General features: G+C 42.9%; 1 protein-coding gene across 1 annotated transcript; it reads left to right on the top strand.

The window, feature by feature from the left end:
- Positions 1 to 28,472: 28,472 nt before the first annotated feature.
- On the top strand, positions 28,473 to 38,302 carry LOC121534440 (E3 ubiquitin-protein ligase RNF138-like). The gene is made up of 3 exons (XM_041841036.1): positions 28,473 to 28,637; positions 28,875 to 29,028; positions 38,135 to 38,302. The coding sequence occupies exons 1-3, from the start codon at positions 28,474 to 28,476 to the stop codon at positions 38,300 to 38,302; spliced, it is 486 nt and encodes a 161-aa protein (XP_041696970.1). The 5' UTR covers position 28,473.
- Positions 38,303 to 55,802: the final 17,500 nt, after the last annotated feature.

Genomic DNA, 55,802 nt, shown 5'->3' with positions numbered 1-55,802 from the left:
TCACAGGAGGAGAAGAGGGCAATGGAGACATACATTGCCGAGTCTCTGAGACAGGGATACATACGGCCCTCTACTTCACCCGCGTCATCGAGCTTCTTTTTTGTGAAGAAAAAGGATGGAGGTTTGCGCCCGTGTATTGATTACCGCGGTCTCAATCAGGTGACTGTGAAATATAGTTATCCACTCCCGCTGATTGCGACTATGACGGAGTCATTACACGGGGCACGGTTCTTCACAAAATTGGACCTCAGGAGCGCATATAACTTGGTACGCATTAGAGAGGGCGATGAATGGAAGACAGCATTTAGTACTACCTCCGGTCATTACGAGTATCTCGTCATGCCATATGGGTTAATGAATGCTCCATCAGTCTTCCAATCCTTTGTAGATGAGATTTTCCGGGACATGCAGGCGCAGGGAGTGGTGGTGTACATAGACGATATTCTGGTGTACAGTTCTACCCGGGTTGAGCATGTAGCCCTGGTGCGCAGAGTATTGAGGAGATTGTTGGAGCATGACCTATATGTCAAAGCCGAGAAATGTCTGTTCTTCCAGGAGTCGGTCTCCTTTTTGGGTTATCAGTTGTCTGCGTCAGGGGTGAGGATGGAGGTTGACCGTGTGTCAGCCGTGCGTAATTGGCAAACCCCAACCACGGTTAAAGAGGTGCAGCAGTTCTTGGGTTTTGCGAATTACTACCGGAGGTTTATCCGGGGTGTTGGACAGGTGGCAGCTCCCATAACGTCCCTTCTGAAGGGGGTCCGGTGCGCTTGCGGTGGTCAGCTGAGGCGGACAGGGCTTTTGGGAAACTGAAGGACCTGTTTACTTCGGCTCCAGTGCTGGCGCATCCGGATCCCACTTTACCATTCCAAGTGGAGGTGGACGCGTCTGAAGCCGGTATCGGGGCCGTTCTTTCACAACGGTCCGGCACACCACCTAAACTCCGCCCCTGTGCCTTTTATTCGAAAAAGCTCAGTCCGGCGGAGCGGAATTATGACGTAGGGGACAGGGAGCTGTTAGCCGTGGTACAGGCCCTAAAGGTGTGGAGGCACTGGCTTGAGGGGGCTCAACACCCCTTTTCTCATTCTGACTGACCACCGTAACCTGGAATACATTCGGGCGGCTAGGAGACTGAATCCTCGCCAGGCTCGGTGGACTATGTTTCTAGCCAGGTTCGTGTTTAAGATCACTTACATCCCTGGGTCCCAGAACGGGAAGGCAGATGCCCTGTCTCGGCGGTATGACACGGAGGAGAGGTGCGTGGAGCCCACTCCCATACTGCCTAAGTCTTGTCTGGTTGCACCGGTGGTATGGGAGGTCGATGCGGGGATCGAGCGGGTGCTACGCACCGACCCTAGCCCTCCACAGTGTCCGGTGGGTCGGACGTACGTCCCGCTCGAGGTCCGGGATCGGCTTATTTATTGGGCTCACACGTCACCCTCCTCTGGACATCCAGGTATTGGCCGGACGGTGCACTGCCTTAGTACAAAGTACTGGTGGCCAACATTAGCCAGGGATGTGAGGATTTATGTCTCCTCCTGCTCAGTGTGTGCCCAGTGTAAGGCGCCCAGACACTTGCCCAGGGGTAAGTTACAACCCCTGCCCGTTCCACAACGACCCTGGTCCCACCTCTCGGTGGATTTTGTTACTGACCTTCCCTCCTCACAGGGGAATACCACCATCCTGGTCGTTGTGGATCGGTTCTCGAAGGCCTGTCGTCTCCTTCCCATGCCGGGTCTTCCTACTGCCCTACAGACCGCTGAGGCTCTATTTACTCACGTCTTCCGGCATTACGGGGTACCCGAGGATATAGTGTCTGATCGAGGCCCCCAGTTTACCTCCAGAGTCTGGAGAGCGTTTATGGAACGGTTGGGGGTTTCGGTGAGCCTTACCTCGGGTTACCACCCGGAGAGTAATGGGCAGGTCGAACGTGTCAACCAGGATGTGGGTAGGTTTCTGAGGTCATATTGTCAGGGCCGGCCGGAGGAGTGGGCGAGATATGTGCCCTGGGTCGAGATGGCACAGAACTCTCTCCGCCACTCCTCCACTAAACTAACCCCTTTCCAGTGTGTGTTAGGGTACCAGCCGGTTCTGGCACCTTGGCATGAGAGCCAGATCGAGGCCCCTGCGCTGGATGAGTGGGTGCGGCGCTCGGAGGAGACGTGGAACGCTGCACACGTCCATCTGCAGCGAGCCATCCGTCGACAGAAGACGAGCGCCGACCTCCACCGCAGTGAGGGGCCAGTGTACGCACCTGGAGATCGAGTCTGGCTCTCAACCAGAAACCTGCCCCTCCGCCTGCCCTGCCGGAAGCTGGGTCGGCGGTTTGTGGGGCCTTTTAAAGTCCTGAGGAGATTGAACGAGGTGTGTTACAGGTTACAACTGCCCATTGATTACAAAAATATTAACCCCTCGTTCCATGTGTCTCTCCTCAGGCCGGTGGTAGCTGGTCCACTCCAGGACTTTGAGATAGAAGAGACTCCTCCGCCCCCGTTGGACATCGAGGGGCTCCGGCGCACACTGTTCGGGCCATCCTAGATTCGAGACGCCGGATGGGGGGTCTCCAATATCTCGTGGAGTGGGAGGGGTACGGCCCGGAGGAGCGGTGCTGGGTGCCGAGGAGGGACATCCTGGACCCGTCTCTTCTGACCGAATTCCATCGTGGTCATCCTGCGCGCCCTGCTCCGCGTCCTCCTGGTCGTCCCCGAGGCCGGGCGGCGCACGCTGGAGCCGCGCGTCAAGGGGGGATACTGTCACGGTTTCGGCCGAGGCGGCTCCTTCTCCTTGTTCGGGCAGGCTTCGGCGGTCGTCGTCTCCGGAGTACTAGCTGCCACCGTTCGATGTTTCATGTTTGATTGGTTTTGTCTGTTTGTCACACCTGTTTATTGTTTAGTGTTCATTAGGCACCCTATTTAGTTCTCTTGTGTTTGGTCAGGTGTTGTGTGTAATTGTTCTACTGTCACGTGTTGTTGTTTGGTCCTCTGTATTGTGCTCTCTTATTTTCGTGTTTTGTAAGAGAGTCCTGCACGTTGTGCATACTTACTTTGGACAGTCTAGTGTGCGTTTGTTTTCGCCTGTGGCCTGTTGCCGTGTTTGGCGTGTACTACGGACTTCACTAAAGACATTTGGCTTTGAATCTCTGTGTCCTGCATGTGATTCCACGTTCCACTACACTCCACCTTGACACTATAGCAATTACAGGTTACAGTAGATCAAAGTGGAGCGATACAATGCCAGACAGTGGTTTTCATTAAAGGGGGGGGAAATGTAGTCCCCTGTAGCTCAGTTGGTAGAGCATGGCGCTTGCAACTCCAGGATTGTGGGTTTGTTTCCCACGGGGGGCCAGTATGAAAAATGTATGCACTCACTAACTGTAAGTCGCTCTGGATAAGAGCGTAAAATGTAAATGACCCTTCCTCCTCTACCCCCACAGACAATTAAAGATGTGACAAGAAGACAGGGTTTATTGTGATGGCACAGTACAATAAATAGTGATTGGTGGTGTGACGGAAGGAGGTCTTTCTGTGTCAATTGTAGGGTCATTTTGGATCATTACTACATTAATTTGCCAGGCATACCACTCAGTTGAATTTTTTATTAGTGTATAAAAAAAGTGAAACAATAACACCTTATAGAGTGCAGAAAATTTGTCACAGTGGAAAAACATGTTGCCTGCCATTCAAGGTGGAGTACGAATTAGGTTAACATCCTGAACACATAAACCATTGCTTAGTTTGTATCCTTGGAATGACATACAGTACAAAACATACATTTCCATTCACATTTCTGAGAATAAATTACTATATAGTCTATAATCTATCTTTTGAATAATAGATTGTCAAGGTAAAAAGAGATACTATAATGTAATATTGTCTCATTCCAGCCTCTCCTTTGTCCTGGTTCACTGTCCCTTCAATAGCAAGGCTGTTGTGTTTGCAAATCAAAGTTTGCTAATCAAAGTTTAAGTCCCCGAGTGGCGCAGTGGTCTAAGGCACTGCATCGCAGTGCTATCTGTGCCACTAGAGATCCTGGTTCGAATCCAGGCTCTGTCGTAGCCGGCCGCGACCGGGAGACCCATGGGGCGGCGCACAATTGGCCCAGGGTAGGGGAGGGAATGGCCGGCAGGGATGTAGCTCAGTTGGTAGAGCATGGCGTTTGCAACGCAAGGGTTGTGGGTTTGATTCCCACGGGGGGGCCAGTATGAAAAAAGATATATAATAATGTATGCACTAACTGTAAGTCGCTCTGGATAAGAGCGTCTGCTAAATGACGTAAATGTAAATGGCTGTTTAGAAAAACCTCCCTCCAACTCTGCAAGGCATTGAAGGCAATGGAATGAGTGCATTTCCTATAAACAGAATTTCAGCTGTGATCTCTACTCGCAGCGTATTTGCTATATTACAATCTCAAAGTTTGGGGTCACTTAGAAATGTCCTTGTTTTCGAAAGAAACACAATTTTTTTGTCCATTAAAATAACATCAAATTGATTAGAAATACAGTGTAGACATTGTTAATGTTGTAAATGGCTATTGTAGCTGGAAACGGCTGATTTTTAATGGAATATCTACATAGGCGTACAGAGGCCCATTATCAGCAACCATCAGTCCTGTGTTCCAACGGCACGTTGTGTTTGCTAATCAAAGTTTATCGTTTTAAAAGGCTAATTGATCATTAGAAAACCCTTTTGCAATTATGTTAGCACAGCTGAAAACTGTTATGCTGATTAAAGAAGCAATAAAACTAGCCTTCTTGAGACTAGTTGAGTATCTGGAGCATCAGCAATTGTGGGTTCGATTACAGGCTCAAAATGGCCAGAAACAAAGAACTTTCTTCTGAAACTCGTCAGTCTATTCTTGTTCTGAGAAATGAAGGCTATTCCATGCGAGAAAATGCCAAGAAACTGAAGATCCCATACAACGCTGTGTACTACTCCTTTCACAAAACAGCGCAAACTGGCTCTAACCAGAATAGAAAGAGGAGTGGGAGGCCCCGGTGCACAACTGAGCAAGAGGACAAATACATTAGAGTGTCTAGTTTGAGAAACAGACACCTCACAGGTCCTCAACTGGCAGCTTCATTAAATAGTACCCGCAAAACACCAGTCTCAATGTCAACAGTGAAGAGGTGACTCTGGGATGCTGACCTTCTAGGCAGAGTTGCAAAGAAAAAGCCATATCTCAGACTGCCCATCTTAATCTTTTATTTTTATTGGCCAGTCTGAGATATGGCTTTTTCTTTGCAACTCTGCCTAGAAGGTCAGCATCCCGGAGTCACCTCTTCACTGTTGACGTTGACACTGGTGTTTTGCGGGTACTATTTAATGAAGCTGCCAGTTGAGGACCTGTGAGGTGACCCCAAACTTTTGAACGGTAGTGTATATACATATACATACATACACATACATATACAGTGGGGGAAAAAAGTATTTAGTCAGCCACCAATTGTGCAAGTTCTCCCACTTAAAAAGATGAGAGAGGCCTGTAATCTTCATCATAGGTACACGTCAACTATGACAGACAAAATGAGAAAAAGAAATCCAAAAAATCACATTGTAGGATTTTTTATGAATTTATTTGCAAATTATGGTGGAAAATAAGTATTTGGTCAATAACAAAAGTTTCTCAATACTTTGTTATATACCCTTTGTTGGCAATGACACAGGTCAAACGTTTTCTGTAAGTCTTCACAAGGTTTTCACACACTGTTGCTGGTATTTTGGCCCATTCCTCCATGCAGATTTCCTCTAGAGCAGTGATGTTTTGGGGCTGTCGCTGGGCAACACATATTTTCAACTCCCTCCGAAGATTTTCTATGAGGTTGAGATCTGGAGACTGGCTAGGCCACTCCAGGACCTTGAAATGCTTCTTACGAAGCCACTCCTTCGTTGCCCGGGCGGTGTGTTTGGGATCATTGTCATGCTGAAAGTCCCAGCCACGTTTCATCTTCAATGCCCTTGCTGATGGAAGGAGGTTTTCACTCAAAATCTCACGATACATGGCCCCATTCATTCTTTCCTTTACACGGATCAGTCGTCCTGGTCCCTTTGCAGAAAAACAGCCCCAAAGCATGATGTTTCCACCCCCATGCTTCACAGTAGGTATGGTGTTCTTTGGATGCAACTCAGCATTCTTTGTCCTCCAAACACGACGAGTTGAGTTTTTACCAAAAAGTTATATTTTGGTTTCATCTGACCATATGACATTCTCCCAATCCTCTTCTGGCTCATCCAAATGCACTCTAGTAAACTTCAGACGGGCCTGGACATGTACTGGCTTAAGCAGGGGGACACGTCTGGCACTGCAGGATTTGAGTCCCTGGCGGCGTAGTGTGTTACTGATGGTAGGCTTTGTTACTTTGGTCCCAGCTCTCTGCAGGTCATTCACTAGGTCCCCCTGTGTGGTTCTGGGATTTTTGCTCACCGTTCTTGTGATCATTTTGACCCCACGGGGTGAGATCTTGCGTGGAGCCCCAGATCGAGGGAGATTATCAGTGGTCTTGTATGTCTTCCATTTCCTAATAATTGCTCCCACAGTTGATTTCTTCAAACCAAGCTGCTTACCTATTGCAGATTCAGTCTTCCCAGCCTGGTGCAGGTCTACAATTTTGTTTCTGGTGTCCTTTGACAGCTCTTTGGTCTTGGCCATAGTGGAGTTTGGAGTGTGACTGTTTGAGGTTGTGGACAGGTGTCTTTTATACTGATAACAAGTTCAAACAGGTGCCATTAATACAGGTAACGAGTGGAGGATAGAGGAGCCTCTTAAAGAAGAAGTTACAGGTCTGTGAGAGCCAGAAATCTTGCTTGTTTGTAGGTGACCAAATACTTATTTTCCACCATAATTTGCAAATAAATTCATAAAAAATCCTACAATTTGATTTTCTGGATTTTTTTTCTCAATTTGTCTGTCATAGTTGACGTGTACCTATGATGAAAATTACAGGCCTCTCTCATCTTTTTAAGTGGGAGAACTTGCACAATTGGTGGCTGACTAAATACTTTTTTTCCCCACTGTACACATACAGTGAGGGAAAAAAGTATTTGATACCCTGCTGATTTTGTACGTTTGCCCACTGACAAGAAGTGATCAGTCTATAATTTTAATGGTAGGTTTATTTGAACAGTGAGAGACATAATAACAACAAAAAAATCCAGAAAAACGCATGTCAAAAATGTTAATATAAATTAATTTGCATTTTAATGAGGGAAATAACTATTTGACCCCCTCTCAATCAGAAAGATTTCTGGCTCCCAGGTGTCTTTTATACAGGTAAAGAGCTTAGATTAGGAGCACACTCTTAAAGGGAGTACTCCTAATCTCAGTTTGTTACCTGTATAAAAGACACCTGTCCACAGAAGCAATCAATCAATCAGATTCCAAACTCTCCACCATGGCCAAGACCAAAGAGCTCTCCAAGGATGTCAGGGACAAGATTGTAGACCTACACAAGGCTGGAATGGGCTACAAGACCATCGCCAAGCAGCTTGGTGAGAAGGTGACAACAGTTGGTGCGATTATTCGCAAATGGAAGAAACACAAAATAACTGTCAATCTCCCTCGGCCTGGGGCTCCATGCAAGATCTCACCTCGTGGAGTTGCAATGATCATGTGAACGGTGAGGAATCAGCCCAGAACTACACGGGAGGATCTTGTCAATGATCTCAAGGCAGCTGGGACCATAGTCACCAAGAAAACAATTGGTAACACACTACGCCGTGAAGGACTGAAATCCTGCAGTGCCCGCAAGGTCCCCCTGCTCAAGAAAGCACATATACATGCCCGTCTGAAGTTTGCCAATGAACATCTGAATGATTCAGAGGAGAACTGGGTGAAAGTGTTGTGGTCAGATGAGACCAAAATGGAGCTCTTTTGCATCAACTCAACTCGCCGTGTTTGAAGGAGGAGGAATGCTGCCTATGACCCCAAGAACACCATCCCCACCGTCAAACATGGAGGTGGAAACATTATGCTTTGGGGGTGTTTTCTGCTAAGGGGACAGGACAACTTCACCGCATCAAAGGGACGATGGATGGGGCCATGTACCGTCAAATCTTGGGTGAGAACCTCCTTCCCTCAGCCAGAGCATTGAAAATGGGTCGTGGATGGGTATTCCAGCATGACAATGACCCAAAACACACGGCCAAGGCAACAAAGGAGTGGCTCAAGAAGAAGCACATTAAGGTCCTGGAGTGGCCTAGCCACACTTTTTAAACTTTTGTTGCCAACGAGAATGACATAAGAAAGAAGTCAAGACAACTAGCTTGATTGAGTCACCGCCATGTATATCTTACTAGGTCCATATATCTACTATTTCTAATGTATCTATGACATTCATGATTTCATTAAGAGCATGAGGGTAATAGTTTGTAGTGTGATTTCCTTTATGGTCCATTGAGCTTTTTAAAACAGTATTATAATTATAATAATAGGCCTCCTGTAGCTCAGTTGGTAGAGCATGGCGCTTGCAATGCCAGGGTTGTGGGTTCGATTCCCACGGGGGGCCAGTATGAAAAATGTATGCACTCACTAACTGTAAGTCGCTCTGGATAAGAGCGTCTGCTAAATGAGTAAAATGTAAATTATATAATCTCCCACCATAATAATAGAGTCTTGTATTGCTTGCAGGGTTGATCATTTATTATATATATATTGTCAAAGAAGTGTGGATCATCATTATTTGGTCCGTAAAGGTTAATGAGCCATATCTGTTTATGGTCCAATAACAATCATCCATCTACCTTGTGGATCTGTTTGGACAATTTGCACATTCGGATCAAAATTACTGTTAATTAATATCATCACCCCTTTTGAGTTTATTTTTATCTCTGGTTTGTTATGTAAAAATTAACCCGAGTACATTACTTTAAATCATATCTTCACTTTGAAAGAGAAAGTTACATTTCTCCTATTTATGTTGGACGAATATATGAGCACCATTTATCCATCTGCTATCGTGTCTACAAATTCCAAATTGTAACAGATTGCCTTTTTCTTGTGCAGTTTATTATAACAGCTTGTGAAGCTAATCATAGGATGTAGCCAGCTTGCTTTTAATAATATTTTAATTTGAACTGGCTAGCCGGCTAGAAATGTTCTTTCTTCATTAGAATTTCAATTGTGATACCAAAATGGCAGACACATAGGTAGGTAGCCTAGCGGTTAGAGGGTTGGGCCCGTAACCAATAGATCGCTAGTTTGATTCCACGAGCCGACAAGGTGAAAATTCTGACGATGTGCCCTTGAACAAGGAACTTAACCCTAATTTCTCCAGGGTCACCGTTGATAATGGCAGACCCTGGCCATGACCCCACTCTCTGAGGAGGAGTTGGGATAAGCATAAAACACACTTGTACATGTGTGAAATAGGACAAATACACTGAGTATACAAAACATTAAGATCATTTCCATGACATAGACTGATCAGGTGAAAGTTATGATCCCTTATTGATGTCACTTGTTAAATCCACTTCAATCAGTGTAGATGAAGGGGAGGAGACAGGTTAAAGAAGGATTTTAAAGTCTTCAGACAATTGAGACATGTATGTGTGCCATTCAGAGGGTGAATGGTCAAGACAAAAGATTTAAGTGTCTTTGAACAGGGAATGGTAGTAGGTGCCAGGTGCACCAGTTTGTGTCAAAAACTGCAACACTGCTGGGTTTTTCACGCTCAACAGTTTCCCGTGTGTATCAAGAATGGTCCATCACCCAAAGGACATCCAGCCAACTTGAAACAGCTGTGGGAAGCATTGGAGTCAACATGGGCCAGCATTCCTGTGGAATGCTTTCGACACCTTGTAGAGGCCATGCCCCGACGAATTGAGGTTGTTCTGAGGGCAAAATTGGGGGGTGCAACTCAATATTAGGAAGGTGTTCCTAAGGTTTGGTATACTCAGGGTATAAGCACCTACCAAATTATTAATATTACACACACGTGCAAGGATGCAGGCATGCAAACACGCATACACAAACACTGACGCACCACCTTTTTTTGTAACTCACTGTCCAAGTTTTGAGGGCACTACATGTACATTTACTGTTTCAAACTAAATATCATTCAAGATGACAAATTGAAGAATTGACGACACAGCACAACACAAAACAACACAGCACAGCACAACAGAGCAAAGAATGTGCCTGTGCATGTACACTGAAAAGCAATTAACCATAAACGGAGTGGAATTTGTTACAAAGCAAACTCAGGTCCAATATCTTCTACCACAAAGAACTCAAAATCAAAATCAGAGAAGGCTTTTAACAGAGTGGTTTTCATTAGTACAACAGCTTCTTTTTTTTTATCAGTTTCCATTGTTGTGTCTGCAGTTATATGCAAAGGAGTGCCAGCACAACAAGATCATCCCAGTCATAAAGCAAAGCCCTGGCAGAATTACATAGACTTCAAAGTCTTTCCCCACTAGACACTCTGATTATACACCTGAATGAGGAGAGGAGCAAGAGGAGCACTAGGGTCTCCTCTTTAATTCACATCCACAGGACTGACAGGGAAAGGAAAAGGCAACCAGCTTTTTGTTTCATCTACTTTTGTTCATGCTGACATTTCAGATGAGGCATAGACATGCATTCTCTGCATGCCTACGTTGCGTTCCATGGCTATTTTCACTGAAGAGTCATACATAGAGTCTACTATATCTTTAGATCTTCTCTCCAGAAATCTTCAAAGGACATCTAAGATTCAGTGCTCTGAGTGGACAAAGATAGAAATTCCAAGATTTTTTTTTAGATGTTGCCCTCAAAGTAAATTCCCTTTAACTGAAACCGTGAGTCTCATGAGTCAGATGCATTTGACAAGGGTCTTTTTATGTCACGCCCTGGTTCTGGGGACACTGTTATGTTGAGCCAGGGTGTGTAGATCTATGTATTCAATTTCTATGTTGGCCAGTGTGGTTCTCAATCAGAGGCAACGAGTGTCAGCTGTGGCTGGTTGTCTCTGATTGGGAACCACATTTAAACAGGCTGTTTGCCAACAGTGGTTGTGGGATCTTGTTTCTAGTTGGTTTGTGTTAGACCGTGAACTGTCACGTTATCGTTTTGTTTAGTTTAGTTTGTCGTTATATCGCTAATAAAGAGTATGTTCGTCTGCAACGCTGCGCCTTGGTCCTCATCTGTTCCCGACGAGCGTGACAGAAGATCCCACCAAGACTGGACCAAGCAGTGTGTCCAGGAGCCATCGCCAGGGAGATCTCTAGCAGATCTCCTTCGCCTCCTCGACTGGGTCAAGTCGGGTGAGGAAGAGAAGGGCCGGACTTGGAAGCAGAAGGGCGAAAGTCTGGCGAGGGACATGGAGACCTGGTCCACGGGTAGGAGAGACGCCCAGAAATTTTTTAGGGGGGGGCTAACGCCGTGGACGACGGGCCAGCAGGAGACCGCGACAGAGCGGCCCAGCGGGTTGGCAGAGGAGGCCGCCAGGTTACGGGGGCCACTGGTCGAAGAGGGGATGGAAGGTGTAGAGGCACGGCGAGAGGTACTGGGGTGTGTTACCAGTCCGGTCCGGCCCATTCCAGATCCCTGCGTAGGGCCAGTGGTGTGTGTCCCCAGTACGGTCCGGCCTGTTCCTGCTCCCCGCACCAGGCCAATGGTGTGAGTCTCCAACCCGGTCCGGCCCGCTCCTGCTCCCCGCACCAAGCCAATGGTGCGCATCGCCAACCCGGCCCGTCCTGTTCCTGCTCCCCGCACCAGGTCAATGGTGCGCGTCGCCAGCCCGGCCCGTCCTGCTCCTGCTCCCCGCACCAAGCCTATGGTGCGCGTCGCCAGCCCGGTCCGGCCTGTTCCTGCCACTCGCACCAAGCCAGGGGTGCGAGTCGTCAGCCCGGTCCAGCCCGTTCCTGCTCCACGCACCAAGCCAGGGGTGCGTATCGTCAGCCCGGTCCGGCCCGTTGCTGCTCCACGCACTAAGCCAGGGGTGCGCATCGTCAGCCCGGTCCGGTCCGTTCCTGCTCCACGCACCAAGCCAGGGGTGCGCATCGTCAGCCCGGTTCGGCCCGCTCCTGCTCCTCACACCAAGCCAGTGGTGTGCGTCGTCAGTCCAGCACGGCCCGTGCCTGTTCTCCACACCAAGCCAGTGGTGGGCGTCGTCAGTCCGGCACGGCCCGTGCCTGTTCCACTGGTGCCTGGTCCGGCACCGGTCAGATGCGTTACGCCGGAGCTAGAGCAATCCGCTCCATCAGTGTGCAGTCCAGCTCCGGCCAGCGGGGCCAGACCGGACCTGGGGTACTTTGGGGGGTTGGAGAGGGAGTGGGGATCAGGCCCGGAGCCGGATCCGCCGCCAAGGCGGAGTGCCCACCCGGTCCCTCCCCTGTGGTATTTAGTTGGCGCGGTCGGAGTCCGCGCCTTTAGGGGGGGGTACTGTCACGCCCTGGTTCTGGGGACACTGTTATGTTGAGCCAGGGTGTGTAGATCTATGTATTCCATTTCTATGTTGGCCAGTGTGGTTCTCAATCAGAGGCAACGAGTGTCAGCTGTGGCTGGTTGTCTCTGATTGGGAACCACATTTAAACAGGCTGTTTGCCCACAGTGGTTGTGGGATCTTGTTTCTAGTTGGTTTGTGTTAGACCGTGAACTGTCACGTTATCGTTTTGTTTAGTTTAGTTTGTCGTTATATCGCTAATAAAGAGTATGTTCGTCTGCAACGCTGTGCCTTGGTCCTCATCTGTTCCCGACGAGCGTGACATTTTACTTTGATTCTTTCCATTCAATGATCTTTACAAGGGAGTGTTTACATTTTTACAAGGGACTTTGACAATACTCGTCATCATCCATTTTAAACTCAACAGTGTTTCTATCCCTTAACAACATCAGAGCGAGTAAGGTGACTGTGGTGGGATTTTAAACCAACAATTGTGACCGATCACCTCGATTAAGTCTTATGTAGCAAAATTTGAAATTGAGTTTTTTACATTGGATACAAGTAGAGACTCAGAGCTAGACAATTGTATGTCATACACTGCAGTTGAGGAACAATGGGAAAGTAATTCTGCTTTGAAAGTTGATAAACTTGTAACCCCACTTTTGAGAAAATTGCCCTTGAATGTTTTGGTACACCTACTGGAGAGTTCTTCTTTGTCTAACCCATTCAGCATCGTTCACACCCTCTTAAGCCTTAGCCCCACCCATCTCTTTAAGGATTCACATGTGAGGCCATGTGGTGAACACATGCTATATATAAAAAAAAATCTACGTTTATTTGTCACTTGCACAGGATATAGAAGGTGTAAACGGTACACTGAAATGGTTACCTGCATAGTAGCAATATCAAAAACAGAAAGTGTCCAGATAAAAATATTTTATAATTATTAGATGACGCTTACCCAACAAACTTGTCTAAATTGATGGATCATGACTCATGTGAAGGAGATGCTATAACCACCTCCCAGCCACATCTAGCTAAGTGGATGGGTCCCTATTGTCTAGACATGTACACGTGTTCATGAAATACAATAGATGGCCATAATCACTCCCAGACACACCTGGCTAATTTGATGGGTCATGTAATAATCCGGCTAAAGTGGAGTATTTTGTTTTAGACATGTAGTTAGCTAGATAACTAGCTAGCTAGCTAAACAATAAATCGGCATAATCCCAACTCATACTACTACCAATACAAACATTGTCATAGCTGTAGTATGAATCTGCAGGTAGCTAAAGCTAACAAACTAGGTTCAATGTGTGAAGGAACATTTTATGTTTGTGCTTTTCTAATAACCAATTTGACTGGGTTCATGCAAGTGACTGATCGCTTCAATACAAATCTCACCAGATTGGGTCTGCTGGATGGTCGGGATTTCTGCCTAAGGATTAGCTCGCTGACTCCCTGACCCTGTAACTCTGCGGTGAGGTCGCCGATATGATGGGGAAGTATATGCCAATTTGCAAAAATTGTTTCAACTATGTGTTGTTATTCTCTTTGACATTTGTCTTAGACATTTGTATTAAGAATATTGGTAGTAGTAGTAATTTGTCATACAGTAAATAGTTTGTCTGGATTTCCTGAATCAGAAATGCCCTAAACTAAACTGTTGTTCTGGTCTGTCCTCTCTCGAGGTTATGGCGAAGGTGACCACAGATGGTATCTAGATGCATGGAAGATAATTAGACTGAGAACAGTGGGAGCCTCACCCCCTCTAACCAGCTGAAGTAATGGTGACAATGGCATTCACTATGGCCCTGTCCTTCACCACTTCTACCATGAGACCTGAGTCCGAGCCAGCAACCTGTACATAGCATCCAGTCGAAGCTATCAACTGTCTTTTCTCTCATGCCTTTTCTCTCAGGAGTGCGACATGTGTCCACGTGGAGTGAGCATGGAGAGAGATCCCGTCCAAACTTCTCTCATGCTGCTGGTGTACTGGTAGGAAAATGGACAAGACATAATGGACCGTAAAGGACAGTGGCGGCTCAGGTGATAGATTTGTCTGATTGGGAAATTCGGATTATTCCCCATCCACTTTGAACATGTGCCATTGGGAGGACAAACTGTAAAGCTATCTGAAGAAGAAAATGAAGAAACGCCAGAAGAATGAGTGCTGTGAAGGAAGGAGGTGGTCAACCGTGCCCGTAATTGATTTTGGCTTATCCAAAATTGTTTATTTGGGGTATCAGGTTGATTGTGGAGGTCTGCACACTGCGACATTTCTAGTAATTTAGACTAAGAATGCATTGAGATACCAATCTGTCATTACCACAAATGGGGGCCGTGATGAGAAAAGTTCATGCTAGAAATATAAGATGAATATACTGTATGTGAATATAAATGTACCTTCTGCCAGTGTCGGTGTGTGCTAAATTGAGGGTGTTAAATTCGAGTGATCGAACCAACGTGAAGCACTAAGGACTGTCATTCTAAATTTGGGTTGGATAAGTTATCAATAGTTCTAATTATGATTTGGAAAGGGGAGGCTTCTAGAGACAGAGCGATGCCCCTAAAATGTGAGGAGAGCCACGAGATTGTAGCTTGGGCTAACCTTGCCCCAATCTCATTCTTATCAAGGTTGGTGTGAAACTGTTATAACATGTGTTATCTCTCTTCCCTGTGAAAGTCAATATGGTTTCTAGGTGGTGTGGAACACTTGAGTGATCATTGTTCCAGATGAGGGATTGTTTGAAACTGACAAATTCTTTGTAACTGACTAATTGACTTCAGCAAGTTTTTAGTATGTTTATAACTATATAAGTGGAGCAATTAATGTGTTATGGCTTAGATGGAATGATTGATGTGCACATTTATTTGTGACCGGAGGCAAAGTACAAAGGGGGCCTGTCTCTGAGACAGAATGTTTCTATAAGGGTGAGATAAGTCCCGAGCCAAAGGGACCAACGCAGGCCCGGAGTAGTGGCCCAGAAGATGGTAATCGTAGAAGGAGTCCTGAGCCAAAGGGACCAACGCAGGCCTGGAGTGGCCCAGAAGTTAAGATGGTGAAATTGACTATAGCATTGATAAGAAAAATACCTTTTAAGACTGTGACCAACAATGTACTATGAATCTTAATGGATCCAATGCTTGCACTGTTGGGTTTGTGGTGACAGCTATGAGAACTGTTCCAAACAATGAGAAGGATATGAAGGCTCTGTTTAAGAGACTACAAACCTCCTGGAATGAGGAGAGATAAGAGGTCTCTAGCTGTCATCACTCACACTCAGGCACCTGCCTCCAGGTTCTTTGGTGTGTTTTTCCCTGGGTATTGAGTTGCATGTGCCCTAGACCAAATTCAGGAGATCTCTAGAGACGTAGAGAAAATTGGCAATGCTAAAATAATTTCGTAAATTGGCTCTGCAAAACAGAGAGGCTATTGACTATCTTTTTTCAGGTCAAGGGGGCACTTGTGCAATCATTGGCGATGAATGTTATACTTTTGTCCCAGATCACTCTTCCAATATGACTGATCTCGCCGAATACATTGCCACTGTTGCAAAGAATAATTCCCCACAACCAGAGTGGACGCTTGCAACTTTCTGTTTGGAAGTTGGAGATCCCAAATTGCCAAATGGGCAAATGTGTGTGTATTTTGATAAATTCACTCCCGTTAATAGAAGTATAACCTTTATTATGATGATAGCATTACCATACTAATTAGATTGTATAACCCAGAATGAAGGGTTTGAAATGATGAAGTGTCTGGTTTTATGTGTTGATTTCCCTTACTTTAATAGAAGTATAGAGCCTTTTGATAGAAGCTATAATCTAATGCTTACCTTAAAATGTTACGATTATTATCACAGAAGTGATAAGAGGAGAGAATGTGAAGGAAAATGTTATGTTTGTGCTTTTCTAATAACTAATTTGACTGGGTTCATGCAAGTGACTGATTGATCGTGCCTGGGAGGAATCCTCACTATCAGTATCTGCAATTTGGCAGTGCGCCCAGAACATTGTTTTGAGAATTAATTGGATATCTCAGCCTCAAGGTCTCAGCTTGGATAGAAGAAGCCTCGTGAGGTATTGGTCGGTCAAATGCATGAACCAAACGTTAATGATGAATTAATTATGAATAATGAATAAGCTAAATCATGCAAATATATCTTGTCTGTGTAAGCAGTATATATGAGAACTAACGGGACTGCCCCGGCGGAGCTCACTTCAGACCGGTACTTTATGCATCTAAGTTTGACTGTGACCTCTCCTGATTGCTGATGATAAAGAATGATTCATTTAAGATTGACTTCAGGTGTCCCTGGTGGTAATTTCCATGACAGTTGTTAGCTAGTTAACATTAGGCTATAACTAGTAATGCAACTGGATTTCTGATTCGAATAATGTTTTACACAGATCATACACGTAACGTTAGCTAGCGAGCAAGCAAGCTAACGTTCGCTAAATAACTAACACTACGCTTTAACTTGCAATAAAAATGACTTTCTGACATAATTAGAAACATATATCTGAAAATGTAGCTAGACTCTTACCCGTATACATGGATGAACGCTTCACGGCAGACTGGAACCATTTAACTCTGTTTTGTTTGTAGCTACATCTTGTTTGGCCAGCGTTGTGTCAAGTCATTCCAGTTCACACTGACCGTGGCGTGTGCAGAAAGTAGCCCATCACTTTTTCCAACTGATCTGTCGATAGCGTCTGCTAAATTCAGGGCATCAATGTTGTTGAGAAAAGTAGCAAAACATTTGAGGTTCTCAATGGCTAACGTTATATCTTTCAAAAACGGGATGGTAGAAAGGACTATCAACACATACTAAACAGCTCACGTTACAGACAGCAGCATGCTACACGGCAGACCAATCCAAACTCATCTCCCAGCATGTCCAGCCCATCCATTATCTCAGCCAATCATGGCTAGTGGAAAGGTTCCTGTCTTTTTCCGTGGCTAATTTATGTATTTATTCATATTTATGGATGGAATAGAAGTTTGTTATTAAGGCACAACAATTATAAAGTGTTAAATGTGGAACTCCTACACTTTTTGAAAAAAGGGTTCCAAAATAGTTATTAGGCTGTCCCCATAGGAGAACACTTTTTGGTTCCAGGTCAGAGGCATAATGCCCATAGGGTCCCTCTCAGATTTGTCCTGTAAAAAAAATAGATAATACTTCTTAATTGTTGTTTTTTCTCTGTAATACTACTAGCCCCCTGGCAATTTTATGAAGTTGGCTCTAGCTAGCCCAGATAGGTTCCCAAACTGCTATCTCAGCCACTGCCTGTCAACAAGGGAGTACCCCAAGGCTCAATCCTAGGCCCCACGCTCTTCTCAATTTACATCAACAATATAGCTCAGGCAGTAGGAAGCTCTCTCATCCATTTATATGCAGATGATACAGTCTTATACTCAGCTGGCCCCTTCCCAGAGTTTGTGTTAAACGCTCTACAACAAAGCTTCCTTAGTGTCCAACAAGCTTTCTCTGCCCTTAACCTTGTTCTGAACACCTCCAAAACAAAGGTAATGTGGTTTGGTAAGAAGAATGCCCCTCTCCCAACCGGTGTGATTACTACCTCTGAGGGTTTAGAGCTTGAGGTAGTCACCTCATACAAGTACTTGGGAGTATGGCTAGGCTAAGCTGCAGGCTAAGGTTAAATCTAGGCTTGGTTTCCTCTACACTGAGGGAAAATGTATTTGATCCCCTGCTGATTTTGTACGTTTGCCCATTGACAAAGACATGATCAGTCTATTATTTTAATGGTAGGTTTATTTGAACAGTGAGAGACAGAATAACAACAAAAAAATCCAGAAAAATGCATGTCAAAAATGTTATAAAGCTGGAGACTCTCATCTCCCTCACTAACTTTAAGCATCAGTTGTCAGAGTACCTTACCGATCACTGCACCTGTACACAGCCTTTCTGAAATTAGCCCACTCAACTACCTCATCCCCATATTGTTATTTATTTTGCTAATTTGCACTCCAGTATCTCTATTTGCACATCATCTCTTGCACATCTATCATTCCAGTGTTAATACTAATTGTAATTATTTTGCACTATGGCCTATTTATTGCCTTACCCAGTGGCGGCTCCTGAAAAAATTCTCAGGAGGGGCAATTTTTCTGATGATTTAGGTGACCTACACACATTTTAAAAAAGATATGTCCAGCAACAACATGAAGACAGGGGCAGCATATAAGTCAATACCAGAAGCATTTATTGACTGATCTGGGGAGATGGATTCCAGTTTCTGTGACAGATTATAAATAATCTCTGATGCCTTTGTTATATTAGCTTTTGGTTGAATGTACTGTCGTAGTAAATATATAATGTTATAGCTTGGTCTGACTAAAATCTTGTGCATGACCCATTTTGTGTTGGGCGTTTGTTTTCAATCAATGCTGTTCCTATCCTATAACAATGGACAAAAGAGTCCTATCTTGTCAGCCTTGTCAGCAGGTGGCCAAGGACAACACCCACGCCATAGGTCTCTCAGTTCTTCCAACTCACGAGTTCTTGCTCTGAGGACAACACACACACACACACACACACAAACACATCATCACTGATAACACACACACACACACACATCATCACTGTTAAACACACACACACACACACACACAAATCCCCTCTCTTTAGGCTGAACATTTGAAGACAGAGAACCCGACTCAGAGCCAATGCAACAGTGGAGGGGACCTCGCCCAACTCATCAGGACCAATCAGAAGATCAGAACTACTAGATTCAACCTACATCATTTATTGTATAAAATGTCTGCACACAATGTTTTCGGGGCTCTCTTCAGATAGCTCCCTAAGAGTTTGACGAACGAGTCCGTGCACGCGATTCCAGATATCTTTACCTCTGAATAAACTGCCTTTATTATACCATATCCACCCTGTCCAAAGTCTCTACTTGGTCTCAGTTCTCCAGTAAACTTGTGATTATCAACAGTACACAATGGTAACAAACAATTGGGGGAACTCACGGGGCAGATAGTAAGGTCGCAGTGACACAGAAAGCAGTTCAATGTCGGGGGGTACAGAGTCGCTCTCTTACCAGGATCGATTTTCCCTGTGACTGTCAGATCGCGGTCCGCTCTGACCAGGGTGAAGCCGGCCGGCTCCACTTCTCTGTCCGGGACTCTGTCATCCAGCCAAGTCTCCCAGCTGTAGTTGGATTCCGCTGCCAGCAGCGTTTTCATTATTTAGTCCGTTCGTAGCGGGTATGTACACGATCAACAAGATCAGTCCAAAACCCACCACTGGAAATCCATGGTTGGCAGAATGTTTGTAAACTAAGTGTACAAATTAAAAACATAAAATAACGCCACTAAGTGTACAAATTAAAAACATAAGATAACGCCACACTGCAGGTCGCAACAGAGACGCTGCTAGCCGCTATTTTCTTAGTTACGTTCATGGTTACGTCACGTATGACGAAAGCGCGTAAGTGCAAGCCCACAGACACCCATAGAGATTGTATTGAAAGCTTTGAAATTTGAAAAAAATAGATTTTACATGGGAGTCTATGACAGACTTCTGGGCGATTTTCAACATGACTGAAATCGCCCCAAAAACGGGCGGGGCCATTTGAAGCACGACTTTAGCCTGATTTGACATTTAGTGGCAGTCAGATCAGATTAGAACACTGATAACTACTGTTGCCGTGATATAATTGATTAGAAAAAAAATCCCTTCCTTTTCCCGTTTGGCAGTGCGTCGCCCATATCGCCCTATTGAACACACCGCCCCTGGCCTTACCTCCATAACTTGCTACATTTGCACACACTGTATATATATTTTCTGTTGTATTTTTGACTCTATGTTTTGTTTTACCCCATATGTTACTCTGTGTTGTTGTTTTTATCGCACTGCTTTGCTTTATCTTGGCCAGGTCGCAGTTGTAAATGAGAACTTGTTCTCAACTGGCTTACCTGGTTAAATAAAGTATAAGTATTTGACCCCTCTGCAAAACATGACTTAGTACTTGGTGGCAAAACCCTTGTTGGCAATCACAGAGGTCAGACGTTTCTTGTAGTTGGCCACCAGGTTTGCACACATCTCAGGAGGGATTTTGTCCCACTCCTCTTTGCAGATCTTCTCCAAGTCATTAAGGTTTCGAGGCTGACGTTTGGCAACTCGAACCTTCAGCTCCCTCCACAGATTTTCTATGGGATTAAGGTCTGGAGACTGGCTAGGCCACTCCAGGACCTTAATGTGCTTCTTCTTGAGCCACTCCTTTGTTTCCTTGGCCGTGTGTTTTGGGTCATTGTCATGCTGGAATACCCATCCACGACCCATTTTCAATGCCCTGGCTGAGGGAAGGAGGTTCTCACCCAAGATTTGACGGTACATGGCCCCGTCCATCGTCCCTTTGATGCAGTGAATTTGTCCTGTCTCCTTAGCAGAAAAACACCCCCAAAGCATAATGTTTCCACCTCCATGTTTGACGGTGGGGATGGTGTTCTTGGGGTCATAGGCAGCATTCCTCCTCCTCCAAACATGGCGAGTTGAGTTGATGCCAAAGAGCTCCATTTTGTTCTCATCTGACCACAACACTTTCACCCAGTTCTCCTCTGAATCATTCAGATGTTCATTGGCAAACTTCAGACGGGCATGTATATGTGCTTTCTTGAGCAGGGGGACCTTGCGGGCGCTGCAGGATTTCAGTCCTTCACGGTGTAGTGTGTTACCAATTGTTTTCTTGGTGACTATGGTCCCAGCTGCCTTGAGATCATTGACAAGATCCTCCCGTGTAGTTCTGGGCTGATTCCTCACCGTTCTCATGATCTTTGCAACTCCACGAGGTGAGATCTTGCGTGGAGCCCCAGGCCGAGGGAGATTGACAGTTCTTTTGTGTTTCTTCCATTTGCGAATAATCGCACCAACTGTTGTCACCTTCTCACCAAGCTGCTTGGCGATGGTCTTGTAGCCCATTCCAGCCTTGTGTAGGTCTACAATCTTGTCCCTGACATCCTTGGAGAGCTCTTTGGTCTTGGCCATGGTGGGAGAGTTTGGAATCTGATTGATTGATTGCTTCTGTGGACAGGTGTCTTTTATAGAGGTAACAAGCTGAGATTAGGAGCACTCCCTTTAAGAGTGTGCTCCTAATCTCAGCTCGTTACCTGTATAAAAAGACACCTGGGAGCCAGAAATCTTTCTGATTGAGAGGGGGTCAAATACTTATTTCCCTCATTAAAATGCAAATCAATTTATAACATTTTTGACATGCGTTTTTCTGGATTTCTTTGTTGTTATTCTGTCTCTCACTGTTCAAATAAACCTAAAATTAAAATTATAGACTGATTATTTCTTTGTCAGTGGGCAAACGTACAAAATCAACAGGGGATCAAATACTTTTTCCCCTCACTGTATCATAATCGCTCCCCAGCTGCCAAACTAACCCTGATTCAGATGACCATCCTACCCATGCTAGATTACGGAGACGTAATTTATAGATTGGCAGGTAAAGGTGCTCTCAACCGCCTAGATGTTCTTTACCATTCGGCCATCAGATTTGCCACCAATGCTCCTTATAGGATTCATCGCTGCACTCTATACTCCACTGTAAACTGGTCATCTCTGTATACCCGTCGCAAGACCCACTGGTTGATGCTTATTTACAAAACCCTCTTAGGCCTCACTCCCCCCTATCTGAGATACCTACTGCAGCCCTCATCCTCCACATACAACACCCGTTCTGTCAGTCACATTCTGTTAAAGGTCCCCAAAGCACACACATCTCTGGGTCGCTCCTCTGTCCAGTTCGCTGCAGCTAGCGACTGGAACGAGCTGCAAAAAACACTCAAACTGGACAGTTTTATCTCCATCTCTCCATTCAAAGACTCAATCATGGACACTCTTACTGACAGTTGTGGCTGCTTCGCGTGATGTATTGTTGTCTCTACCTTCTTGCCCTTTGTGCTGTTGTCTGTGCCCAATAATGTTTGTGCCATGTCTTGTGCTGCTACCATGTTGTGCTGCTGCCATGTTGTGTTGCTACCCTGTTGTTTTCATGTTGGGTTGTTACCTTGCTGTGTTGTCGTGTGTTGCTGCCATGCTATGTTGTTGTCTTAGGTCTCTCTTTATGTAGTGTTGCGTTGTCTCTCTTGTTGTGATGTGTGTATGGTCCTATATTTATATTTAAAAATAATAATAATCCAAGCTCCTGTCCCCGCAGGAGGCCTTTTGCCTTTTGGTAGGCTGTCATTGTAAATAAGAATTTGTTCTTAACTGACTTGCCTGGTTAAATAAAGGTGAAATATATATATATATATATATATTTTTTTAAAGAACCACCAGTCAGGAAGATACAGACAGCTCAAGATGTATGCTTAAATATGATTTCTGGGGTGCATGATGCCCCTGTTCCAGGCAGAACTCTTTTGGGTTCCATGTAGAACCTTTTACACAGGGTTCTACATGGAACTCAGAAGGGTTCTACCTGGAACTAAAAAGGATTCTTCAGAGCGTTCTCCTATGGGGACAGCCGAAGAACCATTTTAGGTTCTAGATAGCACTTTTTTTCTAAGAGTGCAGGGAAAAGCAGTGCAATTCACCATAGACAATCAGACATTGAGTGTTTCTCAATATGCATACTACCATGCTCCACACTCTCATGCTCCAAGTGCATTCTCCGAGGACGTTCTCTTGAGTACGCTCTTGTGAGGACGAGAGTGTGGAGAACGTATAAAACATTTACTTTGAGAAGCACTCACACTCCCCCTACTGTATTACCTCACACTGCATCTCCCCATTCACTGAACATTCTTCCAGCCAGGACAATAGCAACAATAGAGACAAAACAAGATATACACAAAGCAAACGTATTACTTTATAATTATCAGCTAGATACAGTGGGGGAAAAAAGTATTTAGTCAGCCACCAATTGTGCAAGTTCTCCCACTTAAAAAGATGAGAGAGGCCTGTAATTTTCATCATAGGTACACGTCAACTATGACAGACAAAATAAGAAAAAAAATCCAGAAAATCACATTGTAGGATTTTTAATGAATTTATTTGCAAATTATGGTGGAAAATAAGTATTTGGTCAATAACAAAAGGTTCTCAATACTTTGTTATATACCCTTTGTTGGCAATGACACAGGTCAAACGTTTTCTGTAAGTCTTCACAAGGTTTTCACACACTGTTGCTGGTATTTTGGCCCATTCCTCCATGCAGATCTCCTCTAGAGCAGTGATGTTTTGGGGCTGTCACTGGGCAACACAGACTTTCAACTCCCTCCAAAGATTTTCTATGGGGTTGAGATCTGGAGACTGTCTAGGCCACTCCAGCCCCAAAGCATGATGTTTCCACCCCCATGCTTCACAGTAGGTATGGTGTTCTTTGGATGCAACTCAGCATTCTTTGTCCTCCAAACACGACAAGTTGAGTTTTTACCAAAAAGTTATATTTTGGTTTCATCTGACCAAATGACATTCTCCCAATCCTCTTCTGGATCATCCAAATGCACTCTGGCAAACTTCAGACGGGCCTGGACATGTACTGGCTTAAGCAGGGGGACACGTCTGGCACTGCAGGATTTGAGCCCCTGGCGGCGTAGTGTGTTACTGATGGTAGGCTTTGTTACTTTGGTCCCAGCTCTCTGCAGGTCATTCACTAGGTCCCCCCGTGTGGTTCTGGGATTTTTGCTCACCGTTCTTGTGATCATTTTGACCCCACGGAGTGAGATCTTGCGTGGAGCCCCAGATCGAGGGAGATTACCAGTGGTCTTGTATGTCTTCCATTTCCTAATAATTGCTCACACAGTTGATTTCTTCAAACCAAGCTGCTTACCTATTGCAGATTCAGTCTTCCCAGCCTGGTGCAGGTCTACAATTTTGTTTCTGGTGTCCCTTGACAGCTCTTTGGTCTTGGCCATAGTGGAGTTTGGAGTGTGACTGTTTGAGGTTGTGGATAGGTGTCTTTTATACTGATAACAAGTTCAAACAGGTGCCATTAATACAGGTAACGAGTGGAGGACAGAGGAGCCTCTTAAAGAAGAAGTTGCAGGTCTGTGAGAGCCAGAAATCTTGCTTGTTTGTAGGTGACCAAATACTTATTTTCCACCATAATTTGCAAATAAATTCATTTAAAATCCTACAATGTGATTTTCTGGATTATTTTTCTCAATTTGTCTGTCATAGTTGACGTGTACCTATGATGAAAATTACAGGCCTCTCTCATCTTTTTAAGTGGGAGAACTTGCACAATTGGTGGCTGACTAAATACTTTTTTCCCCCACTGTATATGTGAATCGTAATCTAGCTAGCCAGCTAGAAATTGTATGAATTGACTTATCAAAATAATGTTTTAATGAAAATATGTAATTCATTGTAATAGGTTGGTAACAGTTTTATGAAAGCAATAAGGCACGCCAGGCAGTGCTGTATAATGAATACAGTCACAGGTAAACGTGCTTAAGTATACTCAGTGTATATCTCAATGCAACAGTGTTGTTTGTATTCTATAACTGCATTTGATTGCTCTACAGTTCCAGGGCATCACCATTCAAAACCTGGTCTTGATAGGTAGGCCTTCAGCTGTAGGCAGTGGTTGCTGAGCCAATAATATTTGCACATGGCAGTTCAGTTGACTACAGCACATTCATGAGGCCTATATAGGCCTAACCCGTACCAGAACACACAGCAGTTCAGTCACACATCTATTTCCAACTACCACAGCTCTGCCAAGCCAAGCGGATAGGACCACAGCTGCCCACCGAGCTAGGCCACAACTCAGGATGGCACCAAACTACACGGTTCGCTGGTGATGAAACCTCCATCCACTCCCCATCACACATTAGACATTAATGTAAATGTAGATATAAAGATGAATGGCAAGAAGATTGAGATATATAAAGGGCAGTGCACCAGCATCCTTCCATCCACTGATCACACGATCAATAAAAATATAGAAAGAGTGAACTGAACACACAATCAATGGAGAGAGAGAGAATGAGTGAAGCCTGGCTGAGTTAGGCTCCACACAGCAGGACTGACCAGCTGCAATTAGAGGAGACGTTATTAATATACATGAGCTGGTATCTTAAATGGCCAGATATAGACTCCAAGGCTGGCAGATAACATAGAGGCTTTGGGCTGAATGTCTAACAGGTATCATGCCCATACTGGTGAATAATAATGGGAGTAAAACAAAATAAACTTTGTAGAGAAAGTGAAACTGAAATTTTCTGGCAGAGGAGCCTTTGAACTGTGATAATTCATAAAAGTCCCTCTTTGATTGTAAACGTACACAATCATATGGAGAGCATACATTAAAGTGATTCCTTTGAGGTTTTGAAATGACTTTAACATTTCCAAAGATACGGTGCGCAGAAAATGACATTAAGAAGTTGCCTAATCAAGGTTGTTCCAAGCCTTGTACATCTGAATAACAGTTCAAAGCCAATTACTCTTGTGAGTGAATGATGTTTGAAGCTGTCAAACATTAGGTAATTTCCAAACTTCCTCATGTCGACAGAGTGAAAGTGCAAACTAACTTGTCAGGGGATTTGCCGTGTTGTATTTCTACTTGTCAATTCATTTTCAATCATCAGTTACGACTCTCTAAGCAGATTGTACAGGTGGTAAGTGGATTTTTAAATTTAAATATTGATTTAATGTTGAGGGGAACAGACAATGTACAGTATAAAATATTGCTTCTGTGAATGAGAGAGAGAGAGAGAGAGAGAGAGAGACAGAGATAGAGAGAGAGAGAGAGAGAGAGAGAGAGAGAGAGAGAGAGAGAGAGAGAGAGAGAGAGAGAGAGAGAGAGAGAGAGAGAGAGAGAGAGAGAGAGAGAGAAAGAGCCTTAGACTGGCCTCATCACCATTTTAAAAGGTCTTTATTATCTAAAATGTTTAAAGGTATATACATATGTGGTTTGGATGAAGTGCACTAGTCCATTGTCATGCATAGCTATCTACCAGTTTAGGTGTTCCTGACCTTAGTTGTTTGCTATCGAGTTGCGCAGGTTTAAGCCAGGTGTGGTGAGTTAGCTAATTAACTTGTAGTTCACCCATGCTTTCAGTCTCCCTGAGTAGTAGTTCTAATCATGTTCTTGTTGATGTAGCTCTGTCTTTTAAAGTAAAATGTACATTACTAAATATGGTCATTTAAACTAATGAATGGAATTATGGGATCGATGTCCCGTATACGGGACGGTTGAGCTAACGTGCGCTAATGTGATTAGCATGACTGTTGTAAGTAACAACAGACTTTCCAGGACATAGACAGGTCTTATATGGGCAGAAAGGTTACATTCTTGTTAATCTAACTGCACTGTCCAATTTACAGTAGCTATTACAGTGAAAAAATACCATGCTATTGTTTGAGGAGAGTGCACAACAACAAAAAACTTATCACAGCAACTGGTTTGAGACATTCACCTCTGAAGGTAAATAATGTACTTACATTCAATAATCTTGCTCTGATCTGTCATCCTAAGGGTCCCAGATATAAAATGTAGCATAGTTTTGTTTGATAAAATCAATTTTTATATTCAAATGTAGGAACTGGGTTCTACAGTTTGAACCCCTGCTGTCTCTGGCTCTACACCCACCCTGCCCGGCCATCATTAGCTTATACAAGTTAGTGTATAAGCTAATGAGCCATCATGTATGACATTCATGGGAGGGTGTAAATTTACATTTTGTATTACCATATACTTTTTGTATGTTCTCTATAGTTATGTACTTGAAAATGTATCAATTGACCAATTTGGCACATTTGGGCAGACTTGATACAAAATAGTCCAGTATTGCAATGCTTCACTGGATCAATCTGAAACCTTGCGCGCACACTGCACAAAATCTAAATTGCGCCTAAACTGCAACATTATATTGTGGCCTTTCTCTTGCATTTCAATTTTTTTTTCTTGTTTGTATTATCTTTTACCAGATCTAATGTGTTATATTCTCCTACATTAATTTCACATTTCCACAAACTTCAAAGTGTGTCCTTTCAAATAGTATCAAGAATATGCATATCCTTGCTTCAGGTCCTGAGCTACAGGCAGTTAGATTTGGTTATGTCATTTAAGGCGAAAATTGAAAAAAAGGGTCCGATCCTTAAGAGGTTAAATCATGTTTTCCATAGTGTTACCTGGTCTAATTAACAAATTAAAGTTATTCTAATTAACTGCTCATTCTCATTGGTAAATATGTGTGGGTGGGATTGAGGAGCAAAGGGATAAATTATGTCCTTTTCTCTCAGCTCAGGGTTAAACATCATTTTACAATGTGCTCCATAGCAGTTTGTTTGTAGCGGCCTGTATGTACAGGCAGTTGATTTAGGTTGTTCTGGGGAGAGTTGGGCTCTGTTTAGAGCTGGAAAAAGGGGTAATGCGTTATGCTGTTTAGCATTTAAACCCAGTCTTAGCTGCAGTAGGAACACTATTGAGGGGCTGAGCTTTACACTCGCTGTCATTTTTGTGAGTTTTCATATCCTGAATGTTGCTGCTATGGACAACTGTTTTCGAGACAAGCCATGTATCCTGAAATCCTGCATCTGTAATAAATTCAAGTATTGTTCTTGTACAATTATGGGTCCTCCTTATTCTCACCTATCACCTCCCTTGGCTACTCTGGGTCCGCTATTCTACAAAGAGAGAGTGAACATTTTGTGGTCACATTCTAATACATTGTTACTTCAACATGTCATGACACTATACCATTATGTTTGCTCTGCACTTTCTGTAAAAATAGGTCTGACTGTCAGAGAAAGCATAATGACTAGGTATATGTGTTTCAGAGACAGGTACTGTACATAGAGGACAATACAAATGTGATATTAACTCAAAGCTAATGAGGTAAAAACATGATTGAAAGGGTCTCTGTGCCTATACATTTACAGTACATTTACATTGATTAGAGAGAAATCCAACCCTTCTGACTCCCTTGCAACTGTCACTTATCCATTGTTGATCTGTTATGATGTAATCCTGATTGAATGCAAATAGTCTGGGTACACCTGGAATGGGTTAATATTTCACAGACCAGGAAACTCTAAAGTCTAATAGTATCCTAGTTGGGGACTTACAGTAAACAGGTGGTGGTTTCCTTCACATTTTCCTCCCTCCAGGTTGGCGGATGAATGGGAAGTGTGTGTTCTTCATCAATGGAGCCTATGGGAGCTATGAGTAATATTTGGAATGCTGCAGAGGGATTGTTGGACAGCTGCTCAGAGGAGGACTATGACTGTCCCATATGTCAGGATGTCCTGAGAACCCCCATCAGGACCAGGAACTGCAGACATGTGTAAATATACAAAACCATAACCCATAGTCAGGCCAAGGCATTGCCCAGGTCAAATAATAAAATAACCAAATATTTGAGGTCAAATAATCCACAAAATGGCTGGCTCAGCTCAATACTTTAGTTGACAGATGTCTGTGATGGTACAAAAAAATGTCTAAGCCAACTCATGAGGATATGTCCTATAGCCTACAATAAAATACAATATCTTCGAAACAATAACCATCTCTGTCCTCACAGGTTCTGTAAAGACTGCTTCCGCCTGGCTGTGAGGGCCCAGGGACCACACTGTCCCCTGTGCAGGGGCCCCGTATCGGAGACTGAAAAGAGAGCAGCAGATGTCCAGCAGCAGATGAGGGAGAGGAAAGGACAGTGCAGGGCCTGTGGTACTACGGTAGGAGACACTATTTATTACACTTTGTGTATGATGTTTACACTACAATATTTTACCTGTGTGGAGTACAGAACATCTACTCAGTGTTTTGTTACCTAAATACTGAGGAGGGCACTGTTCTTCCATTGTTTCCCCTCCATTTACAGTCATGCTAGGGGAATCCCATAGCTAGTACATTTAGTTCTTCCCCAAACCAACACTACAATCAGGTCGCTGATCAAAGGGATAACACACAGGAGGAAAACTCTGTAGTCTACACATCTACACACTACGATAAATATAGTCCAAAGTGTGCTTATGATTTTCACCCCCTTAAGTATTTCTAGGGGTGAAAAGTATACTTCATATAGGGGGAAGACCTAAGGGGTTGAAATGTTAATAAACACACTCGGGACTATAATATCACAGTGTATGTGCTCCTTTTTTGATGATGAACATTTACTTTGATATCTAACACCTGCTCAAAGCCATTGGATGTGTGTACAATGTTACATCCCCTGATCATAGACAAACAGCATATCTCGATGAGGTAGATTACACAACTCTTACTTTTAGATTCATTTCATCTATCTAAGCAGTGGCGACCCGTCATTTAGGGCGTTTTGAGCCCCACATTTGTAGCTTTTTTGGGGTGGGTGGGCTTGCCTGTTTTCCATGTTATTTTGGCATTAATACGTGTCACACATCAGTTTGCAAACAATGTAAAAAAAAAAACAATCATTGAGTTAATAAAGCCGCATACAAACATGGTCTATTTTTTGCTTTATTGAGTAAGGCAGCTCAAAGATAAAGGTGTTTCAGCCTAGCTCAGTGTTTTCTGTGGTGGTGGGACAGCCAGCGGAAAATACGGAGCGTAGGTGTTGGTAAGGTTCTCTAGTTACGCCGTGATTGGCTCAGTGTTCTGTCACTCGTGGGGACACTACATCACCGGCAAGTCTAAGGGTAGATCTTGAAAATTCAAGCCCCTTGGGTGCTGCCATAGAGTTACATTAGAAGTGCCCATCCAAGAAGGCTCAAAGTCATTAGCCACAGATAAAATGACGTCAAATGACGTTATCTACAGTAGCTTTGATTGGACTGATCATGTCAACATCATACTTTCAAAATCTTGGCTAGCAGTCATCATCATGAATCTTGTCGACAATCTACTGGCAAATTCTTTTTAATCCTTGTCATATTATAGAAATTATAGATCAAACGTATCGGTGATCATCGGCCATTGGACATAAACATTACACAACAAGTTGGAAATCGCAAATTCAACAATGATTGGTTTGGAAGGAAGCAGTTGTTAACTGCAAGCATTGCAAAGCAATCACTAGCCTGCTATTCAGTGGAGTGGCTGTGTAGTCCCAAGTCTGGGATTAAGGGTCTCTTTTCCAAGCTTAAAATGATAAACATTCAACATTGGCCATGCTGTCAATGAAGCATGATTTGTGCCGTGCACAAAACAACTGTTAACTCGGAACTGGGAAATCTGACAGTGAGTTCAAGACAACTGGGAACTCGGGGAAAAAACTAGCTCCGACTGGGAAAATAAGTTTTGAATGGGCATCCAACTCGGAATTGTAAGTCGGGAACTCGGGCCTCTTTCTAGAGCTACGACCTGAAGATCACTGACGTCATCATGATTCAACCTTGTTTTTTTCAGAGTTCCCAGTTGAAAGCACCATAAATCCAGAGAATTTGGTCGATTTTCCCCTCATAATTTTGCCTACTGTTATGACTTGGTGGTGCACATGTAGCCTATAACCTGTTTCATTGAATATTGTAAGAGCTTTCATTGTCTGCTTATATTCCCCCTTTATTTATCCTACGGTTCTGACTTGGTGTACAGGGAGAACACTGTAAGAACGGCCCATGTTCTGAATTCTGTCACTGTACATTTCAAAAGTGCTGAAAAAATAGTTAAATTGACTATGTCCGTCCTAGCTCGCTCATTAATGTCTTCATCGAAATTACAGATTGCCTCTTACCGCTTGTTGTCCCCTTATGCCATAGTTTGCACATCTCAATTTTCAGTAGAAACCAGATTTGTTTAAGCAAGTCAGCCATATCAGCTATGTTTTTTTTAAAGGCAGTAAATGAGGCTGAATGAACTGTTTCGCTGCCAGACAAGGTGCCGCTGATAGCCATGTGTAGCAGTGGAAAAATGTTGGGACTGCTGTTGGGACTCTGCTGTTGGGACAGCTTTATGTAGGCCCTAACGGTTTGTGGGCACCGTTTGTCACCGTTATAGTACAAATAATGTATTGTTTGGTGTTGTGTTGTGTAGCGGCTTTTCTGGCATGCATCCCACATATATTTAATTTTTTTCACAGTTGAAGTCGGACGTTTACATACACCTTAGCCAAATACATTTAAACTCCGTTTTTCACAATTCCTGACATTTAATCCTAGTAAAAATTCCCTGTCTTATGTCAGTTACGATCGCCACTTTATTTTAAGAATATGAAATGTCAGAATAATAGTAGAGATAATGATTTATTTCAGCTTTTATTTCTTTCATCACATTCCCAGTGGGTCAGAAGTTTACATACACTCAATTAGTATTTGTTAGCATTGCCTTTAATTTGTTTAACTTGGGTCAAACGTTTCGGGTAGCCTTCCACAAGCTTCCCACAATAAGTTGATTGAATTTTGGCCCATTCCTCCTGACAGAGCTGGTGTAACTGAGTCAGGTTTGTAGGCCTCCTTGCTCGCACATGCTTTTTCAGTTCTGCCCACAAATGTTCTATAGGATTGAGGTCAGGGCTTTGTGATGGCCACTCCAATACCTTGACTTTGTTGTCCTTAAGCCATTTTGCCACAACTTTGGAAGTATTCCTCTTTAAGGAATACCTGGAATAGAATAAAGCAATCCTTCTACCCCCCCCCCCTCCCCCAATAAAAAAAAAAGAAGGAAAAAAAGTGGTTGTCCCACTGGCTATCATAAGTTGAATGCACCAATTTGTAAGTCGCTCTGGATAAGAGTGTCTGATAAATGATGTAAATGTAAAAAAAAATGTCAATGTGTGCTTGGGGTCATTGTCCATTTGGAATACCCATTTGCGACCAAGCTTTAACTTCATGACTGATGTCTTGAGATGTTGCTTCAATATATCCACATAATTTTCCTTCCTCATGATGCCATTTATTTTGTGAAGTGCACCAGTCCCTCCTGCAGCAAAGCACCCCCACAGCATGATGCTGCCACCCCCATGCTTCACGGTTGGGATGGTGTTCTTCGGCTTGCAGCAAACCCCCTTTTTCCTCCAAACATAACGATGGTCATTATGGTCAAACAGTTCTATTTTTGTTTCATCAGACCAGAGGACATTTCTCCGAAATGTACGATCTTTGTCCCCATGTGCAGTTGCAAACCGTAGTCTGGCTTTTTTTATGGCGGTTTTGGAGCAGTGGCTTTTTCCTTGCTGAGCGGCCTTTCAGGTTATGTCGATATAGGACTAATTTTACTGTGGATATAGATACTTTTGTACCTGTTTCCTCCAGCATCTTCACAAGGTCCTTTGCTGTTGTTCTGGGATTGATTTGCACTTTTCTCACCAAAGTACGTTCATCTCTAGGAGACAGAACGCGTCTCCTTCCTGAGCGGTATGACGGCTGCGTGGTCCCATGGTGTTTATACTTGCGTACTATTGTTTGTACAGATGAACGTGGTACCTTCAGGCGTTTAGAAATTGCTCCCAAGGATGAACCAGACTTGTGGAGATCTACAAATTTTTTTCTGAGGTCTTGGCTGATTTCTTTTGATTTTCCCATGATGTCAAGCAAAGAGGCACTGAGTTTGAAGGTAGGCCTTGGAATATATCCACAGGTACACCTCCAATTGACTCAAATGATGTCAATAAGCCTATCAAAGATTCTAAAGCCATGACATCATTAACTGGAATTTTCCAAGCAGTTTAAAGGCACAGTCAATTTAGTGTATGTAAACTTCTGACCCACTGGATTTGTGATTCAGTGAATTATAAGTGAAATATTCTGTCTGTAAACAACTGTTGGAAAAATGTACTTGTGTTATGCACAAAGTAGATGTCCTAACCGACTTGCCAAAACTATAGTTTGTTAACAAGAAATGTGTGGAGTGGTGGAAAAACAAGTTTTAATGACTCCAACCAAAGTGTATGTAAACTTCTGACTTCAACTGTATTTGCAATTGTAGGCAAACATTTGATACAATAAATATGTTGAAATGACGATATGACTGGAGTCATTGCAAATCAATTTGTGCCACTTGTAGTCTACCTGGAGCTGGCAAAACAATTTAATAAATAGCCTATAACTTCAGTTTATTGTTGTTGTAGCATTGTGTTATTATGAACGCATTAGATTGACGGTAACAGTAGTCAGATTAGGCTACAGGTAAAACACATAAAAAAAAATAAACACTGGCTGTTGTTGACAAGCATATTCAGTTCATATACACTACCCTACCGGTCTAAAGTTTTAGAACACCTACTTATTCAAGGGTTTTTCTTTATTTTTACTATTTTCTACATTGTAGAATCATAGTGAAGACATAAAAACTATGACATAACACATATGGAATCATGTAGTAACCAAAAAAGTGTTCAACAAATCAAAATATATATTTTGTATTTGAGGTTCTTCAAATAGCCACCCTTTGCCTTGATGACAGCTTTGCACACTCTTGGTATTCTCTCAACCAGCTTCATGAGGTAGTCACCTGGAATGCATTTCAATTAAGCGGTGGGCCTTCTTAAAAGTTCATTTGTGGAATTTATTTCCTTCTTAATGCGTTTGAGCCAATCAGTTGTGTTGTGACAAGGTAGGGGGGGATTAAAGAAAATAGCCCTATTTGGTAAAAGACCAAGTCCGTTTTATGGCAAGAACAGCTCAAATAAGCAAAGAGAAATGACAGTCCATCATTACTTTAAGACATGAATGTCAGTCAATATGGGACATTTCAAGAACCTTTAAAGTTTCTTCAAGTACAGTCGCAAAAACCATCAAGAGCTATGATGAAACTGGCTCTCATGAGGATCGCCACAGGAATGGAAGACCCATAGTTACCTCTGCTGCAGAGGATAAATTCATTGGAGTTAACAGCCTCAGAAATTGCAGCCCAAATAAATGCTTCACAGAGTTCAAGTAACAGACACATCTCAACATCAACTGTTCAGAGGAGACTGTGAATCAGGCCTTCATGATCGAATTGCTGCAAAGAAACCACTACTAAAGGACACCAATAATAAGAAGAGACTTGCTTGGGCCAAGAAACACGAGAAATGGATATTAGACCGGTGGAAATTTGAAAAGTGAATGGGGCAAGAAGTTTGAAGTTTCTTCACTTGTCTGTGTCTTATAAAAATAAACATAAACTAACTTCATAACTTCAAAGCCCTGATTGCTAGGGTCATTTTAAGATGTCAGGCTTGAACATCCGTTTAGCCATTTTGGCACAGTGACTCACTACCCAAACCAGACGCAACTGGTTTCAAGTGGCCAAGAGACGTCATGTGATCTCCTACTGCTGTCTAGTGGACGAACTGAGAATCAGACAGAGGATATATGGTATTGCACATTGCACATATATGGTATTGCACATTGCACATTGCACAAGCCCTGCACTTTTAAAATGGCTGCATTCCAGTGGGAATTTGTGCATGTTTAGAGCACCACCATTAGGTAAAAGATTTTGTGATATATTTTTATCTCAAAACTAGACATTCAAATCTCTTATTCTCCAACATGGGGACAATTGGGGCGACCCCCCTGAAAAACAAGAAGAACAAATAAGGTACATTTAAATTTTGGGGGGCTCTGTAGTAGTCACATTGTCTCTGACACCTGAATCTGAATCCCACAGTTCTTACCTTTCTAACAGTACTACATGTGTTTGTAGGACTTATAGTTTTGAAACTGAAATGTACTTTATGAGGGTAGTATACAATATTGTGTGTCATTTATAAAATGCCACCAGAAGGGGTCAGAGTTTAGCAGTTGAAAGGCTACACTTGATTTAGGTTACATTGTTGCGTGCTAAATGTTTCTGATCAGTGATAGATGACCAAACAAATAAATGAGCTACCACCTTCACTTGTCCAGCCAGAGATCAATTAACCAAATATACAGACGGAGATTCAGTGAAACAAAATCACATTGATTGATTATCAGTCACAGGCTTTTGGTAGCGAGTAGGACACTGTTCATTTTTATTGTGTGTTACTTTGACCATATAACATTCTTGTTGAATACCCAGTTCTTTTTGAGTTAGCATTAAATATTGTACACTCCCCTGTATTTTAGATTTTGACAAATAAACATTATTTGGATATATCTGAATGTCTATCATCTGTTTGATGCAACAGAGCCCTGTACGGCTTATAAAAATATATTCAGTGAATACATAAAGGCAGACACATTTTGAGGCTTGATCGAATAGATCCATATTTATTCTTTGGTCCTTTATCCTGTGTAGGTACACTGGCAATGGTGGGCTGTGGAAGCAGAGTGCTTGTGGCGAATCGTCTTGATCCGTCTGCGGTGTACGGCCAGATGGATAAGACTGCCGGAAGTGGTGTAGGGCTCGTAGACCTTAACCACAAACTGTTTGGACCTCTTGCAGAAGATTTGCTGATACTGCAAGACATGGTTGTGGTGTTACCATTTTACACTTTTTGTGGAAGGGATGTAGGGCAACACACCTTTGTTGGTATCGGTGTCAATTAACAGGTGTGGCTTCTTAAAAGTTGATTTGTGGAATTTATATCCTTCTTATTGCGTTTGAGCCAATCAGTTGTGTTGTGACAAGGTAGGGGGGGTATACAGAAGATAGCCCTATTTGGTAAAAGACCAAGTCCGTTTTATGGCAAGAACAGCTCAAATAAGCAAAGAGAAATGACAGTCCATCATTACTTTAAGACATGAAGGTCAGTCAATACGGAACATTTCAAGAACTTTTAAATTTTCTTCAAGTGCAGTTTCAAAAACCATCAAGCGCTATGATGAAACTGGCTCTCATGAGGACTGCCACAGGAATGGAAGACCCATAGTTACCTCTGCTGCAGAGGATAAGTTCATTAGAGTTACCAGCCTCAGAAATTGCAGCCCAAATAAATGCTTAACAGAGTTCAAGTCACAGACACATCTCAACATCAACTGTTCAGAGGGGACTGTGTGAATCAGGCCGTCATGCTCGAATTGCTGCAAAGAAACCACTACTAAAGGACACCAATAAGAAGAAGAGACCTGCTTGGGCCAAGAAACACGAGCAATGGACATTAGACCGGTGGAAATGTGTCCTTTGGTCTAGAGTCCAAATTTGAGATTTCTGGTTCCAACCGCCGTGTCTTTGTGAGACGTTGTGTGGGTGAACAGATGATCTCTGCATTGCGGGGGTGCTTTGCTCGTAACACTGTCTGTGATTTATTTAGAATTCAAGGCACACTTAACCAGCATGGCAACCACAGCATTCTGCAGCGATAAGCCATCCCATCTGGTTTGGGCTTAGTAGGACTATCATTTGTTTTTCAACAGGACAATGACTGAAAACACATCTTCAGCCTGTGTAAGGGCTATTTTCCCAAGAAGGAGAGTGATGGAGTGCTGCATCAGATGACCTGGCCTCCACAATCCCCCGACCTCAACCAAATTGAGATGGTTTGGGATGAGTCGGACCACAGAGTGAAGGAAAAGCAGCCAACAAGTGCTAAGCATATGTGGGAACTCCTTCAAGACAGTTGGAAAAGCATTATGTCACCCGATATCCCGAGGCCATTCCCATACGGGCGGCAGTCTCCAAGGGAATCGCCCGGGAGCTGTTCCACCTCTTCAGCCAGGTGGGCATCCCGAACGAGATCCTGACCGACCAAGGTACCGAGTTCATGTCCCGACTGATGAAAGATTTTTGTGCTCTCCTACAGCAGATCTGGACCTCTATCTTTCACCCGCAGACGGATGGGCTCGTCGAATGGTTCAATAAGACGCTCAAACAAATGCTGCGGAAGGTCATCGAGCGGGACAGGAAGAACTGGGACCAGCTTCTACCCCACCTAATGTTCTCAATCCGAGAAGTTCCCCAGGCATCCACTGGGTTTTCCCCTTTTGAACTCCTCTATTGGAGGAGACCACACGGCCTACTGGATCTCGCCAAGGAGGTGTGGGAAGCCCAGCCGAACCCCTTACGCAGCGTGGTGGAACACGTAGAGACGATGAGGGAGCGGATGACAGCCATATGGCCAGTGGTAAGGGAACATATGGAGAAGTCCCAGCGCGCCCAAGCCAAGGTCTACAATCAGGGGACCCAGCCCCGAGAGTTCCAGGTGGGTGACAAGGTGTTAGTTTTAATCCCCAAGCAGAAAGTAAGGTCCTGGCAACATGGCACGGGCCGTACGAGGTGACAGAGAAGCTGGGACCCGTAAATTACATTACGGAGACTACATCACACGGCGGTGACTCCCTCTGCTGGATGTGCCAGGTCTCGACAGGTCCTCCGATCAGGGCTAATTGGGACTGATTAAGGCTGGTGAGTAATCAAGGGGCTGATTGCTCACCAGCCGTATGGAGCCCATAAAGTTGCCAGGAGGGCAGCACAGGGGAGAGGTTGGAGGTAGTGAGAGGTTGCTACCGGATAGACGTCCTCACGGTCTGCTAGAACCGTGGGGCTTGGTGTTCTACCCCAGAGGAGACAGCATTCCCCGGAGCCCAGAAGACGGTAACCCGGAAGAGGTCTACTCCGAGTCTGATCTGTGTAAACGTTTAGATCAAACCCCCTGGTCTGCCACATCTTATAATCTCCACCCGGCACAGCCAGAAGAGGACTGGTCACCCCTCAGAGCCTGGTTCCTCTCTCGGTTTCTTCCTAGGTTCCTGCCTTTCTAGGGAGTTTTTCCTAGCCAACGGTGGCTACATCTGCATTGCTTGCTGTTTGGGGTATTAGGCTGGGTTTCTGTATAGCACTTTGTGACATCTGCTGATGTAAAAAGGGCTAAATAAATACATTTGATTTGATATAGCAACACGATCGGCGGATTAGATAATTTTGTAGCTAATTATGGTTGCTAATTTGTTGAAAACAAAAATAATGTTACTTCACACATCACCCATTTTATGTATAGACCTATGTGATTTCACTTCTCAGAAGTTTCTCAGCAAGATGAGGGTTCACTACAAAAGCTGCAGGAAGTACCTTGAGGAGTATGGCACCCCTCTTGACGCACCACCCCCACCAGTCACACCAGCGACTCAGGAAGTCAGCCGTGTACCAATGGATACAATCCACATGACTGGGCAAGTATACAGACATTGAATCCACCGAATCATAGGATTGGTACTACTAGTATTACTTTTAATAATACTGTAGTAGCAGAAGTAGCCTATTAGAACTTGAAATACAAGTATTGGTACTGTAGTGTGGTACTACTAATAGTAGCAGAGGGAGTAGTAGTCCTTCTGGTTATTTTAATAGTAAAGGTATAGGCCTAGTACCTGACTATGGTGGAAGTGTTCTAGAGGCCATAGTGCTGTCGCTATCCAGAACTTTTCATGGTCAGTGAAGGTGAACCGAGCACGCCTCCATTCTCATCAACGGGGCTGTAGTGGAGCAGGTTGAGAGCTTCAAGTTCCTTAGTGTCCACATCACCAACAAACTAACATGGTCCAAGCACACCAAGACAGTCGTGAAGAGGGCACGACAAAACCTATTCCCCCTAAGGAGACTGAAAGGATTTGGCATGGGTCCTCAGATCCTCAAAAGGCTCTACAGCTGTACCATCGAGAGCATCCTGACTGCTTGCGTCACTGCCTGGTATGGCAACTGCTCGGCCTCCGACCGCAAGGCATTACAGAGGGTAGCGTACGGCCCAGTACATCACTGGGGCCAAGCTTCCTGCCATCCAGGACCTCTATACAAGGCGGTGTCAGAGGAAGGCCCTAAAAATTATCAAAGACTCCAGCCACCCTAGTCATAGACTGTTCTCTCTGCTACCGCACGGCAAGTGGTACCGGAGCACCAAGTCTAGGTCCAAGAGGCTTCTAAACAGCTTCTACCCCCAAGCCATAAGACTCCTGAACATCTAATCATGGCTACCCAGACTATCAGTTCTGCATCATAAGGCATCTACCTAAGATCCAATCTTTTAAAGTAAAATAAGGCAGCATCCTAGGAATATCAATAACCAGTCCTAGATAAGACAACACTGAAACTACTCAGTCTGCATTAAGCTGACAGCTTGGTTTGAATTGGTCGATCTTTACTTTGTCCCAGTTACAACTTATAATCAAGGACATGACTCATTGGACCGTAACATCAGCAAGAGGACAGAAACGTTATCATCTTAATGTCCTCTTTGATGATATATTGGCTATAGTGAATACATTTGTGAATAACTCATGTGTTAAATAGCTAGATAGCCTGTGACAGATACTATATAAGCAACAGACTTAATTCTGATTTATAGTTATGGATGCAATGTTATCATGACTTTAATCAGCTTTCTCTTCCTCTTTCAATAAACATGATCTGTATAGAAGTCATGGAGATGAATAATTAAGAAAACATATTTGTTTGAGAGTTTTTTCTGATAGTTGAGATTGGATATTTTGATCATTGATCACAGAATTATACACTTAAAGTGATGTATATTTGACTATTCTCATTAGGTTTTCCTCTAGGCCTCTACCAGGACAGCCCACACAAACACAGATATCTGAGTTGGTAAGGTATGTATGATCTTACTGTCAAAATGGATCCATGTTGTTGTTGTGAAAATGTAGTCTTTTTGTGCATGTGTTAATGATGGTGACTTGTTTCTCAGGCCCAGAGTGTTGACTTTGGGCCTTCTGGGAGGAAGGGTGTACTCGTGCCCATACTGCCCCCTGCAGGGGCTCACAGACATGACACTGGTCCAGCACTGTGTCGGCAGCCACGCAGGAGAGAACGCTCCAGCTGTGAGTGAGCCTATTCTATCTTTCACCTAACTTTCAAACATGAACCTGAATAGCAAGAGCTGCAACATGTCTTGAACAGTAATTAATGCTAGATATTATATGTATTCTGAACAAAAATATAAACGCAACATGTAAATTGTTGGTTTCATGTTTCATGAGCTGAAATAAAAGATCCCAGACATTTTCCATACTCACAAAGATATGATTTCTCTCAAATGTTGTGCACAAATTTGTTTACATCCCTGTTAGTGAGCATTTCTCCTTTGACAAGATAATCCATCCACCTGACATGTGTGGCATATCAATAAACTGATTAAACAGCATGATCATTACACAGGTGCACCTTGTGCTGTGGACAATAAAAGGCCACTCTAAAATGTGTGGTTTTGTCACACATGTCTCAAGTTTTGAGGGAGTGTGGAATTGGCATGCTGACTGCAGGAATGTCTACCAGAGCTGTTGCCAGAGAATGTTAATTTCTATACCATAAGCCGCATCCAACATGGTTTGAGAATTTGGCAGTACGTCCAAAAGGCCTCACAACTGCAGACCATGTATAACCACGCCAACTCAGGACCTCCACTTCCGGCTTCTGAATCTGCAGGATTGTCTGGGACCAGGCACCCAGACATCTGATGAAACTGTAGGCTTGCACAACCAAATAATTTCTGCACAAACTATCAGAAACCGTCTCAGGGAAGCTCATCTGCGTGGTCGTCGTCCTCACCAGGGTCTTGACCTGACTGCTGTTTGGCGTCGTGACCGACTTCAGTGGGCAAAGTCTCAACTTTACGGATTAATCCCGGTTTCAACTATACCGGGGAGATGGCAGACAGCGTGTATGGCGTCGTGTGGGCGAGTAGTTTGCTGATGTCAACGTTGTGAAAAGAGTGCCCCATGGTGGTGGTGGGGTTATGGTATGGGCAGGCATAAGCTACGGATAATGAACAGAATTGCATTTTATCAATGGCAATTTGAATGCACAGAGATACTGTGACGCGGTTCTTAGGCCCATTGTCGTGCCATTCATCCACTGCCATCACCTCATGTTTCAGCATGATAATGCATGGCCCCATGTCGCAAGGATCTGTACACAATTCATGGAAGCTGAAAATGTCCCAGTTCTTCCATGGCCTGCATACTCACCAGACCAGTCACCCATTGAGCATCTTTGGGATTTTCTGGATCGACGTGTACGACAGCGTGTTTCAGTTCCTGACAATATCCAGCAACTTCACACAGCCATTGAAGAGGAGTGGGACAACATTCCACATGCTACAATCAACAGCCTGATCAACTCTATGCAAAGGAGATGTGTTGCACTGCATAAGGCAAATGGTGGTCACAGCAGATACTGACCGGTTTTCTGATCCACGCCCTACCCTTTTCTTTTAAGGTATCTGTGACCAACGGATCTGTATTCCCAGTCATGTGAAATCCATAGATTAGGGCCTGTTAGGTTCTGACAAACAGAGTGAAAAACTAACGGACAACTACTCAAAGCTCAAACCAAGTTTATTCACCCAATGGGTCAAACAGTTGCAAAGACATGTTTCCACCAGCACAAGTATTTATACCCTCCTTTAGGCGGAGTCTCTTCCTTGCACCTCTAAACACTACATCTTTGTTGCTAGGCAGGAAGTTAAGTGATGTGTGTAATGCAACTGTTCCTTCTCCCTTCATCTAACCTGACCTGACCTCAGCCCATATTCCTCACTAATCCACAGCTATCCAACCTTATCAGTGACCGCAACCAAGTGATTGTCTTTTCTCTTACTTAGTAACTTTCCAGACCCATACTTCTTATCCAACCTCCATTGACCCCCACCATATACCTTCCTCATACATGTAATCTAGTATAGCAAGTATTTCAAACTAGAACCCAACAGGCCTCATTAATTCATTTCAATTGACTTCAATTTGTTAAGTGTACAAATAATTAGGATGTTATGAGTTTCTAGGGTTTCTTCAACCACATCTGGTAACCAATGGTGGGCACTCCCTTGTCTGATGTTATTCCCTTTTCCCCCAAGTCAGTATATCATATCCATCAATCATTCTACCATAAACATCAGTAATCTCCCATGACCTAATGGAATGGAGACTCTGTGGCACCAAGTCACTTATCTACTAACTCTAACTTGGTTCACACAACACTATGAAAACATCAAAACATAGGATGTGCTGTTTGTTCTGTTTGGGAAGTCAACCCAACACCCCCTCTCTCCTCTAGGTGTGTCCCATCTGTGCTGCCACTGTTTGGGGCAATGCTAGTTACTGTAGCCGAAACCTCACCGGTCACATGGCTATCAGGCATTGTTTCAGCTATGACACCTACATGGTGAGTGTCTCATTATTTTTCTCTGAAGATATGACAAGGACTTCCATAGAGAAAAAAAACTAGATCACGATTTCCAAGAAATCCTTCCTAGAAATTCTTCAGAGGAAAATCATTATGTCTCGTTGTTCTTGACAGCACTGTAACTCAATGCATTTTCAAAAGCAACAGGCTGAACCTTACATTATTCTCACATAGAGTACATACCATCATGTCTAGTCTAGATGCTATCCTGCATCTCAGTGCTAGAGGCGTCACTACAGACCCTGGTTCGATTCCAGGCTGTTTCACAATCTGGCTGTGATTGGGAGTCCCATAAGGCGGCGCACAATTGGCCCAGCGTCGTCCGGGTTTGGCCGGGGTAGGCCGTCATTGTAAATAAGAATTTGTTCTTAACTGACTTGCCTAGTTAAATAAAGGTTAAATACAACAAAAACAACAACAAAAAGATGCTATCCTAGAACACAATGGCCCATTTCCCTTCCTATTGTTGTGTCGTGTATTTTGGACATACCATAAACAAAGATGGTTCATGTTAGTTTGTGTTCTCTGCTTGACGTCCTCCTTTCCATGGAATCCTCCTGTATGTTCCCAGAATGTAGCAGAGGACGAATACACCCAACTCTGCCTCGCCATTCAGCAGTCAGTGCAACAGGGCACCGGCATCACAGAGTGACAACAAGGCCCTAAGAGAGCTACACATTATGTTCCAACACAATACACACCTCTTCAACCGCTCCTTGCCACATCAATCATGTCTCTGATGTTACTTATTGTATTGTGAGTTCCTGGAAAGCTATTGTATATCCCTTTTGCTTCTTTGTGAGTTATTTTTCTGTATTCCACTTTCACACAATGTGTACATTACAGTAGGTCTAGTCCTTGGTGGGTTCTTCAAGTTAACACCATTGGAGTGAAAACACTTTCCCAGCAACGTGTTTAATGAACATATAATAGGTGTGCTTTGAAAAGATACTGAGAATTCAAGGCAATTTGAAAGTAAATTGAAGATTAACAACGTGTAGTAGACAATGATGCATTTGGTTTCAAATTGTACAATAGAGTGTAATTATGTACAGCACAGTTAGTCAGGCAACTCTATGTAAAGGTTCTACTCATTCAATTATGTTCACAGACAAGTTTAGCTGTGGGGCATCCAATGTTCATAGAACATGGATCTATACTGAGTGGACAAAACATTAGGAACTCCTCTTTCCATGACCTAGACTGACCAGGTGAATACAGGTGAAAGCTATGATCCCTTATTTCACCTGTTAAATCCACTTCAATCAGTGTATATTATTTTATTTTATTTGATTAGGATCTAATTTAGTCCTCATTTGGCCTAATCTTCCAAGGGTCCTTAAACATTAAAATGCAATTTATAATCCAATCACATTTTCACATATAACAAACTGTTACAAACAACAGACATAATACACTGACATATTGACCAGATAAATACTCTTAACAGTCTGAAAAGATAGAATGATTCCTTTATCTACCATAGTCCTGCACAACCTTTCAATGTATTATATTTAAATGGTTCTAAAGTATTGTTTGAATTTATATATTGAAAGGTTACTGGTTTGCTCATACAAATTATTCAATTTCTTTATTGCTCTGAATCGAAATGTTATTTTGCCTATTTGTCTTTTCTGCCGGGATAACACATAGATGGTGGACAATCTATTCCTAGTATTGACTGAATGTTTGTCTCTTACCAACTGAATACTATTGTGAATGGAGTTTGGCTGTTTTAAATGGTGTAAAATAAGCATGTTTTTTTCATTGATGACCAACCAAGAGCATTGTGCATGACTACAACAGAAGAATCATATCTCCACCTTAAACCAATCCTTGCTGCTTTGTTCTGTGCAATCTGCAGCCTCCTAATTTCACTTGCTGATGCATTTCCCCAGACCACAGAACAGTAGTTCACCTGACTCTCAATTAATGCTTGGGTTGTTTGCTTAAGAATCTTTCCCGGTAAATATTTAGCTATCCTTCTGATCATTCATGCAGTTTTATTTGATATTTTACATAGATTAGTTATTTGAGATGACCATGATAAGCAGTTGTCTAGCTAAACCCCTAGTCGTTTGGTTTCTGCCACTTCCTCAATTTGTACTCCCCCGATACTTAATTGCGTCCCATGCTGTGTTGGCCTTTTCCTGGTGGAACAGACCAACATAACCTTGGTTTTCTTGGTGTTCAAAACAAGTTTGTTGTGGAAAACCCACTCCCTAATATTTCTCAGATCTACTTGTAGAGCTTGCTGTACCTGTTGAACCAATTGTCTTGCTGTATAAATTGTATTATCATATATAGTAGCTTGAGTTTCAGATAAGGCATAAGGAAGGTCGTTGGTATATATTAAATAAAGAAGTGGCCCAAGGCAGCTGCCCTGCGGTATTCCACAGTTTAAAGCATGAGGGGAAGAAAACGACCCATTGATATAGGTGGACTGTTTCCGTTCAGTTAGATATGACTGCACCCAATTCATTGCTATATCCTTAAACCCATATTGCAATAATTTTGGCAAAATTATTTCATGTTCCACTAAATCAAATGCTGCACTAAAATCTAAAAATAGTACACCCACAAACCTGCCATTATCCATAGCATTGAGTCACTGGTCAGTCATGTCAACCAATGCAGTGGTAGTGGAATGGTTTTTACGATAAGCATGCTGATTGGCTGTGGTCAGATAATTATTTTCCATATCCTCACATATTTGTCTACTCACATTACCCTCCAGTAACTTACTGAGTGAAGGGAGTAGACCAATTGGTAGACTATTGGCAGGAGTAATGGGTTCTTTGTTGTCTTTCAGGATTGGACTCAGTTTAGCATGCTTCCATACATTTGGAAATGTCCCCTTTTCCAGTGACCAATAAATATGTATTTCAGTGGAGCTGCAATCTGGGGAGCAACATAGTGAAGTAAAAAATTGAAGGGGCAGAGAAAAGTTAAAGATGGATTTTTAAGCCTTGACATATGGATTGTGTATGTGTGCAATTGAAGGTGAATGGGCAAGACAATATGTTTAAGTGCCTTTGAACAGGGTATGGTAGTAGGTGTCAGGTGCACCAGTTTGAGTGTGTCAATAACTGCAACTCTGCTGGGTTTTTCACACTCAACAGTTTCCCGTATGTATCAAGAATGGTCCACCACCCAAAGGACATCCAGCCAACTTGACACAACTGTGGGAAGCATTGGAGTCCCTGTGGAACGCTTTCGACATCTTGTAGAGTCCATGCCCCGATGAATTGAGGCTGTTCTGGGGGCAACTCAATATTAGGAAGGTGTTCCTAATGTTTTGTACACTCAGTGTATATAATAGAGGCTATTGCAGCATTAATGACTAGACAGGATTAAACATGACTAAATGACTAAATGTTTTCCTGTTTTAGCTCTCATAAAACAAATAACGGTTTGAGCTTTGTGAACAATAATGCTGCAGTCTGATTTAAAATGTAATTGTTCAAGTGCATTTTGATCATTTTGCATTAAACACCTACTTTCCTCTAAAACTGTTTTCATAAGTAGTTTGTCAAGTGTCTTCACCTATATCATCTGCATATACAGTAAGATCAAAAATTATTGGCCCCCTTAATAAAGATGAGCAAAAGACTGTATAAAATAAATTACACAAATATTGAGCTACAGTATATTGTATGCTTAACAAATGGGGAAATTATATTTAGTACAAATACAAGAAGCACTGCTCTTTAATAAGCTTTAAGTATCGGCTCAAGGCCTTCGTCAGAGCTTTTGTGAGTTTTGTGAGGTTATAATGAAGGAGATTCTAGGCCCAGACTTCACAGCCATAGACGACTCCATTAACCAGTCCATTGGAAATACAGAGACTTCCTACAAGCAACAAAGATCAAGAAATATCAATGAAACACAGAGGACTACCTGCTCAACCAGGTCTACACATGGGAAGGCCCAAGGACCGGAGCACTGAGAGGCCGACGTAGGGACGCACCACTGACCGGGGGACGCAGATTATCAGCAGCTGGAGGACAGGGAAACGCAGACACAGAGGCATCCACTGAGAGCAAATTCCCTACAGACAGCGACTCCATCTACCATCGCACACAGACTGTGTTTTTAGCCCGAAAGCAGTACAACAAGGCTCCACGAAAGAAAATAAACGATGTAGGAGAGGCAAGCGGTCAAAGAGGGGACCAGGAACACAGGCCATGGACACGGAGCTACAGCAGGACGCGGTAATTAACCTCTCCAAAAAAGAGCTCACTGACGCACAAGTCTCAGTCTTATCTAAGGGCCTCTCTTTTGTACGTAACGGTAGCTAACTCCATTCCGTATATATGTGGGCAACCGCGGCATTCAAACCAGGCTGCAATGAAAACTAATGGGACTGTAGCGACTGTGTTGGCATCAAAATACAGGGTGTGAACTATGTTTTGATTCAGTGTTGATTGACATAGTAATGACCCAATAGCATTGGAGTTGAAAAAACTGACCCCGCTGACACTGTACGTTAAAGTGTGACGTGTCACGACGTAACGTACGGCACGCATTATTCAACTCATTCTGTGCCGTACAGCCTCTTTCCACCAGGTGTAGCGCTTCTCTCGCAGATTAAAAACAAGAAATGATCAATGGTGAGTGTAAAGTTAATTACTCGTGAGTTCATCAATAATTAATTCAATCACTTGTTAATTTTTCGCCTAATCACTGCGAGCCATCATGACTCTCAAAAACCGTGACACCCACAGTTTAATTGTGAAGATAAATTTAGCCCTGCCCTAAAAACCCTATTCAAATTCGACATAAACCTTCAAATAGGTATGTAATGAGACATTATATAAACTCTTTGTAGTGTTTTATTTACATTTTAGAGGTGATAAGTTGGACAAATCGGGTGGAAAAAGCCAGTTCCCCACATTACATATCTCCCCCTTTCACTATGACACAGTAGCTTTCGCTTCCCCACCCACCATTTTTAAAAAGACCCGGCGGAGCTCCATTGCTTTCTTCAATCATGTAGAGACGGGCAGCGTAAAGGTCTCGTCATTGATTTTGCTGGAAAGGGTAGAAATTGTGCATTACAATGGTATTGATATTACAGTTGACCTGGAAGTATTATGTTTTTGGGGCGCTAAAATAAGGTAAAATGTACAGAACAGCGCAATGTACAAAAGTGCGTTAGCTACCGTTACATGCACAGACAAATAATTTGATACGAAAGTAGATCTGTTTAAATTCTTTCGCAAGATTAAACTTCAGCACGTGTTTTCTCAAAACACTGTTACTGGCCTAGAAACCCAACAAAGAACTGGTAGCCATTTTAAGCACAAAAGCAAATTCTGTCCTGTAGTTAACAACTCCTCGATTAATACCTATGGTTGTTTATCAAACCTTCAGACAAGGGGGGTGCTGTGGTCGTTTTAGACAATGAAAAATACTAAGAAGAGATTCAGAGACAACTCAGTAATGAACATTTCTATAGAAAACTGAGTGTTGATCCCACACAGGTGTTCCAAAGGGATATAAACTCTAATCTGGAGCAAGCCCTATTTAACAACCTTATCTCAAAACCTGAATATGAATATGCAAATGTGCCATATGTCCATATGCCTGTACATCTTGCCGAAATTACACAAACCTAAAACACAAGAAGGCAAATATCCAGGCAGACCTGTGGTTGCAGGAATAGGCTCAATGCTAGAGCCATTTTCGAACTTCGTAGACTCTTTTATTAAATCTCATGTGCAAGCATTGTTTATTACAGGGGGACAGCTTCCACCCTGAGCCATTAAAAACAGGACTTCCAAGAAGCCAGTTTTTCAGACTGCATCGTATATGTCACTCCACAGAGAACAATCTAGAAAAAGCAGTGGAGATGCGCAATAGGTTTCTAAGAGGCTACTCTCCACAATGTGTGGATGAAGCTCTTAATTTGGCATTGGGGAAAATACGAGATTAACTGCTACAAAAAATACCCACTAGAGCTAAAGAACACTGTAATGTTCACCACCACATATACTTTGAACTGGCGCAAAGTGGGAGATGCTGTCAAGAAACACTGGCATGTTTTATCATTGGACCCAGCTTTGCCAGCTGAATTTAAGAATCCACCACTTATTGTACATAGGAGAGGTCGCAATTTACCCGATAAATTGGTCCATGCCAACTGCCAGCCACAAAAGAAAATGAGCCAGGCTCTTTTATGCCCTCTTCCGAATGGTAGCTAGAAATGCAGAGGTTGCGCACAGTGCAACAGTATGATGAAATGTGAATATTTCTGCCACCCACATACAGGAAAACGGTTCCAAATAAATTACATTATTACGTGCTCCACCACCCATGTTATCTACATGATTAAATGTCCATGTGGGCTGTGTTATGTAGGTAAAACCTTTCGTCCTCTCAAACAGAGAATTAGTTAACATAAAAGTTCAATCAGGAGAAACGACAGGGATTATCCAGTCGCAGTACATTTGAATGACCTAAAACATGACATTTCTACCTTTAGATTTTGTGGGATAGAGAAAGTTAAGATATCAGACAGGGGAGGTGATATAAATAATGCTCTTAGCAAAAGATAATGTTTTTGGATTTTCACCCTCCAGACATTATTTCCTAAAGGTCTTAATGATGAAATGCCTACGTATGTTATGTTGTAAATGTGAACATGAATTAATGCCACCATTTCAGATTACTCTGACGTTTTTCTTGCACTGTACGCAAAGATTTATGAAAACTTGCTTGATGGGTCGATGTCCTGTGGTATCTAAATAACGATGCTAATTATGCTGTGAGGACAAGAAATCCGCTGACACTGTCCTTGATTATAATAGTTTATTATACCAAAGATTTCAGCGCCAATTTACAGACTCCTGCAGACATCTGGAGAACAACTGACCCAATCTCTAATATGTTGTTTCTCCCCGTCCTTTGTTTCAACCATGGTATTTATATCCTATGCCCTATGTAACATAATATGGGTGTTTTCCCATAAACCAATCCCAGGACGCCACATAACAGACTTCCTCTAACACACCATTTGCAAACATCAGCAAAGTCATAAACTGTTTAGACACTACATATTTCCCCCCTTCGAGACTAATTAAGTTTCGAAAACAAAAAGAATAGGATTATGACAAATAACAATTTCTCTTATTGAGTAACTTTATCAATAAACCAAAATGTATGGAGGGTAAACACATTTTTCTATGGAGTGTAAATACATTTCTATGAAATATGAACAAATCTTTATGGAGTGTGAGAGCGAAAAACCTGTCTGGCAGCTTTCTTTCCAAATATCCATCAATCAATCAAGACAGTAAAATTCTCTCACGGCCCCTCTGCCCCAGGTGACCACCTAAGTGCTCCAAATCAATTCATAAGTCTTTATCAATGCATTTTAAACTATGATACAACTGAATACACATGAAAGCCTCAGAAAACAAAATACAATCAAAAATGTCCACATTCAGGCTGGTCGACCCATCGGACCCTCCTGTGGATTCTCTCTGTCCCTGCCTAGACCCAATATCCCTAAGCATCCACGAAATAAACAAAAACATCTGAGATCCCCACATGTACCCAACAACAGAAACCATCATTCTTCAAAAATTAATACAGAAAGAATATGACACAAATTATGTTTTACACATGCAAATATGTCTATATATCATTGCAGACACTGGAATGTAGTCCACTACACTGCATCTCCTCAGCAGTGTCGACTTTCAATGAAACGTCGATGATGGAATCTGAACATTTCCACACCTTCCTTGTTCCACTTCCTCCAGTCCATTCATATTGTCCATGTTTGAGTATTTGAATCCCCTCTACACATTCCCCCATATGCTTCTGGAAGAAAATAAAACACCAAACAGTATCTTTTGCAAAACAACACATGCAAATTAAAACACCAATATCAACAATAATATAAAAATGATATATAAAATGAATCACATTCCATTTCCCCCTTTGATTCATAACAAAATACTAAATATCTCAATAATATGTAAAAACATGTGAAAAAATGATCGGATATTCAAAATGGATATCTATCCATCAATACTCCATCCAGTCCCACTTGTTCATCTCCATCTAGATCAGTAACAGTTAACAACAGCATCTGAGTGTTTTCTCCAGGCATCACAACTCCAACCCATCTCAATATCATAGCCTTCGCAAAAGTCAATAACAAAGTACAAAAGCAAAACATCACACACAGCTGCCACTAAAATCTGAACTATCACTGCTCCCACTGGGCCTAACTGATCTTGCAACCAAGCCTTCGCTGACCATCCAGCTCCTTCAGATCTACCAAACGCATCCCTTATATTCTTCAATGCATCTATAACACTAGTGATATTATCGGAACTATCGGGGATCAAAGTATAACAATCATCCCCCGTCAGGTTCATAGCCAAACATAATCCACCTTGTTTTGCTAAAATATAGTCAAGAGCCATGTCATGTTTCAACAGCGTCAGTCTGTGACTTCTTTGAGTATTTGACAGAAGGTTAAACCCTCTTATCGTTTCATTTGCAAAACCCTGCAAAGTATAGGTAATATTATCAATGTGATCTGCCAAAAATGTTACACCATACCATGGAAAAAGTCCAAGTACCCACTTCTCTCCTAGACTTATCCTCCAATGGTAGGCTTCCAGACTATGACATTTCTTCATTTCCCTTTTCACCCTATTTCCAAACCTAGAATCAGATTTATCTGTGTCCGGTGCTTCCCCTCTTTTAATGGTAAAAACCTCATATGGAAGCTTCAACGTCGACATGTAACAACATCCTGTCCATCCATAGGGTAAGAATATATATGCTTTATCACCACAAACCCACCAAATATCTCCAAAATTCCCAATAGTCACATTACCAGGCAAAAGCTGATCTTTCACCATCAAAGTCCTGCTCTTCTTACTAAAAGGAACATAAAAAGTTACATTATATTTCTCATTACTAACCTTACGTTCATGCTTACCAAAAGTCATCATATACAGTAATCATCACAATCTGATATTCCCATAAACATACCCTGTCCATCATATGTTTTATTTGAACAGAAACAGCTTTTAGCCCTCACGGGTTTCACCTCCAATGCTTCAGGAATCGCTGTTAACTGATTTTCCTTCCTTCCGATCTAACAAATTCACATAGGGTAATTCATTTCACCAAGAACACCTATATCTAGGCCTAAACAAATGCTTCAACAACGACATTATTATATCTGTTAATGATTGTTGCTGATACAACAGCCATGATAAAGCATAAGATTGACACGTACTTGATAGAGGTTGAGCTACCGTCTCTAAGATTGAACCCCATGTGCCTGGTGCTGGAATTCTCAACAGACATGGACCCTCAAGATTCCTCACTGATCTTACAGAATGAGTTAACTGCTGGAACCATAGATTCCTACCTGCCCATCCATCTTTAATTTGCAAAACAGAATAATCAAATCCATATGCCTTCCATTTAGTTTCTCTCTTCCCTAACGAGCGGTATTGATCAGATATATCTTCTGGTCTTCCATCAAAATTAAAGAACTCATCCTGTACCTCCAGGATAGTATTCTGCACTATTTCAGATGAATCTACATCATTCTCTACTACCATCTGCACTCCTATTTCAACACTATCCTTACTACCATTCACAGCACTCTCCATCCGTATCATAAACTTCTGAGTCACTCTTACTACATCCTTTAGTTTCAGAAAAGTTATTGTTGGTGTCTGTGTCACATTTCCTAAATTTGTTATTGCCGTCATAACATTAATCTCTTTCAAAGTTATTGTTAAAATAGTTGCTTTAGTTGATGTATTAACACTCTTAATTATTTCCAGTGGGAAAGTGACAGATGTCCTCTGTGTATTGTTTACTGTTGGAGTGGCTACTGTAATATACTGCTCCTGAACTACTTTGGTGACTGTGGAAGCTTCAACAGACTTTAAATCTTCCATCATAAGCGTCACCTTACGAGTTACATAGCCTTTTAACCAATAATTCTTAACCGGAACAAATTTTAAAGCTGGTTCTAAATAAGTACACATATATTCTCCCTGATCTTCCCATGTAACATTACGCAAAATAAGTGAGCAATCACTCATAACCCTCTTCCACTTCATATCGTTGTACAAAATATACTTCCTTTTACTAGATGAAACAGCTTCTACTTCTGGTCCTGATAACAACACTTCTTCTCCATAATTATCTCTCCACGTGGGAGGAATTTCACCACCCCCACTCCTTCTCTCACATCTACAAGGAAGATGAGCTGTACCACCCATCCTAACCCTAATGACAGTCTTTTCTTCTAAAATTGGTTTTCGAGCTATTGTCTGAGGCGCCATTGTAATAAAATGTGATACATTTATAGCTTTAATAACTGTCAATGTTGAAAGAGTTGAATTGCTTCTCACTGTTGTTGTAATAGCCTGAAGTGTTGATGTCATTGTTGTTGATTCATCTATTTTCCCTACAGCTTTGAGCTCTTTACTTGTCCTTGAGCCGAAATCATTATTTTGAGAAATCGCTGATCTTCACTCATCCAAATCCCCAAATTCTCTTTCATCGGTACGAAAACAGCTTTCTCTGCTTCTGTCATCATTTCTCCTATTTGCTTCTGCTCATAGCCTTCAGAAACCAACAAGGTCACATATGGCACACTCTTCTCAATCTCCAATTCTTTATCCAGATAATTGTCTGTGTTTATCTTCATAGCTGCTCCTTGTGGTCCTAAAATTGTGCAACATGAGCTGAGTTGAACTTTCTTTGGTTGATGACTCAACCATTCCTCTGAGTTCGAATTTGGGCAGCATTCTTGAAATACTTGAGCGTACAATGAAATTGATATTCTGGAAGCCTCGCATCTGGCATATTTGCCACAATGAATTTATCCCATATGTTAGCCTGCTTCAAAAAATCTTCACTGAGATTTCCAATCCAGAATACTGTAGAAGAATCCATCTCTGTCATCATCAACAATTGGTAAACCTTTTCCTTTGGCACTTCTACCAGACAGCCGTCTGGTGTACATTTTATTGTACAGTTCAACTTACACAATGCATCTCTTCCCAACAATGCAATAGGTGTATGTTCTGATACCAGTATAGGTATTGTAATTTTCTGATTTTTATAGCAGAGCTCAATTGGTTCCGTAAGAGGAATCAGCTGTTTCACTCCCTCAAATCCGATTGTCCTAATTAGTTGATTGGACATAGGGAGATGTGTAGCATCTTCAGGCCGAACACAGGTAAAAGCAGCTCCGCTATCCGCCATCACTTCCAATGGTCGGTTGTTTATTTTCACCTCAATTGTAGGATCTTTTTCCGGTCCTGATGCTACCAGCTGACACCCCCCTTTCGGATCTTCTGGGCACCCCTAGAATCCTTGCTCCGGGCCCCTATAAGGGTTCACTGGTCCTCCAGATGATCTTGACTGGCCCCTGTATCTTCCTCTGAAATTCCCTCTGATGTTTCCTCCTGGCCCATTACACTCACGGGCAAAGTGACCAACCTGTCCACAATTATAACACACTTCTGAAGATTGCTGGAAGTATGGCTTAAATCTTCCTCCTCTTCCTCTTTCTAAGCCTTCTCGTCCTCTTCCTCTCCAATTCTGTATCTGTCCAGAGACTGGCTGTGGATATGAAACAACTGGTACCGCTATTGATGGCTGGTACAATTGCGGTTGGAACTGGTCCGGTTGAAGCTGTGGCAGTGATTGTTGATTTGGTGCACACTGATTCTGCATAACCAAAGCTTGTTTCTTCTCCTTCTTATTCTCCACCAGTTGTATTTGATTGAGTTTTCTGAGAGTTTCTTGGTCCTGTTCTTTCTGGTTGTGTTCCTTTTTCCTGTACAGATCCACTTGATGGGCTATATGATCTGTATAGACACCTTTTGTCATGCTTCCAAGTCCAACCACCTCTGCCAGTTTGCTCCTTACTGGTGAGGGCAGTCCCATCTGCAGTTTAGCTCTCAAAATTGACTGCTCAATTTGACTCACATCTGGATCATTTCCGGTAATATTTCTCCACACTTGATGAACTCTTGACACATAGGCTTTGGATTTTCTTGTTGTCCTAGTGGGTCAATCAGAATGTTGTCAGGATGCACATTTGTTGGAAACGTATCTTTCAGTGCTCTCCACAGCCGATTTCTACTTGCAGCCAACAATTCAGGGTCATTCACCGCAGTCCCCACATATCTATTAAGTCCAGCTCTCTGAAAAATGTCTTCCATATCTGGAATCCCAAGGAGATTAGCCAAAAGTCTCTTAATGTCTCCTATGGCAGACTGTGTTCCCACCGTAATTTCTTCCAATTTTGAAATCCAAGGATATGCTCCATCTTGAAGAGTAGGCAGCTTCTCAAATATATCTGACATATCGGTATTCTGCAAAGGCTTATACTCTAGGTTCTGTCCTCGAATTATCACTGGCATCATCTTCTTACTTGTGCTCTCTTTCCTTGGCCTCAATGTATACTTCTTCGCCTTGATAAGTTCCTTTCCTGAGGATGGCTCACCCCTCACAGTTCTGGGGGATTTCAACCTCCCTACGTCTACATTTGACTCATTTCTCTCTGCCTCCTTCTTTCCACTCCTCTCCTCTTTTGACCTCACCCTCTCACCGTCCCCCCCTACTCACAAGGCAGGCAATACGCTTGACCTCATCTTTACTAGATGCTGTTCTTCTACTAATCTCACTGCAACTCCCCTCCAAGTCTCCGACCACTACTTTGTATCCTTTTCTCTCTCCCTCTCCTCCAACACTACTCACTCTGCCCCTACACAGATGGTAATGCGCCGTCGCAACCTTCGCTCTCTCTCTCCGCTTACTCTCTCCTCTTCCATCCTATCATCTCTTCCCTCTGCTCAATTCTTCTCCCTCCAATCTCCTGATTCTGCCTCCTCAACCCTCATCTCCTCCCTTTCTGCATCCTTTGACTCTCTATGTCCCCTATCCTCCCGGCCGGCTCGGTCCTCCCCTCCAGCTCCGTGGCTTGATGACTCATTGCGAGCTCACAGAACAGAGCTCCGGGCAGCTGAGCGGAAATGGAAGAAAACTAGACTCCCTGCAGACCTGGCATCTTTTCACTCCCTCCTCTCTACACTTTCTTCATCTGTTTCTGCTGCTAAGGCCACTTTCTACCACTCTAAATTCCAAGCATCCGCCTCTAACCCTAGGAAGTTCTTTGCCACATTCTCCTCCCTGCTGAATCCTCCTCCTCTCTCTCTGTGGATGACTTCGTCAACCATTTTGAAAAGAAGGTTGACGACATCCGATCCTCGTTTGTTAAGTCAAATGAAACTGCTGGTCATGCTCACACTGCCCTACCCTATGCTTTGACTTCTTTCTCCCCTCTCTCTCCAGATAAAATCTTGCGACTTGTGACGGCAGGCCGCCCAACAACCTGCCCGCTTGACCCTATCCCCTCCTCTCTTCTCCAGACCATCTCCGGTGACCTTCTCCCTTACCTCACCTCGCTGATCAACTCATCCTTGACCGCTGG

Source organism: Coregonus clupeaformis, chromosome 21 (genome assembly GCF_020615455.1).
Source record: "Coregonus clupeaformis isolate EN_2021a chromosome 21, ASM2061545v1, whole genome shotgun sequence".
In the NCBI taxonomy this organism is placed as follows: Eukaryota; Metazoa; Chordata; class Actinopteri; order Salmoniformes; family Salmonidae; genus Coregonus; species Coregonus clupeaformis.
Note: the sequence above shows the minus strand (reverse complement) of the source record. Positions and strands in the feature narration are given on the sequence as shown.

Bases quoted from the DNA above. Each gene is read 5' to 3' on its own strand.
- LOC121534440 (XM_041841036.1), top strand. From the start codon at position 28,474: ATGGGAAGTGTGTGTTCTTCATCAATGGAGCCTATGGGAGCTATGAGT. The intron at 28,638-28,874 runs GTAAATATACAA...CTGTCCTCACAG, and splicing joins ACCAGGAACTGCAGACATGT to GTTCTGTAAAGACTGCTTCC. The intron at 29,029-38,134 runs GTAGGAGACACT...TTCACTTCTCAG, and splicing joins GCAGGGCCTGTGGTACTACG to AAGTTTCTCAGCAAGATGAG.